Here is a 62,369-nt window from a genome sequence, read left to right on the forward strand (position 1 = left end):
TTGCACCCACTTGTATACAATGAAATGTCCTACTCTCTAGTCGATGTTAGATCTCCAACATATGTTTTTTTTAAGAATAAAGAATAACATGAAATGAAAATAGTTACCGGTGCTGTCTTGATTCTTGCTCCATTTGTAGTGTTGGTGAAGCTGCAATTTCTTACGTAAACCTCTTCCACTGTTTCATAAGATTCGTCTCTACCCAGGCTTCCAATGCTGATAAATTTGTTCATGTTAATGATGAATGAGGTTTGTTGAATTTGAGAGTGACAAAAGATACTGACTGAACATTTACAGTGTGATCCCATGTGCAAGTGTGTGATAATTCCATCAAATATTTACATAAACAAACCTTATTCCATGGCCTGGTCCACAAGCAATTCCAGTAGCATTGATGTGAGAGGAGCCACCACTGATGGCGATACAATCATCACCTTTTCAGAATCACAGTTGAACAAGTTGTGATCATTTTAAAACCATGCAACGTTGAAATTTGATTCATGCACATAAAATGGAAACATGGTTGGTTTACCACAGTGTATGGTGGAATCTTGAATCAAGATATTTTTGGAAGTGAAAATGTCAATTCCATCAGTGTTGAAGCTGTCACCAGGAGAATGAATGGTGATATTAGAGAATGTGGCATTCTCACAGTTATTTATCCTTATGTGAGCTTTTGGGCTGTTAGTGATGTTCAGATTACTAACAGTAAGATCATTACAAAATTTGAATCTAAGAATCTGCATCAACCACATGCAAAATTTAGTCTTTAACATATGTACAGAATATAACTTCAAAATATAACATGTTACGTTCCAACTTGCAATTTATCACTTCATATAGATATTTTTGAACTAAAGTACGTAAATGGGATAATTTTTTAAATTTTTATTATTTGGAAAAAAAAATTACGAAATTAGATTAAGTTGTAGGAGATCAAAATAATTTTAAACTAAAATTCGTGTTATCTACACAATTTTATTTAATTGGGTTACTTAACTAAAATTGTGTTATCTATGTAGAAATTTGCTTAATTAATGTAATTAAATAAAGTTATTCAAAAAACCACATAAATTTTAACTTAAAATCGTTTTGATTTTCCACAATTTAACCTAATTTCGTAAAAAAAATATCAAATCAGTAATAAAAGTTTTAAATTGTCATATTTACTTACTTTAACCTAGGATCAAATGTATTGTGTTTCATTGTAAAAACAAAGGTTATGATAGAACAGTCAAACCGTTGGTCGTCCACAACTTATGCATTCCCACCAAGAAGAACCATTGCCCTCGATTGATCCTCCACTTCCATCAATTGAGAGACCATTTAGGTTTGAGAATAGAATCAAATTACTTGTCATAACTTTTTCCCATTCATCCTTGCTAGGTGCAACTATTTTCCCTTCAAGCTGCAAGATATTTTGTAGCCACATAATTTTAGATATAGGTTTCATAGCCATAAATACATTTCTTTGAACATAAATGTTGTTTGAAAATTTTGTTTAATGATTATGAAATAGAGAATTTTTTTTAAGCAACTATTTGAAATGTCTCCTTAGCATTACTAATTAATTTCTGCTGAAAAAAGAAGCAATTCTTCAACAAGTCAACAAGTGATACAACTTATAGATTCCTCCAAAATTAAACAAACTAAATGAACAAATAAACTAAACTCAGCTAAATAGAGATTAAGAAGAATCAATATTTTGTAATTGTAATTTTACTTCAAAGGAAATCAATATATAACCTAAATTGTATCTTTTAACTAAGAATCTCTCATGTTATACAATTTAGCCTATGTAATTTTGTTTCATTCAAGTAATTACAGTTCTTTCTTGAGATGCAAGTGTTACAAAACCTTCTTTATTGTTAATTTCGTCCATTAACTCATTGTTAAAGAATATTATTCAGAAGATTTTAACAATAATGGGTCATCTGATTGTCTTTATACGATGATATCAAAGTTGCTTGCAAATAGGCTGATATTTGTTTTAACAAATGTAATTGATGTCAAAAATATACTTTTCTCAGAGCATAGGATTTTATTATATAGTGTTGTCGTGACTAATGAGACGATTGAGGATGGAAAATGGAGTCAAAACCAAGGTGTTATTATTAAAGTAGACTTTGAGAAAGTATACAATAAATGTGACTCCTTAAACTACATGATGTTAAGTTTAAGATTTTCTAATACCAGGATCTCTTAAATTAATAGTTGTTTAAGCTCAACTTCTCTCTCAATATTAGTAAATGACAACCCTATTAATGAGTTTAGACCCTCTAGAGGGCTTAGAGAAGGTGACCCTCTATCGACTTTTTTGTTTCTTATAGTGGCAGAGGTACTGGTAGGGGTTGTGAGACAGATCAAAGCTAAGAGTGTTCTTAATGGTATTAGTGTAGGGGCAAAGAAGGATTCTTGTTGCATTCTTACAATTCGCGGAGGATACCTTTTTTTTTTCCAGTGAGGCTAATGCAAGTAGTATTTTGGCAGTTAAGAGCATGCTTACGTGAAAGTTGGTAGGCTTGTTGAGTTGCGTATTTTGCAATTTGCAGACGACACACTTCTTATGTGTGAAGATAACTTTCAAAATGTGCTTACAATCAAAGCTATTCTTAGCTGTTATGAGCTTGCATTTGGTTTAAAAATCAATTTTCACAAATCTAAAATAGCAACTCTAAACATTGAAAGAACTTCTTTTGATTGCTATGCAAGGTTATTGAGCTGGGTATGGTTGTTGGTGGTAACCCTAGGAAAGGCCAATTCTGGGAACATATAATGAACAAGATTAGGATTAAACTAATTTCTTAGAGGGGGAATTTTTATCTTTTGCAGGAAGAGTATGCCTAATTAAATCGGTGTAATCATCTATCCCTCTATTTTATTTTTCTGTCTTCAAATCCCCTAATTCGATATATAAAAATTTGATTAGTATTCAAAGAAGATTTTTCTGGGGCTGGGGGAAGGACAGGAGAATAATCTCATGGGTTAGTTGGAAAACCTGTGCAGAGTAAGGGAGGGGGGAGGACTAGGGATCAAGGATATTCGTTGTTTTAACTACGCGATGTTGGCCAAGTGGAAATGGAGGCTCCAAGGAGAAGAGAGAGGGATTAGAGATTATACAGCCTAAGTATGGAAGTGGGATAGGACAGTCTCCTATTCCTATAAAATATCAATCATGGTGGTCGAGAGACCTTACCAAGGTGTGTGGTGAGGAAAGTTCGTCGGGGTGGTTCCGTAAAGAAATTGTTTGGAAGATTGGTGTTGGGGACAAGGTGAGATTTTGGGAGGACTCTTGGTTTAATAATAACAGCCTAAAGTCAGTCTACCTTATGCTTTATTCTTTGTCAGTAGATCAAGGGCTAAAGGTGGAAGAGGTTGGTAATTGGGCTGACTCGATGTGGGTTTGGAACTTAAGATGGAGACGTACTGGATTCAAATGGGAAATGGCTTTACAGGATGAATTGTTAAGATCTTTGGCCAGTGTTAAACTAGATAGGGAGGTAAAGGATTGAATGACTTGGAAAGGCGGGGAATTCTCAGTTAAAAATGCATATGACTGTGTTGCTAAGAGTGACCTTTGTAATAAGAGTGAATTTTTTGAACTCCTCTGGATGTCTAGAGCGTTTCCAAATGTCCAAATTACAGCGTGGAGGTCTTATTGGATGGATTACCGACAAGGCTAAACCTATCAAGAAGAGGTGTAGGGATCATCACATCTGTCTGTGCTCTTTGTCAAAAGTGGCCAGAATCCTCTCAACACTTGTTCTTGGATTGTGAGTACGCACTACAAGTATGAAACTGGTGCTATTGATGGATTGGAATTATGTTTGTACAACATAAGAGTACTATTGACCACTTCGAGAGTTTTTTCTTGGTTCAGTTAAAATTTAAACAAAATATTATGTGGAAAGGTGTTTGGACAATTATAGTTTGGAGTATCTGGGATCAGAGGAATAAAATTGTCTTTAAGCAATGTAGAGTTGATACGGAGGAAGTATTTCATATGGCTCAACTTAAAACATGGTTATGGCTGAGGTATAGGTTGAAGTCATTTAGCTATTCTTTTTCTGATTGGCTTTTGCATCCTATCTTGTGTATCAAAAGTTGATAGTAGATGGTAAGCGTTGAAAGGAAGTGGTAGAATTAGAGGTAAAGGTAAGTAGGTAAGTTTTGGCAGGGTTGTAAGGTTTTGTTGGTGGGATGGGAGTAGTGTGATTTAGAATCAGGGATAAGTTCTTAGCTCTGCAATCTTATTTTAATCCCATAGAGATACTAATATCTTAGCTACTTCCTAGGAAAGGTTTGTTTTTGTGGAACAGGGTATCTGGTTCGACTTGCGAGAGCGGTGCAGAATGGGGGTTCAGGTTGAATACCTGTGCTGGAAGGAGTGGGATACAATTAAGGAACAGTCCACAAAAAGAGTGTGATGGACTAGACAGGTGTGCAGGAGGTGACTGTGCAGGAAGGAGTTGAGCTGAATTGAGGTCGAAGGTTACGCGAAGGTGTTGGCAGAGTCGGAGGTGTTTAGGCAAGCTTTAACGATAATTGTAGGCATTAGATAACAAGAGATTCATGAAGGAAATCTAATGAGCATGTTGCAAGTCTCTTTGAGATTCATGAAAGTTATCTATAGTTGGGCTTATCTATGCTCTTTTTTTATTGTAAAAGATGTAAACTTGTTTGTTCTGGTTTTGAGGTTTTGTTTGTTGCATGGTTGGTGGTGCTGGTTTTTAATTGTAAAACAACAATTGTTAGTCTAGCTAGAAGGTATCTTGCTAGTGGTTTTATTGGATTTATGCATTGTATAAAAGTTGGAACACCCCTTAAGTGTCTCCTTTAAATTAATTTATTTTTCACTGATAAAAAAAAAAGAAGATACTTGGATGCTTTTGAGATGACGTCCGATTTGAGGGTTAACTTTAGTAAGACAAAAATTGAAGGTTTAGGAGTTAACCAACTACAAAACTACAACTAGACTTGTTCTCTAACCTTTTGAATGGCAAGATTATGATCATTCCCTTTAAATATTTTGGTTTGTTGGTTGGAGGAAATCACAAAAAATCTGGTTTTTGGGAAACGTGTTAGAAAAGTTTAGGAAAAAACTAATTTCTTAAAAAGAGAAACATTTATCATTTGCAAGAAGGATTTGCTTGGTTAAGAGAGTTCTCCTTTTCTTATATTATACGTCTTTCTCTAAATGAAATTTCTTTAATGATGAAGTTTGAAGGAGTGAATAAAGGAACCAAAAAATGAAGGCAATGAAGGAAATAAGAGGTTACAATTCCGTGGGGAACATATCATCAATGCTGCTAAGAACATCAAAAATTTTCAATGCATAGTATTTCACACCTACTTATGCTTTGCATATATATTTTTCTTCCATTTAAAATTTAATATTTTTTGTCGATTTTTTTTAAAATTTTTTAATGTTAATTGAAACTAAATTAAATATATTTGTGATTTAGTATTCTTCATTGGCTTGATGTGCTAACTCTGTTTTATATTCTCCATATCCTTCTTAAGAATTGCGAGAAAAGTTAAAACATTTTTTGAGAGAGAAAAAAATTCAAAATTAAAAAAAAATATATACACACTACAAGAAAAATATCACATATTTATAACAATAAAATTAAAATTCATTGCAATCAAAGAAAATTATTTTATACCACTATTTTTTTAAAGTAAATCAATCCAAAATTAAAGATGTTGTACCTTAATATTAACATTTGTGGCATTGCAAGGACCATTGAGGGCTATGCCTTTCAGCAAGAATACTCCATTTTGTGGTATAAGAAGAGTTGGTGTCCCTTGTGTTCCACATGTGTCTTTCCATGCACTCACAAAAGCCTACATCAATCCAAAACACATAGATTTATACAAAAAATTATCAAATAAAAGTGGCATTTCTCATATAAATAAGACGAAATTAAGACAAAGAAAAAGAAAAAGAAAAAAAAAAGTTCATGGAAAACAAGTACCCCAGAATCATTTAATTTGCCATCACCATGAGCACCATAATCTATCACATTATAAGTTTTGTTTTGGGTTCTAACACTCCACCTCACACAAACATGGTGGAACAAAACCAAGAATAAAAAGACAAGTGATTAATCTTTGCATGTTTGATAAGAGTGAGATTGGCATAAGTTGAAGAGTGGGCTTGGAATTGAATTAGGTATTGTAATTTAATTAAATAGAACTTTGCATAAAAAATAAGAACATACATTAAATATGTTTTTAATGAGAGGGAAATCAATTAATAATAGTTATTGATTATATTTTTAAATATGTAATTTATTACTTTTTTTTATCAGCATGTAATTTATTACTTATGTTTACTAAAATGTGATATAATGTTTGTACATTATAATTATTAACTTTCATATTTATTGATATGTAGCTTTATTCATACAATTTATTAATATATTCATCGTGAAAATTAAATATTATTTATCATATTTATTATATATGATATAAATTGTCCTTTTATACTTTTATTGAAATCCTTTAAATTAATAGGTAGCCACAAAGATAAATCTGAAGAGACGAGAGATTCAAATTGAGAATAATATTTGCAGCTTATGCAGGCGATCAGAGGAGTCAACAAATCATATTTTCTTCAGTTGCATGGTTGTTTGGAGAATTTGGAACCTATGTTATGACTGATTAGGATTGAATTCAGTAGATCTTATTGTTCCCGAGTTACATTTTGAACATTTCAAAATTTTGGATGCACCTAATTCAGTTAATCTTATTATGGGTAATATTTGGATAGATTTGGTCACCGAGATTTGGAGACACAAGAATAATTGTTTGTTTAAAGGAGGAGTGGTCGATCATACCGAAGTATTTTCTTTGGCACAGGTCAAGGTTTGGTCCTGGATCAATTTAAAGATACCATCAATGAGTTTCTTCTGAATGGTGTCTAGAACCCCTGATATGTATGTACTCGATTTAATAATGGTGTAGTATGTTGTCTTTTGATAAGTTTTAGTGTTGGGAAAGGAAGTAGAAGATTAATCTGTGGGTTTTAGATAAGAAGAGGGAAAAGAATTTTATATTTTATTCTCTGTATAAGGGTTGAATCACCCCTTAATTGAGCCGATTTATCTTAATTGTTTATTGCCAATAAAAAAATAAAAATAAAATAGTAGAATATTTTATTTTTTATTCTTAGGAGTAAATATATTCCTATTTATCTCAAATACTTTATCTGTATAACAAAATAATTGTAATTTGAGCTTCTAAGAAACTTTAAAGTTCACAATTCTAATAAAATATTAATATTTATTTCTAATTTGAACCTAATTAAAGTGATATTAATGTGTTTATAATATATAAAGTAATATATTTATTAAAAAAATAATATTCGTTTACTAAAATTATTATTATTCTCTCACTTTTTCCAACACTTCAAATCAACTTAATGTGATGCTTAAACAATGCACAAACTTGCATGATTTATGGGTCATTTTGATGTTATTTCAAACATTAAGTACTTAGTTACATAACTTCATTCTCTTCTTTGAATTTTTTTTATTAGTAAAGGATAAAATTAATAAATTGAAACACTTCACTAAAAAAAATAACAATTTAGTTATCACATTTAGTGATCGAAATACATTCGTCACAAATTGTGATTGAAATAGTCATCAACTGTTCTGAATATCAAATCTGCAATCAAAATAGGGTATGAATAAAGTGTTAAATATTTTAGTTAGTTTTGTGACCGAAAATGAAAGTAGCAAAAAATGTGGTCTCTAAATCAGTGACTGTATTGAATAAATTAAAAATAGTTAAATTCGCAATCGAAGTAGCGAATGAGTCCTGTATTTATCAGTGACCGAAATAAATTCGATGACTAAATGGAAGTGTTAATTTCTGTCACCAACTTAGCGACCAAAATGTGTTTATTTTTTAGTGACCGAATTAATTTCGATGGCTAAATGGAAGTGTTAATTACTTTCACCGAATTAACTACCAAATTTATTTATTTTTCAGCATCTAAATTCATTTTGGTGACTAAATGAAAATGTTAATTTCTATCACCAAATTAACAACAAAATTTATTTATTTTTCAACAATCGAATTTATTCCCGTAACTAAGTGGTATGTTAATTTTTGTCCCCGAATTAACCGAAAGTTGTTTATATATATATATATAAATTTTATAAATATTTAAGATTGCAGATAGATTAAGATAATTCAAATATCTTTTTTAATATGTTTTTATTTTTTTACTAAAAAATCAATAATTCTAAAAAACTATATATATTAAACACGACAAATTTATATATAAAATAAAAATATAATTATTTAATTTTTTCGAAAAAAAAAACTCAAAGATATTATATTAAACATTTTAAAATCGTAATATTGACTTTTTGGTTTTTTATTCTTAAACTTTGCATTATATATGATTTGAAAACTTGAATTCCCTCGGTTGATAAAAAAACATAACACTATAAAACTATGTAAAATGTAAAAAAAAAAAAAAAACTAGCAATTTAACATTGTGGTGTAAAGCATCATCTTTACGCGTATCACATAGTAGTGGTGTGTTTTGTGCAGGTTTCATCGGGTCCTCCCACCTGGCATGGTTGGATTGAGGTGTGTACCTTTGGGTTGCGCTTGGAAGGTGTTTGTGTTGTGTGCAGGTCTATGTGGCTTATGATTTCTTCTTGCAGGTTTGGTTGTTTTTTTGTGTTTTTGGTAATTAGGTTTTGACATTTGTTCGACTGTTGGCAAAAACATGGTTTAAGTGTTTGGTTCTCTGTTTATGATGAGGGTGTGTTTCACGGGTGAGTTTATGTTATTAGGGACTATGTTTCTTGTTTTGGATTGTAATTTTGGGTAATGTGGTGTAGCTTCTGTTGGATTCTTAGCTAGTTGGGTGTAAGGAAACTGGTTTTGTTTTGTGTATAAGGGTTGGGGCACCCCTGAAGTGCTTCATTTTATTTTATTTATTCTTTGATGATAAAAAAAATTGTGAAATATATATATATATATATATCATCACCTCTATATAGATAGTAACACCTCCTTCCCAAGATCAGTTACAAAGTGACCCAATAAAGATATGTTTCTCTTCCTATCAACCATGTGAAGGACATGAAAATTATAGGAAATGGTCATCACAACACCAATGCTTTCATCTTTGCATTTTCTACTTTCTCTATTCAATGCCCTATTTTATCTCTCTCAAACCAAGTGTATACATTTTTCTTTAACTTACTTTATTTACACTTACATTAAATAGTTATTTACACTTACACTTCCATTTTTCTTTATGAATCTTTCTCAATAATTCACAAAATTGTTCAATCTTAAAAGATAAAGATATTTTATTTAACTTATTCAAGGTAGAGTCTAACTCAAAAATATAGTCTATGTCTATTAAAAGAGAACGCAACTTAAAACACCATATTAAGTTTCTTATTCTGCAAAATGGAGACCCGTAACATCGTACTTTAGGATTGTTTGACAAGATTTTTACTTTTTTTTATCGGAGAAAACCTTACAAATTATTTTACAAAAATATGCAACCTTAAAAATTGTATATGGAATTTGTTGTAGTCAGATTACATTAATGGAAATCCCCGAAGGTAGTCAGATTGCCTGTTTTATGTGGCCAAAAATGTAATCTCATCAAAATATTATGAGGTGTATTATGTTATATGGGAAACATATTCTTGAGTTGCTTGAGGGTCTGGAAGGGTATGTCTTTGCAGGGTTCTTATCTAAAGTTATGTGTATGCAAGATCATAGAAGAGGATTACCTTGGGGTCTATAGATGCATTATGGCCTCTCAGTAGCTTGCTAACAGAAACTTGGAATGCACAACCAAAACCAAAGGTGGAAAGAGGAAAATCCAAAGAGTATGTAGTAGATGATGCATGTGAAAGTTTCTTTGTGTTGTTCATACCATAACACAGGTTCAAAAGAGCAGCAAGGTGTTGTGCACAAACATGTTGAAGCACCATATATGTTGGAGCAGGTGTGTTGTGATATGCACCCTACTATTGCAATGGTTTGGTGTGTAGTTGGTACATATGCAATAAAACATATGTGCTAACAAGATCTAACAAAATGTGTGGATCAGTTTGGTTTTGTACAAGCTAAACTATAGGGTTTTTTTTTATCAACAATATACAAAATATATACCAATGAACCACTTCAAGGGAGATCCAAAACTATATGTAGGATGCATAACTTTTCCATAGTTTTCTATTCAGTTGTTATACTAAAGTCTTATTTTGGGTGTGGTTTGGAGGTTTATGGTCTCCTTTTGTACAAGGGTTGGAGTATCCTTCAAATGCACCTTTTAATTTAATTTATTCTTTGTTGAAAAAAGGAAAGTCATTTCACTCATTTTTATTGCATCTTTCTATTTCCACAAATATTTCAAATCACAATTAGTAAGTAATGAGAATTGTTTAGTGGTTTGGAAGGAAGAAGCATGCACAAAACTCATGAGAATTAGTCTCTATATATGCATGAGATTTTGTCTTTCTTGTCAAGAACAGTTCTTGTTATTGTGGATAACAAAGTGGACCACGTTCATGCTATTTAAAGTGATCATGATGAAGCAACCTAATTGGTCTATTACTTTTTTTCCCATAATTTTATTATCTTTATAGTGTATTTATTTATTTGGTGAAATGAATTAATGACATATTTTATTTATTAAATCTCTTTCATTTACACTCATCACCTTTATTCAATTCATCCACCATGAAGGAATTATGACCTCAGTCTCTTTTCTCCATAAAACTCTTTTATTTCAAAGTTATTTTTTTTGTTGAAGATGGGCATTGTACATTAAATATATTTTTTTAATTATTGTCATTAGTGTCAGTCACAACTACACAAATTGAACTAATATTAAAAATAAATTTCATTTAGTATTCAACGCTAAATTACATAAATTTTAAAATAAAAAACACATACTGACACTAAACTTCTTTAATTAAAAATCAATTCAACAATTCATGATGAATTAGCATTGACTTAATCGATATTACATCGAGTCAACCTTCAAAGTCGACGCTAATGAATTAATGCCCTTGATTTTAGAGTCTGATGCATGAGCAATGCAAATTTGATACTAGTGACTAAATTACCTGAGGCTTTTACTTGCTAGAGTCAGATTTTGACAAACACTAAATATGTATTTTCTTGTAGTAAAAATACTAAAAATATTAATACACAAAATACTCACTACAAGAAAATCATTAAATAAAAACTAATTTTAGAGATCAAAATAATTAGTTACTATTTAACTAAAATAAAGATAATTTTATAAACTAAAAATATATTGGTATCTAAAGTAGTTTCTATATTAATAAAAATTTATAAAATAGTTTTTAAATTAGTATTTAACCATTAGCTACCAATGTTTTAGCTACTTACTACTTTTTATTCTAAATTAGTCTCTATTAATATTTTAGAGACTAATTTAGATACTAAAATATTAGTATTTAAAACCTTGGTAGCTAATTTAGATACCAATTTAGAAACCATTTTATAATTTTTTTTTATTAATAATAGAAACCACTTTAGATACAATAATTTATCTACTTTAGTCAATATAGTGACTAAGTATTTTTTGTCTCAAAATTTAGTTATTATTTAATGATTTTCTTATAACAATCCCAACTTTTACTAAAATGAAATACATAAAAATAAGGTCAATCATCAACGAGTTCAAATAAATATTTTTGTATTTTTTTCAAAATTTAAATGATTAATAAATATTTTAATTTTGATAATTTAAAAAGTAAAGCAAATATTTTAAAGTTTCATTATTTTTTTATATTTAATTAAAGATAAATGTCCGAGGATGCTATGTAGCACAAACACTGACACTGACACGAACACTTATACGACACGGATACGGACACGAAGATATGTATAATCTCTAAAGTATAGGACACGGGGACACAAATCTATATATTATATAATTATGAATTATATAAATTGACAATAATTATTTATGTGCACAAGTATGTTTCAGATTGATTTTTTGATTAAAGAGATGATTTTTATGACTGGTTCAAAAGGAATTGTTTCTTATTTTTATAATCAGAATAAAAATTTATACAATAAGTTTGAGTTTTTAGAAAATTAATGTATTTTTCATTTTTAAAATTATGTTAGAACTGTATTAGAATTTTCAGAAATCCAACAAATACTTTTTGAATTGGATACTTCATGGATACGTGTCCTACAAGTGTCATGCGAGTATCGGTGTCCGATACGAGTATCCAACACCGACACGCCTTTTGAGAGAAGTGTCCGAGCTTCATAATACCTTTTCCTCTCTAAACTTGAATTTGGTTTCAAATGTTTTTTTTTAAATATAAGTTTTTTATAATAAACTTAGGAGTGACAAAGTGGATATTGACCCATAGATTGCTAACAATGTATATCCACAAAAAAAGATATAAAATAAAATGAAACACTTCAAGAGTGTCTCAACTCTTATGCGAAAAATTATCAAGGACAATCTGTGCTGATAAAAAAAAATAAAATCAAGGACAATCTGTTCAACACCCGACCTACATAAACTTAACACTCTTTAAACCACCAAACAAATCCTCAAGATTGAAAAAGAAAGATAGACCACATTAAAAGAAATCATCATCTATTTTAACAATGTCCTTATAATCAATCTTTAATCAAAAGAGAGCAAAACATAATACAAACAAAACCACTCCTCATACAACCAAAGGCCCACAAACATATTTACAATCAAATTTCCTCACCCAAACAACAATCAAGCTAAGCTAAGAAAATATATCCACTAAATATGTTCTATCATCATTAAAATGCATCAGCTTGCGGGTTTTTTTCTATTGTTTATCAACATCCATGTAATATTGAGAGTTTTGAATTTAAGAGTATAATAGGAACTATTTTAGATCGTAGCTCATGCATTGGCCAAAAGCATGTTGAGGCTATACTATAAGAAAAAAAATTAATTAAATAAATTTAAAGACGAAAAATTAGTTAATCATTATATTAATTAAATTAAATATTATTTTAGAGACTAATAAATTATTAATATTTAAAGTTATTTTTATTATTAATAAATATTTATAAAATGGTTTTTATATTGATATTTAATTTAGATATCAAGTATTAACTACTAATATTTTATATTATAAATTAGTTTTTAAAAGATTAATTTAGAATATAAAGTAGTTAAATCATTGAGGTTTGTTCGTACGGATGAGTCTGGGCCAGCGTGAACGACGACATTTTGGAGAACGGCGACAACGCCAAGGTGGATGGGGGGAGGAGTAGAGGGGGAAACGTGTCTCACGCATTTATTAGTCGCCTTCAAACTTATGTTCTACTTTCTTTTTTTCAAACTTTCCAAGTACCCATGGTGAATATGATATGCTGAAGATTTTTCAAAGATGGGCTAGAGTGAAGGAGGTGTTCATCTCTAAACGTCGAAATAGGTGGGGAAGAAGGTTTGGGTTCGTGATATTCTTTACGGTGCCAAATGAGTTCAAAATGGAGAAGGAGTTAGATGAGATTTTCATTGGCAATATGAAACTCTATGTTAATTTGCCAAAATATAGGAGAACAAGGTATACTCAACAAGGTGAGGCGCTTCTTGAGAGAGGTAAGGGTGAGTATCAGCACACTCGTGTATAGGTGAAACCGAAGGGTAAGGAGGAATGGAGAGTAATAAAAGGAAAGGAAGCTCGTAGGGACCATATAATGAAGGACACATATGCTGAAGCTGTTAGGAAACCTCCACAGGACTAGTGGAAAGGACCAAGTATCGAAACTACCTTAAAGGTTCTTCCTTGGATGTCAAATAGTACAGTAGGGCGGATGGTACCAGATTTGAACTTTACGTCATTATGTGAAGAGTTTATCCAAGGAGGCATGTCCATGATAAAGGTGAGATACATGGGAGATAATCTTGTTCTCTTGTCCCCTAAGGAAGGAGAACGAATGGAAGACATTATCAAGTTGAATAACAAATGGTTTACGAGTATGTTCGAGGATTTAGAACTTTGGTATGTATCATGTGTAGCGGATCTCAGGTTAGCATGGGCAAGGTGCTACGGTATTCCTATTCCTTTGTGGAATAAGGATTTCCTATCTAAGGTTGTTGGGGAAGTGGCAAAGCTGGTATCCTTTGACGAGGCTACTAAGTAGTGGGAGAACATTGAGTACGCGCGTATCCAAATTTGGGTGTCAAAATCGTGTAGAGTGGAAGTCTCAAAAGGGTATCGGAACAATGGCCAAATATACAACATATGTATTATTGAGGAGGAACCTAGCCAAGGAGGAGGGGCATGTAACTGCCCTGAACATAATTACGCTTCATCAGATAACATATCTTCAAAGGATATCTTCATTGAGGAAACTATCTTCTCGGATAAAGCTTCTGAAGATGGGGATGTCAACGTCGGTGGTACCTCTCGGCGGGGAGTGGAGGCTAAGGAAGATAGTGAAACTTCACTAGAGATAAAGGAGAGACAAATGAAGTATCCTTCCCTGTCCGAAAGGGGGTGGCAAAATAAAGATTTTTTACCTTATACAAATGAGGTAATACATGAGCAGGGGGTTTCTACTGCTGGAGCAGCTTTATCTGTGCAAGAGAAAGTCAATACAATCTGCTCCCTTATACACAATTCCTTGTCTGACCTAGTCCACTGTGTTTAGCGTGTTAATCCCTCTACATTTAAACCCGAATTAAGTGTGGGCCAGATTTCTAAAGCCCAAGTTAACAATAGCGGTTATTGGGCTTATCGAAACAGGGAGCTAGGGTTGGTACGAAAGAGGTTCGTGTAAAGTCTGGGCAAAGGAAGTCGATAGCGTCGTCGTCGTTGGGTGGTGGATGCTCGGAATCGACAACGGAGGCTTCCGTCAACTACTTTGGAGGGACGTATGTGGAGCCTACAAGTGGGTTCTCTTATCCATGTGGCTTTATTCAAAATGGCGAGGCTACAGAAGGACATTTGCTTCAATCTCCGCCCCAACCATACCCAGACTCATGGTGAACCAAGCAGTGTGGGTAGCTCCACGTCGGAGAGGAGAGGTTCGATTAAAGATAAAGCTACACCAATTTCAGGAGAGGAATCCAAAACTCCAGAGAACATGCGCAGGTTGTGAGATATCTGGGAGCAAGGCACAAAACAGTCATGCCTGCGGTGGAGGTCCAAGGGAGGCTTAGGGCCCCTTCATTATGAGATTAATTCATCATCCAGGTTAAGTCATTGCTCCTTTGTTGAGTCTGATAGTGATATTGAACATTGCAATAATAGATTAAGGGTCGAGGATAATGTTGCGGAATCTGCTCGTATTTGGGAAGCGGGAAAGCATCTAGGTTTGAGGTGTTAGGGGGAGGAGGTGGATGTGGTGGTAGAACTGAAGTGCATGGAGGTAAGGGATAAGGAAGTCAAAAAATGTGCTGAGGAGGGTACAAGTCATGTTGAATTATGATCATTGTCAATCTCAACATTAGGGGTCTGGGAGGGGGAACCAAAGCAAATTATTTGAAACATTGTATAGCCAAGGAGGGGGCAGAATTTGTGTGTTTGTAGGAGACAAAAACAACGTCTATTTCTGATAATAGATGTTTCTCACTATGGGGGAACAATAATATTGGTTGGGTGCATAATGAAGGTGACAATGGCGCAGGAAGCATTTGATCAATGTGGCATAAAGATAAATTCTGCTATGATTCCCATGTTGTAGGGATTGGTTTCATTGCGGTAGTAGGTCAGCACATTAAATCTAGTCGTATGTGTTTCGTGGCTAATGTTTATGCAACTTGTAACTACAGAGTAAAAGTCACTCTATGGGAAGCTTTAACAGCCTTCAAGAGGACTCATCAGAAGACGGTTGGGCGCTTCTGCTAAGACTTTAACGTCGTAAGAAGGGAAGATGAGAGGAAAGGAATCAGAGGGGGTCCTAGTCAGAGAAAGGAAATGAGTGACTTTAATAGTTTTATTGATACAAACTGTTTGGTGGACATTCCAAGAGTGGGCAAAAAATATACATGGTTCAAGCCAAATGGTACTTCTAAAAGTAGGTTGGACAGATTTCTTGTTTCTGATGAGTGGATTCAAAGCTGGCCTTTCTACAAGCAATATGTGCAACAAAGAATTGTGTCCGACCATTGTGCTATTGTGGCGAAGTCGTGGACTAAAGATTGGGGTCCTAAACCATTTCGTTCCATAGATGCGTGGTTCATGGAACCAGGGTTCAAGGAGTATGTGAAAGAGAAATGGGGTTCCTATAATGGCCAGGAAAACAACTGTACCGCCCTGGTGGTCGGGTGCGATGACGTGGCATCCTGCTACAGTATAGGCGTGTTGACAAGGCGCCAGGTTAACAGTTGGGAAGGAAGTCGGGAGGCACGTGTAGTCGCCGATAGTTAAGTTGGCGTGTTCCGATCTCCAGCTTACCAGAATAGACGATCGCCAGGTTGGGGACGAAGTCGCCAGATGCAGACTCAGGCGACCAGGCAGTCGGAGATCGCCAGAACAAGCACATCGCCGAAGTTAAAGGAGAAGCAGATTATGAAGGCGGCCGGCGAGACCACAGGGAAGGTGTATGAAGGCCCTACCTCGCCAGTTTCAGTAGAGATCGCACTCCTGAGTTAGCTACGCACTGGGCAGTACCATGCATAGGTAACTTAGCCAAAATGAGAGTAGAAGCAGCGCCAAGTCAGGGAGCCCCAGATGATGGCACGTGTACAGTTGGATACGAGCCACGTGTCCAAGTCTGTAACTGCCAGGAGAGAGAAAACCACCAGGTATATAAGAGTTCCTAACAGATTTTCTAAGGTACGCACGTTCAGTTCATACACTTTACGCTTGCGAGTGACAGAGCTGTTGGTGAGAGAGATTTGCACGGTTCCAGTTCTTAGTATTTGGTGATACCGTCACTGACTTGAGCGTCGGAGTGCGATCGGCCGCAGCGGCGCCGTATCGTTTCTTTGCAGGTTCTTGAGATAGATCCAGAGGAGGAACGGAGGTGAGAAGCGGCGCGCACGTCGATCCTTTGACGAGGCATTCTCCAGCGCTCTTATATCCTCAACAACATATCTAGTTTCAAAGAAAAACTGAAATCTTTGAAGGCAGGCCTTAAAGTGTGGAATAAGAATGTGTTTGGGTGTTTGCAGACAAATCAAAAGCAAATCTTGAAGGAAATTGAGGTCTTAATGTTAAGGACGATAATGAATCTCGAGGAGAATGGTCGGCTAAGAAGAATGGAATTACGTAGTCAATTGCTGTTGGTTGATAATAAGTTGGATTCCCTTTCAAGGTAGAAAGCAAGAGCAAACTGGTGCAAGTTTGGGGACATGAACTCCAAATTTTATCATGCGGCTATTAGATGGAGAAGACTCAAAAACGAAGTCAAAGGAGTGGAGGTTGGGAGGCAATGGTGTGAGGAACCGGAAGTAGTTCGCAGGGAAGCTAAGTCTTTGTTCGAAAAAAGGTTCACGGCTACACAAGATCTTGGAGTAAATTTGGGCTCTGTGGAGTTTAAATCTCTCCCTCTAGAAATCAGTATAAGTATGGTTACAAGTTTTACAGAGGAAGAAGTGAAATAAGCTGTGTGGCAGTGCGAAGGATCAAAGAGTCCAGGCCCGGATGGTTTCAATTTTACTTTTATCAGGAATTGTTGGGATTTTCTTAAATATGATATTATGGAAGCTTTACATCTGTTCCAAGAAACTGGGGTTATACCAACGGGGTGTAATGCCTCATTTATTGTTTTGGTACCTAAAGTGAGTGACCCCCTTTCTCTTGATCAATTCAGGCCTATCTCCCTTGTAGGAATCTTCTATAAGATTGTCACTAAGGTCTTAGCGGGTCGTATGAAGGAAGTCCTTTCTTTGGTTATTGACGAAAACCAATATGCTTTTCTGAAGAACAAAGGTATGTTAGATAGTGTGCTCATGGCAAACGAGGTTGTGGAGGAGGTTAGGAGGAATCATAGGAGTACACTTTGCTTCAAGGTGGACTATGAGAAGGCATATGATTTAGTAAGGTGGGACTTCTTACTTGACATGTTACAAAGGTTAGGCTTTCATAGCAAATGGGTGAGGTGGGTTAGAGGATGTTTGGAATTGTCCTCCATCTCAGTTCTTATTAATGGAAGCCCGACAGAGGAATTCAAACCGTCAAGAGGGTTAAGGCAGGGCGATCCAATGGCTTTCCCAATGCCTTTCATTCAGGCGATTACCGACACGCCAATTCCCACGAGCGTGGTCCCGGTTAAAGCTGTTTTTACTGGCGTGGAGGATCCAGAGGCTCATCTGACCACGTTCCACACACAGATGATGCTGTCAGGAGGGTCGGATGCCGTCTATTGTAAGATGTTCGTGAGCACGCTCCAGGGAACGGCGATGGAGTGGTTTGTGAGCTTGCGTAATGGCCACAGAACTAATTTTCAACAATTCTCGAAGATCTTTGTCGAGCAGTATATTGTGAACAAGGCACCGCCCAGAGTGTCCTATGATCTGTTTGATATAAGGCAGTACCATGGGGAGTCCCTCAGAGACTACCTCAATCGCTTCGGAGCACAGATGGTCAGATCGCCGGCCAAGGATGAAGAAATGCTGGTTTATGCCTTCAAGAAGGGCGTGCAGCCAGGGCCATTCTGCGAAGCCTTGATCAGGGCTCATCCAGCGACGTTTGCTGAAGTCAGGCGACTTGCGGTGGCCCACATCGTCGACGAGAGTGAGGTCGCCGAGAAGAGAGGCAGCGTGGCTCCCGCCAGGCCACGCGCCCAGACCAGGATCCAGCCACAGAGGGTGCTGGAAACGGCAGCGGCGGCCAGAAAGGACCAAAGGACTCGCTATCCTTACAATAGGAGAAATAAGGGAAGAAGCCAAGCGCGCCAACCGCCGGCACGCCAACAACCAGCACGCCGGGAATACAATCGCCCGCCTAAGCACAAATTCGTCATGGGACTAGCGGACCTGATTGCTATCCCTAACATATCTGCTAGGTTGAAGGCGCCCGAGAAGGTGGGCGACAAGGTGCTAGGGTCGAAGCCGGACGTCTGGTGCGAGTTTCACCAGTGCTTTGGCCACAACCTGGACTCGTGTTTGTCTTTAGGATACCAGCTCGACGATCTGGTTAAGAGCGGGTTCCTAAACGACTATCTGCTGGACAGAAGAACCGGAGGAGCGTCGAGTTCCCAGCCGGCAGGGGGAGTAGCCCAGCAACACGAGATGCCTATCCATGGGGAGATCCACACCATTGCAGGGGGTTTCTCAGGTGGTGGATGCACCGCATCGCAGAGGAAAAAGTACGCGCGATCGGTGATGTCAGTGGACATGTTTGAAGATCACTCGCCCGAAGTGGACATTACGTTCACCAAGCAGGATCTTCGGGACGTTGTGCCTCATGACAACGATCCCATTGTTATTTCGTTGATCACGGCGGGGAGGAAGGTTCACCGAGTTCTGGTGGACCAAGGAAGTTCGGCAGACGTGATGTTCTGGCCGACTTTCACGCAGCTAGAATTGCCCCTTGACCAGCTAAGGCCCTATGGAGGGTGCTTGTATGGGTTCGCTGGCGACCAGGTGGAGGTCAGGGGGTACATTGAGCTGAGAACCACGTTTACCGATGAGGCTGGGTCGAGGACGGAGAAAATCAAGTACCTCATCGTAAACGCCCCTTCAGCATATAACATCCTGCTGGGAAGGCCCACTCTTAACAGGATAGGCGCAATTCCATCGACTCGGCACATGAAGGTGAAGCTGCCGTCCATGGAAGGGGTGGTAATCACGATAAAGTCTGATCAGAAGGAAGCGAAAAAGTGCTATGAAAGTAGCCTGAAAAATAAAAGATCAGTGAGCTATGTCACAACCACCCCACCTCCCGGTGTGAAGCCCAGACCGCCGATAATGGAGGAGGCCGCCGGAAGGGACGTAGAGATGGTAGATGCTGAGCTGGGGGAGAGGAATGCTGCCCTGGAGGAAGAAGAGGCGCGGAATCGCCCGGAGGAAGCAAGGGAACTCGGAATCGCCAAGGCGGTGATCGCCAGAGAATCAAGGCCCAAGCCCGTCGAGCAGTGGCTCGAGAAGGAGATCGGGGGGAAAGTTTTCAAGCTCGGAAGATCTCTGGAGGTCGATCTCCAGGACCAGATCGCCAAGGTGATTGAACGGCATCTGGACGCGTTTGCCTGGTCCGCTTCGGACATGCCCGGGATCGATCCCGACTTCTTGTGCCATCATCTGGCGATGGACAACATGGTGAGACCGGTGCGGCAAAGAAGGAGGAAATTTAATGAAGAGAGGAGGCAGGCGATCAAGGATGAGACCCAGAAACTCCTCGCTGCAGGCCACATCAGGGAAGTCCAGTACCCTGAGTGGTTGGCAAATGTCGTGCTGGTGAAGAAGAGCAACGGGAAATGGCGCATGTGCGTCGATTTCACCGATCTGAATAAGGCTTGCCCAAAGGATTCGTATCCTTTACCAAGTATTGATGCCCTGGTTGATAGTGCTGCAGGGTGCAAGCTGCTGAGTTTCCTGGATGCCTTCTCGGGCTATAATCAGATCAAGATGCATCCCATGGATGAAGAAAAAACAGCCTTCATGACGGAGAGGTCGTGCTACTGCTATAAGGTGATGCCGTTTGGGCTGAAGAATGCGGGGGCCACGTACCAGAGGCTGATGGACCGAGTACTTGCACCAATGCTGGGAAGGAACGTGCAAGCTTACGTCGATGACCTGGTCGTGACCTCGCAGGAGAAAAGCAAGCACGTTGCAGACTTGGAAGAATTGTTCACGACGATCGCCAAGTTCAAGTTGAAGCTCAACCCGGAGAAATGCATTTTCGGCGTGGAGGCTGGAAAATTTTTGGGTTTTCTCTTGACTGAAAGAGGAATAGAAGCCAATCCGGACAAGTGTGCCGCCATCTTGGCGATGAGAAGCCCGGCTACAGTGAAAGAGGTCTAGCAGCTGACAGGTCGGATGGCAGCCCTATCCCGCTTCGTGTCAGCAAGCGGAGAAAAGGGACATCCCTATTTCCAGTGTCTGCGGCGCAATAACAAGTTCGCTTGGACGAAAGAGTGCGAGGAAGCTTTCGTCAAGCTGAAGGAATATTTGGCGAGCCCGCCGGTTCTGTGCAAACCACTGGCGGGAATCCCTCTCAGATTGTATTTTGCTGTGACTGAGAGGGCGGTGAGTGCGGTGCTCGCCCAGGACCAAGATCAGGCTCAGAAGCCTATCTATTTTGTGAGCAAGGTGTTGCAGGGCCCAGAAATGAGATATCAGGCCCTGGAGAAGGCTGCGCTGGCTGTGGTGTTTTCGGCGAGGAGGTTGCGCCACTACTTCCACAGCTTCACAATACTGGTGATGACTGACCTACCCATCCAGAAGGTCTTGAAGAAGCCTGACGTTGCAGGAAGAATGGTGAAGTGGGCAGTGGAGTTGTCAGAGTTTGACATTAAATATGAGCCTCGAGGCCCGATCAAAGGGCAAATCTTTGCAGATTTTGTAGTCGAGCTCTCTTCAGAGGCGACGCGGGTTGAAGGAGACGATTTCCGTTGGGTACTCTCGGTGGATGGATCGTCAAACCAGCAGGGTAGCGGTGCTGGAGTCATATTGGAAGGACCCAACGGCGTGCTGATCGAACAATCGTTGAAATTCGCCTTCAAAGCCAGCAACAATCAAGCAGAGTATGAGGCGCTGATCGCCGGGATTCTGCTGGCTAAGGAAATGGGAGCCAGAGTGCTGATGGCTAAGAGTGACTCGCTGCTAGTCACAGGGCAAGTAACAGGCGAGTTCCAGGCTAAAGATCCACAAATGGCGGCTTACTTGGCGTATGTGCAGGAATTGAAGAGTTCCTTTGCCTCTTTTGAAGTGGTGCATGTGCCCCGAGAACAGAATGCCCGAGCTGACTTGCTTGCTAAGCTCGCCAGCTCAGGCAAGGGGGGTAGGCAAAGGACAGTGATTCAAGAAACTTTGAAGACGCCGAGGGCATTTGTAGCAGATCACCTGGTCCTTCAGATAAGCAGGTCGACGGAGAGAGCAGCGAGAAGCCATAAGTCTTTGACGCAAGAAACTCTGAGATCGCCGAGAATTAGAGCATGTCGAGGAGAGAAAGTGGACGTGATGCAGGTCTGTGCCACCCATGAGCCAGACACTTGGATAACACAGTACAAGCGGTGCCTGGCGGATGGCCTCCTCCCGCTAGATCCAACAGAAGCTAGGAAGGTAAAGAAAAATTCCAGCAAGTATACATTGATTGATGGCGATCTGTACAGGTTTGGATTCACTCACCCACTCCTGGAATGTATACACAGCGAGAAGTGCACGAGAATTATGGCAGAGCTCCACGAAGGAATATGTGGAAGTCACGTCGGGGGTCGAGCTCTGGCCGCGAGGACTCTCCGTGCAGGCTACTATTGGCCATCCATGAGAGAAGATTGCAAGAAGTATGCCCAGTGCTGCAAACAATGCCAGTAGCACGCCGATTGGCACAAGGCACCTCCCGAGGAGTTGAAGTCGATCTATAGCCCTTGGCCGTTTCATACTTGGGGAATCGACATCCTGGGACCTTTTCCACTGGCGATCAGGCAGATGAAGTACTTGGTGGTGGCGATTGAGTATTTCACCAAGTGGATTGAAGCGGAACCAGTGGCCCAGATCACCGCACACAAGATCGAAGGCTTTGTATGGAAGAACATTGTGTGCCGGTTTGGAGTGCCTAAGCGCCTGGTATCGGATAATGGGACTCAGTTTGCAAGCCACCTGTTGAAGAAGCTTTGTGAAGGGGTTGGAATTCAGCAAGTGTTTGCATCCGTCGAGCACCCTCAAACTAATGGTCAGGTGGAATCAGCTAATCGGGTGTTGCTGAGAGGTTTGAAGAGAAGGCTCGAGAAAGCCAAGGGAAGTTGGGCTGAGGAGGTGCCCCGTATAGTCTGGGCGTACCACACCACCGAACAGTCCGGAACCCATGAGACCCCGTTTAGCTTGGTCTATGGGTGTGACGCCATGATTCCAGTGGAGATCCAGGAAAGCTCGCCGAGATTCCAGAACTTCGTAGAGGAAGACTCGAATGAAGAGAGAAGGCTGAACCTGGACCTGCTGGATGAGGTCAGGGAGGAAGCAAGGCTGAAGGCTGAGGCGGTGAAGAGAAGGGTCGAGCGAAGGTACAACTCAAAGGTGATGCCAAGGCAGTTTAGAGAAGGCAATCTGGTGATGAGGAAGGCCCACCAGTACGAGATGGAGAATAAGCTATCACCCAAGTGGACTGGACCGTTCAGAATAACCGAGGCACTCGGGAACGGAGCCTATCGCTTGGAGACGCTGGAAGGGGGGGCGATCCCTCGTACCTGGAACGCCACACACCTGAAGTTGTACTATAGCTAAGAGCTTTGTAAGTAAAGACAAACACAAATATTACATTACAATGTCTCTGTTAAAACAGTTTCAAGGGGGCACTCTTTTTTCCCTAAGGAGGGTTTTTAATGAGGCCACCCAATAAAAGAAGAGTTTTCGAAGTATAAGGTGTTTTCAGATTGCATATGTGTTATTTCCAAAAGTTTCGAAGAAAGACCTTGTCATTCGTACATGATTTAAGGCACGAAAGGATATGTCGCGTGTTTTCTAAAGTTTTAAAGTCCTCATCGTTTTTCGGCGATTAGAGGCACCAGTTAAGTTTTTAAAGTCCTCATCGTTTTTCGGCGATTAGAGGCACCAGTTAAGTTTTTAAGTCCTCATCGTTTATCGGCGATCGGAGGCACCAGATGAAAGACCTCCTCGCCGTCGAGCGGGTGCAGGCGAGAAAGGTCCTCAGTGCATCCAGGGGGGAGGAGATGTACGCCCTGGGCAAGTTGAGGCACCGGATAAAGTCCTTATCGCCGTTGTGCGAACTAAGGCCCATCAAAGACCTCCTCGCCGTCGAGCGAGTGCAGGCGTGAGAAAGAAAAGGTCCTCAGTGCATCCAGGGGGGAGGAGATGTACGCCCTGGGCAAGTTGAGGCACCGGATAAAGTCCTTATCGCCGTTGTGCGAACTAAGGCCCGTCAAAGACCTCCTCGCCGTCGAGCGAGTGCAGGCGTGAGAAAGAAAAGGTCCTCAGTGCATCCAGGGGGGAGGAGATGTACACCCTGGGCAAGTTGAGGCACCAGACAAAGTCCTTCTCGCTGTCGAGCGAGTTAAGGCCGTTTAAAGTCCTTCTCGCCGATGAGCGAGTTCAGGCGAGTAAAAGTCCTTCTCGCCGATGAGCGAGTTCAGGCGAGTTAAAAGACCTTCTCGCTTGTGTGCGAGTATAGGCAAGATAAAATCCTTCTCGTCTTGAACGAGTTCAGGTATGGCGAAGAGGGTGGAAGAAGCTTGAAAGGTGGCTAAGGTAGGTTCGAAGAGAACGCCTAGCCAGCCAGTCTCTAGCTCTGAAGTTCAGGGAGGTAAAGGAAGATCCCAAAGGGCATTTCTGCCTCAGATAAAGAAATGACTGCCAAAGCCTGAGGCTAAGAAAAGCTGGTATTACCAAGAGGTTTAGGTGATCGCGAAAAGTTCAAACACGGCGAGAAGGTTGAAAGACTTGTTTGATAAAGCGGGTCAAGTGGGACGTTGTTTGAACCGATGATTGAATCACAGTTCGTTGCTTGGACACTTTTCTTATGATCAGGTTAGTGCCTCAAGGGTACAAGTTGCTTAAAGCGATCATTGCTTAAGTTTGAATCGGCTCGAAGCAGTTACGCCAAAGGTCATGTTTGCAAAATCGCTAAGTTAAACACAACAGAGTTAAACATACAAAGAAGGTAAAAGCGCTCGAAAGAAGTCGGAGGAATATTCAAGTTTCGTTATTGAAATGAGTAACTGTTCAAAACACATGTGCAAGAGTTTTTACAAGGTAAATACAGGTGAATTTATAAAGAAGCAGATGGGGTGGAATTGGTTGAGCCTTCGGCGGGAACGACCTTTCCATCTACTACTTCATTGTTTAATGACACCATGCTGAGGTCGAGATCAGGGAATAGGCATGCGAATTGCTCCCGAGCGGCTTCGAATCCAGCAGTCAGAATCTGAGCAGAATTTAGCTTAAGTTCTTCAAATTGTCCTTGAAGCTCTTCAATTTGTTTCTTGAGCTCCTCGTTCCGCTGTCCTAGCTCTTCAGCTTGTTTCTTGAGCTCCTTGTTCTGCTGCCCCTGCTCTTCAATCTGTTTTTGGAGTTGTTTGTTAGTCTCTTGAGCATGGAGAAGGTCGTCAGTAACCTTCTTGGATTCTGTTCGAGCTTGGGTCAACTCGGCAGCCATCTTCTCTTTTTCCTTGCTCGCCTCGGTGAGATCAGCCATGGCGTCATCCCTTGCTTTTTCTACTTGCCCAAGCAGCTTCTCGCGGTCGATTGACCTTTGCTCCAGTTTTTGTACCTTATCGGCATTAGCTTGAATGTGAGCCTCCAGGTCGCTCGCCTTGGTGCGCAGAGGCACGATTCTGCTTTCAAGTTCAACTTTTTCTTGGGCAAGTTCATGGACTTTGCGGCGAAGGTCAGCAGCTTCCTTGCGCGCAAGCCTAAGCTCGGTGCTGAGGGCATCCTCTACTCGGGAATGTTCCATTTCCGCGAGCGTCAGGCTGAATGCCACCTTCTCTACCTCAACCTTCATTGTGCTGTTTTCGGTCTTGAGGTGGTAGATATCGTCTTGAAGCCGCGTGGTGGAGCTCTCCACAGCCCTCGTTATGATCGATGGGATATCCTCTGCTATGGTTTTGAGTTTGGCGGGTAGAGGTTCCCACATCCTTGTAACCTCGAGGGAAAGGTTCACGGCTTGGAGAGGCGCCAGGGGGGCTTGTTGAGGGTTCTCGTCGCCACCTTCCTTAGCAACATTTTCAGTGGTTGTTTCCTGGCGTGGCGACGCAATCGGGGACTCGGTGATTAGGATTGGAGAGGTGTGAGCGACCTCATCCCCGATTGGAACGATTCCTGCAGCTGAAGTGTTGGAAGGAGGGCTCCCTCCTGCTGATATATGTGGTGTGGAGGCGCTCGGGGGGTCCTCCAAGAATTTGGCTCTGGGGCCTCAGTTGCAGGTGGCGCAGTGGCCAATGGAACTGCTTGGACTGGTGGTGAAGGGGCTTGTGGTGCTGGTGATGAGGGAGGAGGAGCGGGTGTTGATGGTGGTGTTGAAGTTGGAAGAGGGGGCGGGGCAGGTGGAGAAGATGGTGCCACCCTCTTCCTTTTCGTGACAAGGCCATCCTCTGTGACCTCGTCGTCCTCTTCCTCATCCTCTTGGACAACTTGGGGGGCTTTCCGCTTTGGCCTCTTAAGGACCAGTTTCTTTCGTTGGGTGGGCGCCTTAGGCGGTGATCACCCCTGGATGATGGCCTTCTCGACCGCCGAGTTGGGAACCGTCTGGGAGCCGGTCGCCAACCCGTGGTTGCGGGCGAGCGCCTTTAAATCGGCGAGCATGTTCTTACCCAACATGGTGTCTGCATGAAATGAAAGTGCATAAGTTAGCTCAAAGGAGAAAGGGGTAAGTGTACAAGACAATGAGACAGCAAAAGCAGGCATATGCAGAAAAGATAAAACCAAAGTCTTGTGTGTGTCGCACAAGACGCCCAGAAACAATATCAGAAGCAATGTCAAGACAAAGATGTAGCGTCCTAACCTATTTGGAATTCCAACTGGTCCTCAAAGAACTCGAAGGAAATCAGGGTGGGGGTCAAGAATGTTATGTGGGCATCTGCCACCCTCTTCCAGAAGAGACAAAGGTCTCTGTCCAAAGCTCCCATGCTATCAGGACTTCTGGGCCTCCTGAAGCAGCTCTTGGACTCCTTTTTCCCCTTGTCCACCCAGTACAAGGGGAAACCGTCGAGAAGGGAAGTGTCTTTGTCATTTGCGCGAACCTGAATGAACTTCCCCTTCCAATCCTTGTACGACTGCTGGAAGATGGTGAAAATGGACCTCCCAACAATGGCGTTCAGGCTGACCCACAGGCGATCTCCTGGGTGCTTGGCCTCGAACAAGAATAAAAACACGTCCACTGACGCGGGCAACCCCAGGTGGGCGCACGTTATCTCGAAAGCTCGGACAAACGCCCAGCTGTTGGGGTGAAGCTGGGCGGCAGCGATATTGAGCTCGGTTAAGAGTTCCCTCTCAAATCGAGTGAGAGGGAACCTGAGTTTGACCTTCTTGAAGAAAGTGGTGTAGACGAAGCAGAAGGGCCCGTCGGCGCTCACTTTATCATCGGCGCACACTGGCAGAGTGGCGGGGCAAGGCAGCACCATCATTCTCTCATCGTGCTCCTTGTGGAATGATTGGTGGGCCTCGTCCCCATTGGTCAATCGCAGAACCGCTCCCGCGGTGTTCACCGACGACGTTTCCTTTAAGAGGGTTGAGTTAGCCCATGGGTATAACGTCCTGAAGTCTGGCAGTGGGATGGGGGCTCCTCCAGCGTTTGGTGGAGTCGCCTGGGCCAGAGCGGTTTGAGAAGACGCAGGCCTCACAGCCTGCGAAGAGGGAGCACCACGAACTTGCGTAGGGTCGTGTGCTTGTGAAGGAGGGTTTCGCGCTGATGGAGGGGGGTTCGGGGTGATCTTCGTGCGAGTCATGATAGCAACTGCAAACGAAGGAGGAAGAAAAAATAATCAGGAGGGTTACAAAGGCTGACTCGATCATGAAAGGAAGGTGAAAGACGAACGAATGTGAGTTCGTTGCGACGATCGACAAAGCCCTAAGTCACGCAGAAGGAGAAATGGAAAAACAGCCCACAGCGTATGCACCAGACAGTTACAGGATGATGCAAATCGGTGAAAATGCAAGAAAACCCAGCAGATGAAGGAAAGTAGTTACCTTTCGATGATCGGGAGAATGTTGAAGGGAGGTGGTGATCTAGAGCGTCGAGGAACGTCGAGAGCTTTCGCAGAAGGAAATGAGAGCGTATGCAAGTGTGAAGAAAGTGATGGAACAGTAGGAGCGTAAGGGGTTTAAGGGTTTTCGAAACGGTTTTGGGAAGCGCTAACGGCAGATGAAGATAGCCGTTGATGAGAGCCACGTGTCGAACGATGAGCGAAGGGTTTGGTGGAGCGTCAGAGCAGCAGAAAGTACTATCGCTTGGAATTCTGCGCCCATGCCACGTAGACCGGTGTTAACGAAGGCTTTTTCAGTCTTTTCGCTAGACAAGTCTTCGCTTAAGACTGGGGGGCTTGTGTACCGCCCTGGTGGTCGGGTGCGATGACGTGGCATCCTGCTACAGTATAGGCGTGTTGACAAGGCACCAGGTTGACAGTTGGGAAGGAAGTCGGGAGGCACGTGTAGTCGCCGATAGTTAAGTTGGCGTGTTCCGATCTCCAGCTTACCAGAATAGGCGATCGCCAGGTTGGGGACGAAGTCGCCAGATGCAGACTCAGGCGACCAGGCAGTCGGAGATCGCCAGAACAAGCACATCGCCGAAGTTAAAGGAGAAGCAGATTATGAAGGCGGCCGGCGAGACCACAGGGAAGGTGTATGAAGGCCCTACCTCGCCAGTTTCAGTAGAGATCGCACTCCTGAGTTAGCTACGCACTGGGCAGTACCATGCATAGGTAACTTAGCCAAAATGAGAGTAGAAGCAGCGCCAAGTCAGGGAGCCCCAGATGATGGCACGTGTACAGTTGGATAGGAGCCACGTGTCCAAGTCTGTAACTGCCAGGAGAGAGAAAACCACCAGGTATATAAGAGTTCCTAACAGATTTTCTAAGGTACGCACGTTCAGTTCATACACTTTACGCTTGCGAGTGACAAAGCTGTTGGTGAGAGAGATTTGCACGGTTCCAGTTCTTAGTATTTGGTGATACCGTCACTGACTTGAGCGTCGGAGTGCGATCGGCCGCAGCGGCGCCGTATCGTTTCTTTGCAGGTTCTTGAGATAGATCCAGAGGAGGAACGGAGGTGAGAAGCGGCGCGCACGTCGATCCTTTGACGAGGCATTCTCCAGCGCTCTTATATCCTCAACAACATATCTAGTTTCAAAGAAAAACTGAAATCTTTGAAGGCAGGCCTTAAAGTGTGGAATAAGAATGTGTTTGGGTGTTTGCAGACAAATCAAAAGCAAATCTTGAAGGAAATTGAGGTCTTAATGTTAAGGACGATAATGAATCTCGAGGAGAATGGTCGGCTAAGAAGAATGGAATTACGTAGTCAATTGCTGTTGGTTGATAATAAGTTGGATTCCCTTTCAAGGTAGAAAGCAAGAGCAAACTGGTGCAAGTTTGGGGACATGAACTCCAAATTTTATCATGCGGCTATTAGATGGAGAAGACTCAAAAACGAAGTCAAAGGAGTGGAGGTTGGGAGGCAATGGTGTGAGGAACCGGAAGTAGTTCGCAGGGAAGCTAAGTCTTTGTTCGAAAAAAGGTTCACGGCTACACAAGATCTTGGAGTAAATTTGGGCTCTGTGGAGTTTAAATCTCTCCCTCTAGAAATCAGTATAAGTATGGTTACAAGTTTTACAGAGGAAGAAGTGAAATAAGCTGTGTGGCAGTGCGAAGGATCAAAGAGCCCAGGCCCGGATGGTTTCAATTTTACTTTTATCAGGAATTGTTGGGATTTTCTTAAATATGATATTATGGAAGCTTTACATCTGTTCCAAGAAACTGGGGTTATACCAACGGGGTGTAATGCCTCATTTATTGTTTTGGTACCTAAAGTGAGTGACCCCCTTTCTCTTGATCAATTCAGGCCTATCTCCCTTGTAGGAATCTTCTATAAGATTGTCACTAAGGTCTTAGCGGGTCGTATGAAGGAAGTCCTTTCTTTGGTTATTGACGAAAACCAATATGCTTTTCTGAAGAACAAAGGTATGTTAGATAGTGTGCTCATGGCAAACGAGGTTGTGGAGGAGGTTAGGAGGAATCATAGGAGTACACTTTGCTTCAAGGTGGACTATGAGAAGGCATATGATTTAGTAAGGTGGGACTTCTTACTTGACATGTTACAAAGGTTAGGCTTTCATAGCAAATGGGTGAGGTGGGTTAGAGGATGTTTGGAATTGTCCTCCATCTCAGTTCTTATTAATGGAAGCCCGACAGAGGAATTCAAACCGTCAAGAGGGTTAAGGCAGGGCGATCCAATGGCCCCATTCTTGTTCCTTGTGGTTGCTGAAGGTTTGGCCGGGCTAGTGAGACAAGCGTCCAAGCAAAATATGCTCACAGGTGTGAAAGTGGGATGGAAGGAAATAGAATGTAGCATGCTTCAATTTGCAGACGACACTCTCTTTATGTGTGAAGATTCTTTCTCTAATGTCTTCACTATAAAGACGATCCTAAGATGCTTTGAACTAGTTTCCGGTATGAAAATTAATTTTCATAAATCGAAACTGGCAGGGTTAAATGTTGACAAGTTTACCTTAGAAACCTATGCCAAGACTTTAAATTGTAACACAATGTGGACGCCTTTCAAGTACTTGGGGTTAGAAGTAGGAGGTAATCCAAGGAAGGTACAGTTTTGGGAGCCTGTTGTCAATAAAGTCAGAGCTAGACTTAGTACATGGAAAGGGAGATGTCTATCTATGGCGGGTAGAATCTGCTTAATTAAATCAGTATTCACATCCATCCCCCTTTTCTATTTATCTTTCTCTAAAGCCTCAGTCTCGGTTTGTAATAGAATCATGGTATTCAAAGGAGTTTCTTGTGGGCTTAGGGAAGAGATAATAGATCTATACCTTGGGTAAGCTGGGGGAATATTTGTAGACCTCCTGAAGAAGGTGGATTGGGTATCAAGGATATTAGGAAGTTCAATTACGCTTTAATGGCAAAATGGAAATGGAGGCTGATGAGCGACGAGAAAGGGAAGTGGAAAGATATTATGGAATCGAAATATATGATAAAATCTGGCATTAGCAGTGTTCGGCCATGTTATCACTCCTGGTGGTGGAGAGACTTAGAAGAAATATGTAGGGAGGGTAACGATGTAGGCTGGTTCCAACAAGCTGTCACATGGAATGTCAGATCTGGGGACTTAGTGCGTTTCTGGGAGGACCCGTGGGTTAACAACAATAATCTCAAGGAGTTATACCCGAGATTATTTTCTCTCTCTCTAAATCAAGAGATGACGGTGGGCGAGACTGGTTTCTGGGATAATCATGGGTGGCATTGGCACCTAAAATGGAGGAGGGAGAGATTTCACTGGGAATCGATCTTGGAGGAAGAATTATTAGCTATTTTGTCCAGGGGAGTTTTGTACAAGGATTCCAAGGATTTCATTACTTGAAGTGGGAACCCCAAGGGGATCTTTTTGGTGAAATCAACATATGGTCTTTTAGCTAGCCAAGGAACCGGTCCAAGTAACGCTGTTTTTGGTTTGTTATGGAAGACCAAAGCGGCACCAAAAGTTCTAATCACAACTTGGAGAATCCTGTTGGACAGAATCCCAACTAGCCAGAATCTTGTGGCACAAGGAGTCGTGGTGAACTCCCCTTTTAGTGTGTTTTGTAACCAGTCAGTAGAATCCACCCAGCATCTGTTCTTGGATTGTGTTTTTGCTTACCGTGTTTGGATGTTATGCTATAGAAGGATATGTGTTTTGGGAGCACAGAACAAGGACATATGTAATCATTTTCTGAATTTTCATTTAGCTAATATGTCCGTGAAACAGAATCAGGTTTGGAAGGGAGTGTGGGCGGCGATTGCACGTTCCATCTAGGAGCACAAGAATAACATCATTTTTAGACAACGGGTCCCTGACTTTGAGGAAACCTTCCAAGCAGCTCAACTCATATCTTGGATTTGGTTGAAACATAGGGAAGGCTCTTTCTCATACTCCTTCTCTAATTGGTTGCTAAATCCAATCCAGTGCCTTTCATGTGTGAGCTAAGTAACCCCTGTGAAATGTACAGGTTTGTGGCTGGTGTACTGCAGGTGTTTTGTTGTTGGGACATACTAGAACTGGTTGTTTGGTCTGTTTGTGGTACTGGTGGGCTTGGTGGGATGCTGGCATCCTTTGTATGACGTTGTTATGGCGGGTTGTATATGCAGTCCACTACCTTTCAGTAATGGACTAGAGATAGCCAGGGATCTTGTCTGTTATAGTGGTTTAGTGGCCTACGCACGGAGCTATGGAGGGTGTTTGTGCTACGATGCCAATTCTGGGATGAACAAGGGAAGCTAGATGGGGTATTAATGTTATCAGCTCTGGATGTGCTATAGGTAAAGGTTGTGTTTTGGTTGTGATGTTAAGATGGAGTGAGAAAGGCTTGTCGGATGATGATCCCAATGTGAGTTTTTTGTAGGTACAACACTTTTCTAATACAGGGATGTAGGGGGCCTTATGATGAACCATTGGGGTTTCCAGTGACCTCAGTGGTTGGTGCTAGCACAAATGTTATGTTGGTATTATAAAGCCAAATCAGAGCCTGATTTTCGTTGCTAGGCTCCTCCATGGTCCATGGTCTTTAGCTTGAAGCTGCTTTACGGGCTGCGATGCATCAGTGTTTTTGAACAACAATGCTTTTATAGAAAGCGAGTATGGTGTAAGGGGTACATATGAGGGAGTGATTTTGTTCCACTAAAAGGATTTGGTGTGCTGGGGGGACAGTAATTAAAACCCAAAGTGACCAAAGAGTTAGATGACGGTGGTTCGGTGCTTATGGGAAGTTGGTATGTTTAAAGTGGGGTTTCTGGATGTTGGAAAAGTGGCTATTTGGTTTGTTCGAGACAGCACATGTTGCTGGTTTCTTTTAGCATGTAGGAGGTTAGTTCAATCTAAGATACAAACGGTGCAACAAAGTTTGAACAATTTTGGTTGGCCTTGTTATCTTTTTCTCTAGTTTTTCTTTGTATCGTGTATCTTAGTTGTTTATCTGTATATAAGGGTTGAGACACCCCTGAAGTGTTCTTTTTAATTCATTAATTTGTTGCCGATAAAAAAAGAGAATATAAAGTAGTTAGAAACTAACATTTTGATAGCTAATGGATAGATACCAATCTAAAAACTACTTCATGAATTTTTATGAATGATAGAAACTATTTCAGATATCAATCATTATTTTAGTTGATAAAATAATCTCTAATTAGTCTATAGTAACTAATTATTTTGATATTTAAATTTAGTTTCTATTCAATAATTTTCTTGGATTAATTTTTTTTTTATGTAAAACTTATATGATTATGATCATTTAGAGATTTTGTAAGTAAGGAACAGTAGGAAGAAAATAAATAAATAAAAAACACACTAAATTCACAATATCTTTGTATATTTCTTATGATAAAATGCCATAAATACAGGGAGTATCTAACAAAAGCTAAATTTCCCTTCCATTATATTATATCCACCACTTTCAAGAAAATCATGAAATAAGACTCAATTTTAGAGACAAAAAGTAATTAGTTGTTATAATGACTAAATTAGAGACCATTTTAGAAACTAAAAAAAAATTGTTTCTAATTTAGTTTCTATTATTGTTAAATGATTTCTAAATTGGTATCTAATTAGCTACCAAGATTTTTGTTACCAAATTTAGAACGTAAATAATTGGTAGTTAAAACCTTGGTAACTAATTAGATACCAATTTAGAAATTATTTAACAATAATAGAAACTAATTTAGAAACTATTTTTTTTAGTTTTTAAAATGGTCTCTAATTTAGTCACTATAACAGCTAATTATTTTTAGTGTCTAAAATTGATTTCTATTTCATCTTGTAGTGTTTATGCACAAGATACTTTTGGAACAGTGTATCCAATCCTCCCATTAACAATATTCTTGCAAAATGCATAGGCTTTTTTGATTGATTTTGAATGGACAGTGTAAATTTGATCCAATGTAATGTTGAAACACCCAGATGGGCTACAGTTCAAGTTAATTGCCTTGGCACTAGCAGAAGTGCCCTTGAACCCTCTGTATATCACTTCACTCACCTTCACTGCATCTTCCTGTTTTCAAACATATTTCAAATCACGATTAGAAAGTCATGATGAAAAATTGTTGAAATCACGTTTGAAATAGTAATGTGAATGCAAATTCAAAAGTATACCACTTTATTTGGCACTTCATTTGGAGTTTTAATGCCATAGTATTGGTCTATAATAATTGAATTTTTAACATCTTTTAGTATGATTCCCTCATATGTGATTTTTCTTGCATAGCCTGATCCACCCTGCATCAAATCAGAGAATATAAAGATATCTAATAATTAAATTGGTATCATGAGACACTGAAAGATGAATTAAATATATCCTAATGAAAGTTAACAATAGACTGGTTCATAAGTTTAAGTTTTCCTAATTAGTTCAAGTTTTCCTATACTATTTATATGTGTTAAACTGTTTCTAGTGGTTCAAAACTGTCTGATGGGTATCATCGTCTGTTGGGTATCAATGTATGTTGAATAATTGTTGTTTTGGATCGTCTAATCCTTATATTCAATTTTTTTTATAATTCTTAGTGTTTCATGTTATTTTGAAATTGAACCACTATACACGTGTTTTGTTTGTATGAGAAACATCTTTAGTAAGAAATTGTAAGACAATTATTTTGTGTCTTCTACTTTAGAACTTGAATTAGAGAGTTACTCTTTAATATAAAAGTTGAGACCTGAGGATTTAGAGAAAAACTTTGAGTTTTAAATCTCATAAATTATCATAATGAAGACGTAGACGGATTATAGTCAATTTTATGTGTGATTTTTTTGTACTTTGTTCTACCCTATTTTGTGTTCTCATTTTCATTTTCAAATTGTGTATTTTCGTATTATGTAAACTGATTAGTGAATTGTATTTGTTCTTAAGGATCATACAGAAGCATTATATATGAGTTACTCACCGGCCATGTCTTGATTCTTGCACCATTTGTGGTGCCAATGAAGGTGCAATTCCTTACATGTACCTCTTCAACTGTCTCATGAGATTTATTTCTACCAAGGCTTCCAATGCTGAGTTATTCAGACATGTTTCATTAGATATCATGCTCAGTTCCATCAGATATTTAACTTCATTCATACATGAATTTTTAAGTTTAAGATATGACTTCCATATGTTTAAACTTGCAATAATTAGGTCTAATTCACATGAGACAACTAGAATCAAGTGCAATTTAACATTGCAGAAACTATATGATAATTTTTTATACAAACCTTATCCCATGGCCTCCTTGGCAAACAAGTCTAGTGGCTTTGATATTAGAACAACCACCATTGATGGCAATACAATCATCACCTGCTTAGAAAGACAAGGTCAAAGATAATGTTTCACACACTAAATAGTTTAAATTCACACTTTAATTTTATTATGCCCTGAAAAAAGGTTTCTTTTTTCACGAAAATAGTGTAATTTTTTTTACAAATTACAATTTTGGATGAACTTTTTTTTATATAAAAATGATAAGTTGTATACTATTTAGATAATTGGAGTCATTGTTTTGGGTGGCTTGGTGTGTAGCTTGTGTTTCACAATGATCTTGTGCCAAATTTTGTATAGTTTAGGATGTGCAATGCTTTAGGTCCGGTTAATGATATTTGGGGTGGAGTAGTGAGTGAAATCTTGAAGCACAGGAACAATGTCATCGGTAAAAGGGGCGTTGCTGGCGCGTCTAAAGTGTTCGCAATGGTTCAAGTAAATGTTTGGTCTTGAATTTCTTCAAAATCTCGTTTTGGTTTGTTCTCTTATTTTAGTTGGTGTTTGGACCCTTTGGCTTGCATGAGGCTAGTTTCTAGATGCCTTGTTTGAGAATTTTTATTTTGTTTGGCTCTGTGGCTTTGTCAATATGGTAGGCTTTTCTTGTAGGAGAAGGATAAAGTGCAATTTTGTATAAGAGTTGGACCACTCCTGAATTGGTTCACCACTCTAAAATCATTTTGATGATCGATGATGTACAACTTATCTATTTTTATAAAAGAAATTATTCAAAAATCGTATTTTGTGAGAAAAAATTGCAAAAACCCTAAATAAGATATTTGTTTACCATCTATATTGTAAGCATTTTCTCCATGTTATCATCTTAAAACTGCAAGTAAAGTGTTTAGAAGCATGTTCTTCTTCTTCTTCTTCTTAGTTTACCTGTTGCAAGAGTGGAATCTTGAATTGCTACATTTTTTGAAGCAGCAATGTCAAAGCCATCAGTGTTAGGGCTATCTGGAGGAGAATTGATATTGATTTGAGAGAAGAGTGCACCATCCATGCCATTTACAGATATGTGAGCTCCAGGGCTGTTCCTCATACTCAGAGATTTCACAGTAAGACCATTGCAAGCATGGAAACGCAAGGACTGCATCACATTCACATCAAAATTTTCACTAACAAGGCATTGAGATTAACAAGACAAACTATAACCTTGTTCATAAGAACCCAAGTGAAAACTTTACATACTTTTGGTCTTCTGCATTTTCTGCATTTCTCCCACCAAGTAGAACCATGGCCATCAATGCTTCCTCCATCACCATCAATTGTTAGACCATTTACATATAATATCTGAATCCAACTAAAAGAATCACCAACCCATTTACTCATAGATGGAGCTACTATTTTCCCTTTCAACTGCAACAAATTTGGAGGAAAATAAAACAAAAAGAGAAGAAAACTATCAGACTTTCATCATCATTTTGATAATTTTTTATCGACAAAAAATTAAATAAATAAAAATAAGACATTTCAGAAGTATTCCAACCCGTATACGACGAGAAATCTTTATTTAGATAGTAAATTTGGATAAAAATCTTTATTTGGATAGTAAATTTAGATACATCTTTCTCATGAAAAACTGATTTATTTGAGTTGGTTTAGTTAAAAATAATAAAGCACGAGTTAAAAATAATAAAGAGTTAAAGTACTTTTGAATTTCTTGTTAGAAAGTTAGAGAATAAATTTAAGATTTTTAGATAATTAAAGTTTTGTATTAGAGTTGAAATATTTGAAATACTTTATATTTATTAATTTTTACTATTATAAATAAACTTTTACTCTAGGTGAATAAATGATGTATATACAATTGAAAACAATTTGGATATCTAGTTAAAAAAAAAATTAAATGTGATGAATAATTTATGTGATTCATAAAGCATATGCCAACACTCTTAAAATAATGTATTAACTAAACATATTTTGGTTATATAAGAGAATTGTGATACTAAAAAATCATTATTTTCAAATGAAAAAAAGATTCATTTTTGTATTGAAACACTTTATAATGATGTTATCAAATATTGTTGGTTAGTCATACCTTAATGCCAACATTTGGGGTCTTGCATGGACCACTTAGCTTTAATCTTTTCACCAAAAATATTTTTCTTGAAGGTATAAGTAGACTTGCTGGCCCTTCCTCTCCACACACACCTTGCCATGCTTTTGCAATTGCCTACAATCAATTAGAACACATATGGTTAAGGATCACTCATGGTTAGAAAAAAAAATAAAAATACAATCAACTTCAAATACATTCAAAGATTGTTGAAAAAAAATTCAAATCTTACCTTCATTTTACAAACATAGAAAAATAGTATGTCGAAAAAATATATAGAACTAGTCATTCATCCATCCAACCATAAACTTGTATAATATAAAGCCAATTAGAAGTGCTTTAAGTTTAACTCAACTCCATAAAACCAACTTATAAGGTTGAGGTTTGCACCCACTTATATACTATGAAATACTCTAATCTCTAGTCAATGTGGAATCTCCAATAGAATAAAAAAACAATTAAAATAAATAAACATAAACACATTCTAATTAATATTAAAATGATATTAAAGTTTAAATAAGGTGAGAGATTGATATTTAAAAGTAAACCATATATTTTAAAGATATGGGATTTATTTATTTAAATAATTAAGGTTAAGCAAAACCAAGAATGAAGAAAGCAAAATATATATATATATATATATATATATATATGAAGTGAGATAGTAAGAAAGTAAAGAGGCAAATACATTTGAATCATCACTTGTGCCATCACCATGAGCTCCAAAATCCATCACATTAAAATATTTTACTTGGGTTTCAGCATTGCTGAATGTGGCTGAAATAAAACCTAGAATCAAGATACAAGTGATTAACCTTTGCATTTTTAACAAATTCAGGAATAACACTATTTTGGATTATTTGTGAAAGGATTTATATAGGGTTTAAATAGATTCTTCATCATGTAATTGGAAAAATAAAATTAAATGCTCAAGATCTATATAATCATTAATTTATAAATGCTGTCGTTTAAGGAGTAGCAATATTTTAAAACTTGTATGGTATGAACTTTAAACTTTATCCATAAAACACTAACAAAGCAAAAACAAAAGCTGTGATAATGAGATTACTTTTGTAAAATTATTTCAAAACAAAACAAAAAATATTGCTTTTATTTGTGTGAAAATATCATAGTTAGGTAAGTTTATGAAATGTCCATATCTATAAAAAGAAAAATTGTTAGGATTTAAACATAAAGTTACTTTCAAAATAACACAATTAAATAGTACTAAATATGACTCTAAGTTCTTCGCACAGCTTAATAACAACAACAAAAGTCTTTGGAATAATTTTAATAAAACAATATTATTCTTTTAATAAACATATTGCTTTTATATCTATACTATAAATATTAGTCTAATTTATTTGGATTAAAACTACAGATAAGTATTAAAATTTAATTTAAAATGGACATCATCAGAAAATTTAATATTTTATTAAAAAATCGGAACCTTTTTGACACCTTATAATCGTAAAATAGGAATAAATATTTGTAATCATTTAATAATATATTAAGAAGTCACCTTCCATTTACTATTTTATTTTATAGAAAGAATCTTAATAAAAGTATAAAAGAACATATTAGTTAAGGAAATTTTACTATCTGATTCCTCTAATAAAAATTATTTATTTATTAATTAGTATATATGATAAAAAAAATATTTAATTTTCATAAGAAACATGTTAATAAAATGCCAAAATAAATACTGTATATTAAAAAAATATTTGAGTAACATTTATAAAGAAAAATTATTATATTTAATATTTAAATTTAGCAATATTACCAATAAATTGTATATTTAATAAATATAATTAAAAGACATTATCATTAATTTTTACTATGTATTATATTGAATAATAATAATAATTAGTAACTATTATCATTCTTTTTCACGATGTATTATATTTAACAAATATAATAATAATAATTAATATTATTATGATTTATTATATATTATTTATAATAAATATAATTAAATTTTATTTTTTATTTTTTTTTATCAACAAAGAATGAAATTAAATTTAGAGGGATACAAAGGGGTATCCCAACCCTTTAACACAATCCATACTACATAATTAGAACACTAAAAAATGAGAAAACTCTCAAGAATGAAAAGGATATGAGATATTTGCTGCATATACAAAACCCTACAGCGGCAAACAAGTTGCTATAGGAGATGCAAACTGCAACTTCAATACCACCAAAGCACACCGAGGAGATAAGCAACCTCCATCATCTTGTTTACATTCTCCAGTGTCGTGCAGCAACTCCTAATTGACATTGGCTTCACCCTTGAGTACTAAAACCAGCATGCCATCAGCTTAACTTACCCAAGCATGCCATGGGAATACTTGTAGTCCTGGTTGTGTACACTAACAACTGCATTGCCTACTAGAGCCCAAAATCATAAAAAGTATGATTCGCCCATTCAATATCCACCTCAGAACCAATAACAGCTTCATTGAACCTTTACTTGAGGTGCTTACACACAACTCCGACATATACACACCCGTGACCATTGTAGGAGGACAACAACAAACTGCTTGATTCCATAAACTTCCCCTGACGACGGCTCTTCAAAACAACACCTACAAGGTCCTCATTCAGGAGCCGTACTACAACTCCTCATGTTCAGGTTCATGCAACCCGCCAAACAGATGTTAGAACAACAAAGACGTGGACCGTCACAAGCTTATTATTTAACAGAAAAAGGGAGGCAAAGGAGGTTTGCTATTCAGACCCAACACGTTAATAAACACCTTCCGCTAGACCTCAACTCTTACTGCCAGCAAAAGCATACCAGGGAAGCCACCAGGATCAGCGGGAGCATGCCAATCTGCAGCACATGGAGTTCCAACAGACCCTGCTCCAGTATCAACCATCTGCTATGCCCACTACCACAATTTACACAACGTGTAGGTTCACCAGCAAGCTACGCCCCCCTTCCTTTTCTTTGTTCCACCGCCAACCGAAAGCCTTCAGCCATTCCATAGCATCACAGATTCTACTTGTAGCTACTAATGCATATCATTGGGTTCAACACCCAATCAGAAAAAGAGTAGGTAAACTTATTCCCTTATGCTTTAACCATAACCATGATTTTAGTTGGGCCTTTTGGATCACTTCTTCCTCATCTACAACACCTTGGTTAAACACTACTGAATTCCTATGCTCCCACAAGCACCAGACAATGGTAACCCATACCCCTTTCCAAATCAGATTTTGTTTATTACTATCCTGGGTCAAAATACAGCTTTCAAAGTGGTTCTTAACATCATTATGTTGGACAAAAAGAATTCCAATCCATCTAAGGCATAGGTTCCATACACAGCAAGCAACCTTACACTCGAGGAAGAGATGTTGGTAGGACTCCTCCTTGATCTCACATAGAGCACATACAGTGGTGTCCAGTAAAACCTCTCTCATTCTCAAGCAAAGCCTAGTTGGGATTCTGTTCAGCAGCACCCTCCAGGTTGTGAACATAACATTGGGGAACGTCTTCGCCTTCCAAAGGTATTTGAACACTTCAATTTGAGGGCCCCTAACCGTCTTGACTAGGCACTCATACGCAGAACTCACTGTGAAGCACCCAGTAGCTTCACTTCTCCACGCGAGGGCATCCTTTTCATCCTTCATCACTTTGACCCTGGAGATGAAGACTTCCAGCTCAGCTTCCATTAAGGTTTCCCACTCAAATCTACCTCTCCTCCAACTTAAGGTCCACCTCCACACCGAACCTTCTCATCCTCCTACTTCTTCCACCTTGTGGCCTTGATTTAACGACAGGGAGAACAATCTCAAGAACAAGATTTTTAACTTTGAATTTCCTACCCACACATCCTCCCAAAAACAAATTTTATCTCCACTCCCTATTTTCCAGCCAACTTCATCTTGGAGCTACCCGTCTCCTCCTCCCTCCCTACAGATACTCGTCAAATCCCTCCACCACCAAGACTGATATTTGACAGGCAAAGAACCATTGTTAATATCCAGACCATACTTCGATTCCAGCACTTCCTTCCACCTTCCTTTCTCATTAGAGCTATAACGCCATTTCCACTTAGCCATGAGTGCATAATTAAACTTCCGGATTTCCTCTGGTTCCCAACCCACCTTCCTCTTTTGTTTTGCACAAGTCTTTCCAGCTAATCCATGATATTAACATCTTCTCTTTTCCCCACCCCCATAGGAACCTCCTTTGGATACTAATAATGCTTTTACAGACCACATCCGGGGATTTGAAGAGGGACAAGTAGTAGAGCGGCATAGCGGATAAAACAGATTTGATTAAACACAATCTTCCTGCCATTGAAAGAAATCTCCCTTTCCACACACTAAGCTTTGACTTTAGTTTATTCAGGATTGGTTCCCTGAACTTTTTCTTCCTCGGATTACCCCCCACTTCTAAGCCTAGATAGTTGAAAGGTACACCCATCTGGCCACAGTTCAGAGTCTTTTTGCATAACAATCCAAATTACTTTTCAACACGTTTATACCTGCTAACTTTGACTTGTGGAAGTTAATCTTCAACCTTGAGGCTATCTCAAACCCCTTGAGTATAGACTTCAAGGTGATTATGTTGTTGAAGGAGTCCTGACATAAAAACAGGGTGTCATCAGCAAATTGAAGGATGCTAAGTTCTACCTCTTTTCTTCCTATTTTTAGCCCAGATAGGAGATTTGCCTTCACCGCTTGCCTTACTAGCCCAACGAGCCCTTCCGCAACCACAATAAACAAAAAATGAGTTAGAGGATCGCCCTGCCTTAACCCTCTCAACGGCTTGAATTCCTCTGTAGGGCTACCATTGACAAGCACAGACACCGTTGCACTCTCTAGGCATCATTTGATCCACATAACCCATCTGTTATCGAACCCATCCTATTTAACATTTCATATAGGAACTCCCATCTGACTGAGTCGTAAGCTTTTTCAAAATCCACCTTAAAGCACAAACCACTCTTCCCACCCCTCCTTAGATCCTCTTCCACCTCGTTAGCCATGAGCAAACTGTCAAGACTCCCTCTATTCTTGAGAAAAGTCGATTGGCAGTCGTCAATCACAGAATTGAGAACTTTCTTCATCCTACCCGCCAACACTTTCGAAAGTATCTTGTACATAGCACCTACTAGGGAGATAGGTCTATATTGCTCAAGCAAAACAGGATCCTTTACCTTGGGTATAAGTGCTACAAAAGAGGCCTTACAACCCTTTGGAATAAACCCATTTTCATGAAAGATGGTCGCCGCTGCTACTATGTCGTCTTTTAGAAAGTCCCAGCTTTTCTTGATAAAGTTCATGTTGAAACCATTTGTTCCTGGACTCTTTGAACCATCACAGAACCACACCACATCTCTTATTTCTTCCTCAGAGAAGGCAGCTGTTAAGGACATATTATCCTCACTGGATAGGGACTTAAAATCTACCTTGTCAAGTCTAACACCAAAGTCCTTCGTAGTTGTAAATCTGTTTTCAAAGAGTTTCTTGGCTTCTTAACGCATTGTACAAGGTTCCTCACACCAGATGCCACCAACCTCAACTCCCTTAACCTCATTTCTAAGTCTTCTCCACCTCAACGATGAGTGAAAAAATTTAGTACACGAGTCTCAATACTTGAACCATTTTGCTCTAGCTTTTTGACAAATGAGGGAGTCTAGCTTCTTTTCAGTTTCCTTCAAATGACTTACCAACTCAAACCTCTTCAGTCTATCATTTTCCCCAAGGTCAGTAATGCAATCTTAGCAGTATAAGTCCTCCAATTCCTGCAAAATCCTCTTCTTACTTGTTTGGATGTTGCCGAACTCATCCTTATTCCAGACTTTCAGATCACCCTTCAAAAAGTTCAATTTCTCCTTGATCTTTGTAATAGCATTCCCCTGCACAGAGTATGATAACCATTTATTCTTCACCATCTCATGAACCCCTTCTCCATGAACCACGCATCAATAGATCGGAAGGGTTTGGGCCCCCAATCCTTATCCACAGACTTTACCACTATTGCATAGTGGTCCGAGACTTCCCTTCGTTGCACATACTGTTTACACATAGGCCAAATCTCCATCCACTCTTCCGAGACAAGAACTCTGTCTAATCTGCTCCTTACCGATCCATTAGACTTAAACCAGGAGAAAATCTTTCCTACTAAAGGCAGTTCAAAGAGAGAGTTGGTATCGATGAAGCTGTTGAACCCATTGATCTCACCTGATTGACTGACCCTCTCCCTTACACCTTTCCTTTCGTTCCGGTTTCTAATGGCATTAAAATCACCACACAAGCACCAGACCAAGACTTGAGATGCCGATTTAAATTTAGACAACTCCTCCCAAAGGATCTTCTTCTCACTCAAAGTGCAGGTTGCGTAAACATTAACAACTACACATCTGGTATTGGATTTAACATGGTTACCGAAGACTGCAATGAAGCCCTTTCCCATGACATGGCTCACATAGCTAAAAGCTTCTTCATACCACATAGACAACAAACTACCATTACCATTGTCGCCTTCATGATGAAGCCAACCCACTTTGTTATCCCCCCACAAGGAATAGCATTTTGCTGTCGTGAACACCTTGGCTTTTGTTTCTTACAGACAAACAAATTTCGCCCCTCACAAGCTATTACATGTCTCAAATACCTAGCTTTAGTACTTCCCCCCACACCTCTAATATTTAACTTCACTACTATCATTAAGACAAGTTCTTAATACCCACCTTAGAGCACGATGCAAACTCTGAATCACGGTCTTCCATACTCCCATATTCTTTTACAACCTCCTCTTCACCCCCTCGACACATGATCCCAACTTGCTTTCCCACTTTCCATAACATGGATTGTCCCGCAAGATTTACAAGTTCAACTAGACGGGAATTACAGATATTGATGTTTCTATATGAAATTGAAGATGATGACAAATCGTCTCTATTGTGAACCATTACCCCTGCTTGAGGGATTCTTGCTTTGAGCCTTCCAGACCACCTCGGAAAAGAGCATAAGTCTCCCAATTCCGATAGACCTTTCTTCTTGCAACGACGCAGTGGAGAGCTGGATTTGCTTCTCTCGGTAACTCCGTCGTCGCGCCTACCAGGATAGGAATCCACGTCGTCGGTTCCATTACTCCTGTAGCTTCTTCATCCTCGCTACCTCCTTGCAACATATTAAAGGAAAAGAAAGAATAGGGTAAATCCCTTGTGTATATTGAACACATAGGGTTATGTTTATATAGGAAAAAGAAACATATGGGCTAAGCCCATTACATAAATATGAGATATCTAACAATATCTATAATATCTCATAATATCAAATAATATCTAATTATATCTAATTATATCTAACACTCCCCCTCAAGCTGGTGCATATAGATCATATGTACCCAGCTTGTTACAAGTGTAATCAATCCTAGGTCCTCGTAAGGGTTTAGTAAAAATGTCTGCTAATTGATTATTTGAATTAACAAACTCAGTCTTGATATCTCCTGATATAATCTTTTCTCGAATGAAATGACAATCAATCTCAATATGTTTTGTCCTTTCATGAAAAACTGGATTTGAGCTAATATGAAGAGCAGCCTAATTATCACATATCAGTGTCATTTGAGTAACCTCTCCAAATTGCAATTCTTTAAGTAACTGTTTAAGCCAAATAAGCTCACAAGTAGCCGAGGCCATAGCTCTATATTCTGCTTCTGCACTAGATCTCGCCACAACACTTTGTTTCTTGCTCTTCCAAGAGATCAAGTTATCACCAATGGAGACACCATAACCAGAAGTTGACCTTCTATTAGATGGAGATCCTGCCCAATCAGCATCTGAATAACAAACGACTTTAGTATGGTTATTATGACCATATAACAAACCTTTTCCAGGAGAGCCTTTAATGTACTTCACTATACGAATGACTGCATTCCAATGATCTTCACATGGAGAATTAAGAAATTGACTCACCACACTAACTGCAAAGGAAATATCAGGACGAGTAACAGTGAGATAGTTCAATCTTCCAACTAATCTCCTGTACTTCTCAGGATCTGAAAGAGGCTCCCCCTGATTGGGTAGAAGCTTGACGTTGGGATCCATGGGAGTATCAACAGATTTCGAATTCATCAACCCAATTTCCTCCAAAATATCTAATGCGTATTTTCTTTGAGAGATAACAATACCAGTATTAGATTGTGCTACCTCAATCCACAAGAAATATCTGAGTTTGCCAAGATCTTTGGTCTGAAAGTGTTGACAAAGGTGTTGTTTTACTTGTGAGATGCCATGGTGATCACTGCCTGTAAGAACAATGTCATCAACATATACTACAAGATAGATACACCCAGCACTCGAGTGACGATAAAAAACTGAATGATCTCCTGCACTGCAAGTCATACCAAATTGTTGAACAACATTGCTAAATTTTCCAAACCAAGCCCTAGGAGACTACTTGAGGCCATATAAGGATTTGCGAAGACGACATACCAATCCAGAAGACTCCCCCTGAGCAACAAAACCGGGAGGTTGCTCCATATAAATTTCTTCCTGCAAATCCCCATTAAGAAAAGCATTTTTAACATCCAGTTGATAAAGAGGCCATTGTTGAAGAGCAGCCATAGCTATGAATAAGCAAACAGAGGCCATCTTTGCTACTGGAGAAAAAGTATCACCATAGTCTAAACCAAAAATTTTGGTATAACCCTTAGCCACAAGACGAGCTTTGAGACGATCAATAGTACCATCAGGACCAACTTTGATAGCAAAAATCCACCTGCAACCAACAACAGATTTCCTAGATGGTAAAGGAACAAGTTCCCAAGTTCCATTATTCTGAAGCGCATTCATTTCATCAAGCATGGCCTGACGCCAACCAGGATGAGCTAAAGCATCACCTACAGATTTTGGAATGGATACAGAAGAAATAGACGAAAGGCAGGTATAAAAGGGTTGAGATAGTCTATGGTAACTCAAAGCAGTATAATGTGGAGAGGGATTACGAGTAGAACGTATACCTTTACGGATAGCAATAGGAAGATCAGGTTCAACAGTCAGAGGTTCAACTATAGGAGCCGGAGGGAGATGAGGTGTTGGCACCAGAATAGAGTCTGCTGATGGACGATGAGACGGTTGACGACGACTATACACCTGAAGAGTTGGCGGTGGTTGTGAATTGTTAGGTGCACTAGGCACAACAAGAGGAATATTAACTTGATTAGATGAAGAAATTGAAGGAGAAAGACAAGACTTAAAGTAAAGGGAAGATTCACTGAAGGTGACATCTGCTGAAATAAAATAATGGTTTAAAGACGGTGAGAAACATTTATATCCTTTTTGTGATGTAGTGAACCCTAAAAAGACACATTTGTGTGACTTAGGAGATAATTTATCAAGACCAGGACTAAAATTATGAACAAAACATGTGGACCCAAAAACTTTGGGAGGTAAAGAGTGGAGAGGGTCATGTGGAAATAAAATAGAATGAGGAATTTTGTTATCTAAAACTGAAGATAGCATGCGATTAATGAGATAACATGCACTGAGAACAACATCACCCCAAAAACGCTGAGGAACATCACCATGGATTAAAATAGTACGAGTTGTTTCAACAAGATGTCTATTCTTGCGCTCAGCTACCCCATTTTGTTGAGGTGTATAAGCACATGAAGTTTGATGAAGAATACCATGAGAAGCCATAAAATTTTTAAAAGAATGAGAAAGATACTCACGTCCATTATCATTGCGCAAAATTCGGATGGAAATTCCAAATTGATTTTTAATTTCATTGTAAAATATTTGAAATATAGAAAACAACTCAGAATGGTTTTTCATTAAAAATGCCCAAGTACATCTTGAATAATCATCAATAAAAGTAACAAAATACTGAAATCCTAAATTAGACTTAATACGACTTGGTCCCCAAATGTCAGAGTGAACTAAGGCAAAAGGAGATGAAGCACGTTGTGAGACATTACGAGGAAAAGAACTACGAATGTGTTTCCCTAACTGACACGACTCACACGATAAAATAGACACATTAGACAAATTTAGAACAAGCTGTTGCTTCTTGGCAAGACTAGGATGACCCAACCGAGCATGAATGAGAGATGGAGAATCCATAATTGCGCCAACATGTGCAGAGATCTGTAGTTGATAAAGTCCATGAGACTCACATCCGGTGCCAATCATCCGTTCCGAATTCCGGTCCTGTAAAGTAACAAAATCTTTGGTAAAAGAAATAACACAGTCAAAGGAACGAGTGAGACGACTAATGGATAATAAGTTAAATGGAGACCTAGGGACATAAAGAACATTATCAATAGATAAAGATGAAAAAAGATTAATAGTACCAACACCATGTGATGGTACCCTATATCCATTGGTCATGGTAACTGAAGGTAAATAACCCGTAGTAGATAGGGAAGAGAAAAAGATTTATTACCAGTAATGTGATCAGTGGCACCTGAATCTAGAACCTAAGGGCCATGGGAAGTGGAGTGAGTGAGGCCAACAAAAGATGTACCTGAATGTGAAACAGAAGCCGTGGAACTAGGGTTCTGACGATCCTCATACCATTTAAGAAATTCATTGAAAATAGCAGGCTGGCCTGGGGTATCAATTGAAGTATGGTCCATGGTAGAAGGTTGCACAGGGGCAATTTGAGCAACCGCAACAGATCTAAGAGGATGACCATGTAAGGCATAACATCTGTCAATTTTGTGGCCAAGTTTGCCACAATGGTCACACTTGTGACGCCCTTTGCCCGGCTTGTGGGGGCGAGTACGATCATTATGCTGAGACACTAAAGCAGAAGAGTCATCAACATGAGACGTTATATTAGCGGTGTGTTGACCTGGCACGCGCAAAAGGGTAGAACAAGTGGAAGTAAAATTGGGCACAATAGGAGATCCCAAAATTTGATCACGAACGTGAGAATAATCATCAGGAAGACCATGTAAACCCAATAACATGAAGAACTTGGATCTTTGTTCTAGTTCTTGAGAAGGAGTAGAGGCAGGAGGTAATAACTCATTAAAATCATGTAGAAGAGCATGAAGTTTACCTAGATATTCTGCCATTGTACCATCAAGACGTTTGGGAGCAACAATTGTGAGAAGATTTTGACACACACCATAAAGACGTTGAGTATCATTGGTGTATAATAATTTTGCTTGTTCCCAAACTTCTGAACATGTCTCACAGGTACGAAAAATTTGTTTTAAAGATGAGTGAATGGTCGATTTGATAACAATGCATAATTGAGTATCAATTTTCGACCAACGGACAACCTCATTTTCAGCAAGAGTAGGATGAGTAAGATGATCAACATAACCTTGACTCTTAAGCCATAATTTAATATTTGATGCCCAAGTGTCATAATTGGTTCCATCCAATTTGTCAATGGAAAGATGAACATTGACGTAATTAGTATAAATAGATGAATCTGGCATAATGACTGCAGAAGAAGCCACAGTGGTAGCGGCAGCGGAAGAAGCCATAGTGGCAGCGGAAGCGGAAGAAGCCACAGAAGATAAGGACAAATCCAGTCACTGGTTAATTGGCGGGAGCAACAAAGATGAAGGCTCCGACAGCGATTCCGGCAACGTCTCCAGCGGAGGCTCCGACGACGGCTCCGGCGAGATTCCGGCGAGGGTCCGGCGGCGGATCCGGCGAAGGTCCGGTGAGACAGTGGGGTGGTGGCTGGAATATTCCAGTGAATAGTGGGTTCACCTATAAAAATTGAACCCTAAACCCTAAACCCTAACCTTATGCTCTGATACCATATTAAAGGAAAAGAAAGAATAGGGTAAATCCATTGTGTATATTGAACACATAGGGTTATGTTTATATAGGAAAAAGAAACATATGGGCTAAGCCCATTACACAAATATGAGATATCTAACAATATCTATAATATCTCATAATATCAAATAATATCTAATTATATCTAATAATATCTAACACAACACAATGTATTTTTGTTGCCCACCTTCCTCCCTACTCACACCGTATTGTGTTTCATTTGCCATTTTAGATCCTAAGCTTTCGCTATGTGCCTGCCATGCTTCTATACTATCACTAACTTTCGATCCCTCTAACTGCCTTCGTATCGTTTTACCACCGTCACTATGTGATTCCCCTGTCTCAAGACCCTCTATTGTTGACTGGATCACTAACCCCTCATATCCTTCGTTCTTTTGGGTTGAGCCATGGGGCCCACCGCCTTGCAACTGGGCCTCGCTCTTACAGACACGACCCAAAGCCTCATAAATGACCTTTTGGTTACTTAAACACTCTATGTCAACCACCACTTTAGCCAAGTCAGCTAGATTAGGATTGCTATAGCGAGCCCTATCACAGTCTGGGGCAGGTAGACTGACACAGACATTTGCCTTCTGACCCAATCTTTCTTCATTCGTGAAAGAAGAATCACCTTTGGCCTGACAGCCTTTGCTTTTTGAGGTAGAGCCCTCGAAGCGGATATTTGACTTTGGCATGTACTGTTCACCGTCACCCCTGTCCTTTCTCCCGCCTTCCCCCCCGTCTGGCCAGCATTCATCCCCGACCCTACACCTGCCCTTCTCCTCACCATTCTTCTCAGAGAAATCTGTATCTTCTACGTAGGTTTCCGAGAAGGACACACTATCAGTGGAATCGTCAACATAAAGATTGTCATTGCACCCTCGTCCTTCGCAGCCAATGGCCTCCTCTTCAATGAAAATACTGCACACATGTTTATTAATCCGCACTATTCTCGCCATCATGACACTACAAAAATTTTGAACGCGGACTTTCAACCTTGCGTATTCCAGGACCTCCCAGGTTAACGTATAGTTGTCGATGGAAACCAACTTGGTCGCCGTGGAAATCTCTCCAACCACTTTGGAGAAACAATCCCTATTCCAAAATGGTAATGGCAACCCATAACATTTCACCCAGACAGATTTGTGGCTTGCACCACTGTTTACCGACCAAGGTTTAACACCAGTAAACACAGAGTCAAACCACTCTTTATTATTCTTCATAATAACCTCCATAACCTCCCCCTCTCTTGGGGTGATCAGAACAAGGTTGTCACCCAAGAATCTCGCCCTTACCATTGTCATCCCTCCCTTCACAAGCTCCTCTCTCAACTTGCCAAAGTCCATTCCATCACCGAGGGTCCCTACAACGCTTCTTTCCATCCAAGGTAGAGAAAGTTGTTGTGTTTTAAAAGCCAAGCCCTTCCACAAATCTTGGGATTCACCTGTAACAGCTTCGGTGTAGGATCTATTCCTACTCTTCTCCACCCAAATCTCCTTATCTCCATATTTCCTAACAATCTCATCTTCCTTCGTATAGCGCTTCCATTCTATCTTCTGACTTTCTCTTAACAGCTCCCTCAACGCCCTCCGCTCCTCCTTTTTTGGACCATACTGGTATCTCCTATATTTCGGAATGTTCACGTACAGCTTCATACTTCCAATATAAATCGGGTCTAGCTCTCTCTCCAGGCGCCCTTCATCTCTTACACCAAAGAAACTCACAAAACAGAATCTCCTCCTCCATTTGTTGAGTCTTCTTGAGATAAAAACGTCCTTCACCCTTGCCCATTTTTGAAAAACCTTAACCATGTCCTTTTCACCAACCTCATGAGGAAAGTTGGAGAAGAATAATTATGTTTATATAAAATTTTGTTAACAACATTAAAAAATATTTAAATATTTCGTCATTAATATTAAAAAAAATTATTAACATTAATAAAGAAAAATTATTATATTTAAATTTACCTAAATATTACCAATAAATTATATATTTAATAAATATAAATTACAAAAAAATCATAAAATAGAAACCAATTTTAGAGACAAAAAAAATTAGTTGTTATAGTGACTAAATTAGAAATTATTTTATAGACTATAAAATTTTTTTGATTACTAAATTAGTTTTTATTATTGTTAAATAATTTCTAAATTAGTATTTAATTAGCTACGAAAGTTTTAACTACCAATTATTTAGATTCTAATGAGGAGTTAATACCTCAACTACCTAGCATTAAAGAAAAACATTTAATGGTAGATATGTGTGTGCCAAACACATGGCAAGAGGTGAAAGAAGATTTTTCGTGTTCTGGAATTCTTTTGGGCCACGTGGGCTGGTCGAGGTGGGGGAGAAATTCATATGGGTCTACTTTTGTTTTGAGTGAGAGAGAACATTCTGGTGTGAAGAAAGATGATAAGGGTGTTAAAACTGGACCTTATCGAACCTATGGAAGAGTGTTCACTGGTCCATCGGCGGTTGATGTCACTCTGGGTGACGAAGTGTGCGCGAACCTTGAGAAGTAAGACGGTGCTGCAGGGGTTTTGAGGGGGGAAGCTAAGGAACAAGTAAATGTGGAGGATTGGGAGGTGTCCTCCGTTGTAGGGGTGACTTCGGGGTTCCTTGAGGGAGCTAGAAGCGGTCAATAGAGTGTGGAGGTAGGGATGTTAGAGCAAGAATGATGAGAATCAAATAAAAGAGGCTTTTATTAATGGAGGAAGAGGACATCCACCCTCACATTTGAAGTTCTTCCTTCTAGTCTTCTCAAAATTAAAAGAAGACATAAAATAAAGATGAGGCCCAAGCCCAAACCCAAGAAGGCCAAAGCCCAAAGAGCCCAAGTCCATCCCATGAGGGGCAAGGCCAAGCTTGGAAATACTCTTGTATAGTTTTAGGAGGTGTGGTTATTAAATAAAGGAGTGTGAAAATGTAAAATAAAGTCACATTGTCCATGTGACTTAGGATAGTGGTGTAGGTGTAGTTTTTAGGAGGTGTCATAGTAGAAAAAGGCCACACCTCCCATGTGACTTGTTTTTGGTGGGAATTTCAAATGAGTTTATTCGAAATTTCCCACCTATTTTTCAGCACCTCTAGGCTATAAATAAAGGTGCTTAGCTTGTACAATTCAGATTTTTATTTTAATTAGAGAAACTATACTCAATTTTTGAGAGAGCATTGGAGAGCTTTGTGCCTTCTTCACTAGTCTTATCTTGATGGTTCCATGGTTACCTCAAGTGGCGGCTTGCACACTTATCTTGGAGTCTCCATCCTCCTAGTGGCGTGATCATCCAACCATACATCCATCTTCATGAGCTTTCTCTTCTCCTTCCTTCCTTCTCTTTTGATATTCATGTCTTAAGCTTGTGTTCTTGTGTTTTGGTTCGGCACTTTCTTTTTCCAGCAGCTGTTCTTCTTCTATTTTGAATTTTGGTTCGGTGCTTTTACATTTCCAGCACTTCTTTTCAGTATTCTTGCCTTTTAGTTCATTTTAATTGGTTCATTTCAGTTCTATGTCAATTCTATTCGGTGCAATTGCTTTTCCTTTCATTTTAATCGGTTCAATTTGACAATAATTGGAACTTCCATATGAGTTTGTGTTTTGGCACTAGTTTTGGTGAGTTCTTGTTCATAGAACCTTGATCCAATTCTATGATAAAGTGTCTATCTCATAACCAACTCAAGATGATTCCTAAGAATGTCAAGAATCATTCTAATTGTGCTAGTGGAATCACATCATGTGGTATCAAGAGTTTAGGTGTGTTCTTGTTTAATTTTTGAGTTGTGTAGCACTTTAATTTCAAGAGCTCTTTAATTTCTTGCAATTTACTTTTCTGTTTTTAGGCTTATTTGAGTTTTGCTTGCTGTTTTCTTTATTTTACCTATCATATGTTTGAGTATTTTCCTTTTTGAATCCTTACAAGTTTTTTCTTAGTCTTGTTTTTCCATATTTGTCATCACTTCTTGTAGTACTTTTATTGAATTTTTTAGTTTCTTGCTTTGGTGTCATATAATTTTCTGAAGTTTGATATTGATCCTTTGTGCATTTTCTGTTTTAGAATTGAGTTCATACTTGTATTCTAGACCTATACAAGTTCATATACATCATTTTCCATTATGTCTTTGCTAGTTCATAATTCTGTTTTTCATTCCTATTAGGATTCCTCTGTTTTTCTGAAAAGTGCTTACTGTTTTTCCTTATTGAAATTGATTTACTCACTGGAAAATTCTGAAATTCTGGATTTGTGTTATTCAAAGTGTTATAAAAGCATAGAAAAAAGAAGTACTAAAAAATTCAAAGTACACAAAAAATGATAAATAAAATACAAAAAGTGTACAATTCTGCCGAAAAAAATACGGTAATCTGGCAGCGATTTTGAAAAATTTATCTCAATTAATTGGCTTGCTTTTTTTGCGTAATTCCAGTGCCATTCTTGAGTTAACATCTTGAAGTTTCTGTGGTTTAAATTTCATAATCCAGTTCGCTCTATATCATTCCAGTTAAATCAGTGAACATCAAGCACAGTTTGCATAATTTTTTTTCCAGTAGCTTATTTTTTGTTTTCTTCATCTAATCTAGTGCTTTTCTTTAGGTATTCTTTTGTGTGCCTACTTTTTCATTGAGTTCCTTATTTTCTTGATTGTCTTTTATTCATTAATCTTTGAGTTTGTCATACATCTAGTATTCCTTTTGTTATAGCCTTTCATTGCTTATACCTTTTCTTGATTGTCTTTATTGCTTCATTGGTTTTGTTGTGGTTGGATTTGAGATTGGTGTGCCTTGCTTTGAGGATTCCAAGACCTCAAGATCAGATTGGTGCAGGGACATTATTTCTTTGAGAGTGACCTCTTTTTCTGCCCAAATTCACTTCGGCAGTTTGGTTACCACATCATTTTTGCTAACTTTGTTTCTTGACTTCTTTGCTGTTTTTGTGTGTTTGCTGTTTTCATCTTACAAGCAACATTCTCCTTCCAAAGCTTCGGTCCTTGGTGAATTGCATGAAGCTCAACGCACCATTAGGCGTTTGGAAGAGAAATTGCAAAAGATGGAGGTGCAACAAGCTAGGCCATCTCACTTTATCCATGATGGACATCATTCACATAGACCTTCATCAAGAGGTTCTTCAAATGCCTTAGGCCGTGAAGAGGACCATAGGAGAAGAAGGACTCCACCCCAATTCCTTGGACATAGACATCACAACCAAGGGGAGAGACCTCACTATGGAAATGGCTACTACCAAGATGCAAAGGCTAGGCTACCTTTGGTCAAGCTTCCTTGTTTCAATGGCTCTAGTGATCTTAATGTGTATTTAGATTGGGAGGCTAAGTGTGAACAAATTTTTGACCTCCATGAGATCCTAGATGAGCACAAATATAAGTTAGCCACTTTAGAATTTGTAGATTTTGCCAAAGAATGGTGGCATAAACTTGTAATGGACATTATGTATTGCAAGAGACCTCCCGTGGTTTCTTGGAATGATTTGAAAGAGTGTATGCGCGCGAGGTTTGTTCCTCCTTCTAGGAAGGAACACTTGTTGAAGTTCCAAAGGCTTCCTCAAGGACATAGGATGGTAGATGAATACTTTAAAGATTTTGACACAACTTTGACTAAAATGAATATGCATGCTAATGAAGAGTCAAAGATTAAATAGTTTGTACGTGGTTTGAAAAGATATATTAGAGACTTTGTAGAATTAAAAGAATATTCTTCTTTAAAGAGCGTGTTTCGCAAAGCCATCAAGGTGGAATCATATCTTTTGAACAAAACTTTCAAAAATACTCATGATGAGGATTTCTAAAACTCTTCTAGGAAGGATGTCAACAAAATTTCTACTCAAAATTCTCCTTCCAATTTTTCCAAACAAACCATGTTTCCAAAAAAAGTTTCTACTACAAATCCTTCTACTCCTAAGTCACCTACCAAAACTTCAAATATCAAATGTTTTAAATGTTTAGGTTTTGGGCACATAGCTCTTCATTGTCCACAAAAGCAAATCTTAAAGATCAACAAGGTAAAACAAGACCTAACTCACCCACCTACCACAAGTAAAAAAGAAAAAGACAAAGAAGGCCAAGTTGACATGGGTCTTATCCTTTCACCTCCAAGGTGTTTTCCTTCCTTATCTTTTTCATTACCCAAGGTTCCTATTTCACCACCATCTTGGTTAAAATATGTTAGGGATGATTTGTTCATACCTTCTAATGGTTGTCACCATTTAAGAGGTCTTTTTCCAAAACATCACATCATTCCCAAACTAATTTTTCCAACTTGGTCGATTTATAGTACCTCCTTTTCTGAAATCCCATTATTTACAAATGCTAAGTCATGTTTACATTTTTCTTCCACTTTTAATTGTAAAACTAAACTGAATTTGCTATATGCAGGGATTCAGAATTCATGGACGAATTCTCTCCAACTCGAGGAGTATGATGAGAATCAAATAAATGAGGCTTTTATTAATGGAGGAAGAGGACATCCACCCTCACATTTGAAGTTCTTCCTTCTAGTCTTCTCAAAATTAAAAGAAGACATAAAATAAAGATGAGGCCCAAGCCCAAAGCCCAAGCCCAAACCCAAGAAGGCCAAAGCCCAAAGAGCCCAAGTCCATCCCATAAGGGGCAAGACCAAGCTTGGAAATACTCTTGTATAGTTTTAGGAGGTGTGGTTATTAAATAAAGGAGTGTGAAAATGTAAAATAAAGTCACATTGTCCATGTGACTTAGGATAGTGGTGTAGGTGTAGTTTTTAGGAGGTGTCATAGTAAAAAAAGGTCACACCTCCCATGTGACTTGTTTTTGGTGGGAATTTCAAATGAGTTTATTTGAAATTTCCCACCTATTTTTCAGCACCTCTAGGCTATAAATAAAGGTGCTTAGCTTGTACAATTCAAAATTGAAATTTGATTAGAGAAACTATACTCAATTTTTGAGAGAGCATTGGAGAGCTTTGTGCCTTCCCCACTAGTCTTATCTTGAGAGTTCAATGGTTACCTCAAGTGGCGGCTTGCACACTCATCTTGGAGTCACCATCCTCTAAGTGGCGTGATCATCCAACCATTCCTCCATCTTCATGAGCTTTCTCTTCTCCTTCCTTCCTTCTCTTTGATTTGTTCATGTCTTAGCTTGCTTCTCTTGAATTTCTGTTTGGCATTTTCATTTCTTATGAGTTTTGCTTCGGTTCATTTGTTTCTTTGTTGTTCTTCATCATTTCTTCTTCATTTCTAGTCTTTTGTTCGGTGCATTTCTGTTTTTGTGCTGTTTAATCGGTGCCTTTGCCTTTTCTTCCAATTCAATCGGTTCAATTTGACAATACACTAGTACAAAATATGAAAACAACGACCCTTTATTTAGTGCGGCTTTGCGTTTAAACGCATTTGTAAAAAGCGCGGTGGCATTTTTTAAATTAAATTGTTTTACAAATGCGGTTCTAGGGTAAGACCGCATTTGTATATCAATTCAAATGATTTACAAATGCGGTCTTTACAATGCCCGCATTTGTAAATCAATTCAGAATGATTTACAAATGCGGTCTTTACTATGACCGCATTTGTAATTAATTTCACATTGATTTACAAATGTGGTCATTGTAAAGACCGCATTTGTAAATCATTTGAATTGATTTACAAATGCGGTCTTACCCTAGAACCGCATTTGTAAAACAATTTTACCCTAAAAATTGAAGCGCGCCACTAGTTTCACTTGCACTTTCCTCTTCTCCGCTCTTCGTTTCAACGTTCTCAGTTTCAGTTCTCTCTGCATTGTAAGTTTCAGTTCTCTCCGCTCTTCGTTTCACTCATTTGTTTTCGTTTTCGTTTTCGCATCATTCATTATTCACTTCCTTGGCATTGTCATTTTCGTTTCCTAACTTCGTTTGTGGCATATAGGTTACTGTTCTATTGGTGTTCGCTGGTTTTTTCTGCTCCGCCACCGCCACAGCTTCCGCCACCGCCTTCGCCTTCGTCTTGTGCCTCTGCCACTCCGATCACCATCAACCTAAAGGTTGGTGTTGTATTTAATATTTATTTAATATTTTGAATTTATATTTAATATTTTGAATTTTTATTTAATATTTTGAATTTTTATTTTTCTGTATTATAATATATATTTAATTAATAACTAATACAACTTGGAATTTATAACTAATAACTAATAATTTATATATTTGTGTGTATTTTGAATTTTTGTATTATATAATTTCTATTTTCTTAAATTTATATTATATATTTAGTTAGTTGTTAATTATATTTTAATAAAAGTTTTATGTTATGTTAGTTATTGTTACTTTTAGAATAGAAATATCGTGTTTGGATTGAGTCTGGGGGTGTTCGACCCTCGGCAAATGTGTGAGATTGAATAGAATACTAATTATTAGAAAATCCTAACTATATTCCAGAATATATAATGGATTGAAGTTGGATTAATGCTGTTCATATAAGTGATGAGTACGAAAGGGGAGTAGAGGAATTTATACAATTTGCGCAGTGTAACGCAATTATTAGTGGTCATGATGGAGCAAAGATCAGGGGTTCGTGCGTTAACTGTTTGAATGGAAGGATACTGGATGTGAATATTATGAGGGAACACCTGCTATGTGATGGGTTTCTTCGATCTTATACAACTTGGACATGGCATGGTGAATTATTAAATTTACCACGTGTTTCCGTAACTGAAGAATATGTGGGTTCTACCATGGATGAAGCAGTACACGATGATGGAGATGATGATCGATTGGAGGACATGATTCGTGATGTGGGAGCTGAGTGTTTTGCAAAAGCGCATGGATATGAAAGTATGTCAAAAGATGTAGAGACTCCTTTGTATCCTGGATCAACTAACTTCACACGGTTGTCGGCGGTGTTAAGATTGATGAATTTGAAGGCAATAAACGGATGGACTGATAAAAGCTTCACGGAATTGCTCCAGCTGTTGAAGGATATGCTTCGAGAGGGAAATAGTCTACCTAATCGTAATTACGAGGCCAAAAAGATTCTTTGTCCAATGGGTATGGAGTATAAAAAGATACATGCATGTCCTAATGATTGTATATTATACCGCAAAGATTTTGAATTGTTGAAAAGTTGTCCGAGGTGTGGGTTATCACGTTATAAGTTGAAACAAAAAGATGATGATTCTATTGATGACATGGAAAAGCATGGACCCCCAATGAAGGTTATGTGGTATCTTCCCATCATTCCAAGGATGAAGCGTTTGTTTGCAAACCCAGACGATGCTAAGAATCTTAGATGGCATGCAGATGAGAGGAAATGCGATGGCATGTACCGACATCCAGCTGATTCTATTCAATGGAAGAAATTTGATGATGACTTTCCAGAATTTGGTAAAGAATCAAGAAATATCCGACTTGGTTTAGCTACAGACGGAATGAATCCGTTTGGTAATATGAGTACAAATCACAGTTCATGGCCTGTATTACTAGTTATTTACAACTTACCTCCTGGATTGTGCATGAAGCGAAAATACATGATGTTGTCTATGATGATATCCGATCCGAAACAACCAGGGAATGATATTGATGTTTATCTAAGTCCCCTAATTGAAGATTTGAAGTTAATGTGGGACCAGGGTGTCGAAGTATTTGACGGATTTGCTAATGAAACTTTCAAGCTTCATGCCATGTTATTTTGCACCATCAATGACTTTCCGGCATATGGTAACTTATCAGGTTATAGTGTTAAGGGTCACAAAGCGTGTCCAATATGCGAAGAAGACACTGCTTCTCAACAATTGAAACATGGAAGGAAAATAGTATATCTTCGGCATCGGAGGTTTCTTAGAAGTCATCATCCTTACCGGAGGTTGAAAAAAGCCTTTAATGGACACCAAGAGGGTAGTGGTCCACCAACTCCATTAACCGGTGTTGAGGTTTACGAAAAGGTAAATAACATAGACCACACCTTCGGTAAGTAAAAAAACAAGTCATCTGTGACAAATATTTGGAAGAAGAAATCAATCTTCTTTGATCTTCCGTACTGGTCGAGGTTAGAAGTCAGGCATTGTATAGATGTAATGCATGTTGAGAAAAATGTGTGTGATAGCTTAATTGGTACACTTCTTAACATTAACGGGAAGACGAAGGATGGTCTAAATGCTCGTTTAGATTTGATTGAGATGAACATACGTGACGAGTTGGCACCCATAGAAATGGGTAAGCGTACATATTTGCCCCCAGCCTGTTACACAATGTCAAAAGATGAAAAAATTAGTTTTTGTCAATGTCTAAAAGGTGTGAAAGTTCCACAAGGACATTCCTCAAATGTGAAGAGCCTAGTGTTAATGCAAGATTTGAAGTTAATTGGGTTAAAGTCTCATGATTGTCACATCTTGATGCAACAGTTGTTGCCGGTAGCTATCCGTGGGATCTTACCAAAAAATGTTAGACATACCATAACCCGTTTGTGCTCATTTTTCTCTTCCATCTGTTGTAAAGTCATTGATCCCTCAAAACTAGATGAACTTCAAAATGAAATTGTTGTTATCTTGTGTGAATTGGAGATGTTTTTTCCTCCGTCTTTTTTTGACATCATGGTTCATCTAGTTGTGCATCTGGTAAGAGAGGTTAGATTGTGTGGACCAGTGTACTTAAGATGGATGTATCCTGTTGAGCGGTATATGAAAATTTTGAAAGGTTATGTGAAAAATCATTATCGTCTAGAGGCTTCAATGATTGAAAGGTACATAGCTGAAGAAAGTATTGAATTTTGTTCAGAGTACATGACAAAAGCAAATCCAATAGGTGTTCCAGCTAATTCATGGCACCACAGGCGTTCTACAAGTAAATGTTTACGTGGTGTGAATATTGTAAGCAAATCTCGATCAAAAGTCTTGCAAGCACATTTGTACATATTGAATAACACAGATGAAGTTGTACCATACATAAAAGCTCATAAAGCCATTGTGAAGGCAAATAACCCAAGACAAGCAGAGAAATGGGTCTTGATGGAACATAATAGAACTTTCATGCCTTGGTTTAAAGACGAGGTGTTCAAGGATTCAACGGCATCAGAGACCTTGACCTGGTTGGCTGCTGGATTGAAGTTTGATGTCATCTCATGTACAGCGTATGAAGTGAATAATTGTATATTTTACACGAAGTCCATGGATGAAAAGAGTACAGTTCAAAATTCTGGTGTTACTCTTGAAGCCGAGTCAATGCAGTTTTCGACTTCGAAAGATACAAATCCAGTACTTGGATCAATGGCATACTATGGGTTTATAGAAGAGATATGGGAGATTGACTACACTAAGTTTTCCGTTCCAGTTTTCAAGTGTAAATGGGTTGACAATAAAAGTGGGGTTAAAATTGATGATTCAGGATTCACACCAGTGGACTTTCGAAAGATATGGTATCGAGATGAGCCATTTATAATGGTTCAACAAGCATCTCAAGTTTTCTACGTGAAAGATCCTACGTCAGAACATTGGTATGTCGTTTTACACGGCAAAAAACAAGGGGAGACCATAGATGATATTGAAAATGGTGACCCCTGTTCATTCACACCAAAGATAATTAATAAAGATGACGATGTAGTTGATGATGTACATGCAACCCGTAAAGACCACAGTGAAGGAATTTACATATGAACTTTCAACCTCCATGCAACCTGTAAATAAGCATTTTTTATTTACATTTTTATGTATTAATTTTATAAGATTTTAATTCGATGCAGATTAACTAATGTTTGTTACCTAATTTTTTTAACAGAGACATGGATGACGATCAGACCCCAAACAAACCTCGATCCGGACGAGGCAGGAGATGACCTACTAGATTGAAGCGTCTCGCATTGAGACGAGCTGCTGGTGAGAAGACACGTGTTGACATTGACGTCAACACTGGAGTGGCTTTTGGTCCTAAGGCAGATGAGTTTATGAGCTATCTTGGAGTTGTTTCTCGTGAGAGGCTCTCCATTCTGATTAATTCATGGGATGAGGTGTCAGAGGCCGACCGGAACATGATCTGGGAGGATGTTCTGGTAAGCTTTACATTTTGATATAATGCTTTTTAATATTCATTGATTAATTTTAATTTGCTGATGTTATTTTGCAGGCAAACTTTGAAATTCCTGATGTGGAACCGCTTCGATCAAAGATTATATCCAATATCGGACTCAAATTTCGTACCTTTAAGTCAAGACTGACTTCGAGATACATTTTTGGCGACCTTAAAGACGAAAATCCATGTTTAAAGTACCAACATATTGATGAAGAGACATGGCGTCTTTTTAGAGAAAGCCGTGAAAATGAGGTTTGGATGGTAAGTGAAGTAACTTTTTTGTTTATATAACATTAATAAGTTTATCTTATTTACTTCAGTTTGTTTATTTCAATTATGACAGGATCGTCGGAAGAAAGCTCAAGAGATAGCTTTGAAGAATCTTACCCCGCACGTTATGTCTCGTTCGGGGTATCGAAAACTTGAGCAAACACTGATGGTGGAAAAGGAGAAATCTCAACAGGGGACGTTGTCTGAGAATGTGGAAACAGGGGTCACTACTCCTCCATCACCACCTTTTCGCCATGTAAAATGGAAGAGGGCCCGAATTAAAAAGTCGGGTGCACCAAGTTCTGAGCAATCCGGGGTTATAATCGAAAAAATTGTAAGTTATTTTTTTTATTTTCATTTTTTTTAAAGCATTAATTATATTAATGATTGAAAATATGATTTTTGTGTACTCTTCCAGAATTCCTTGGAATCCGACGATAAATTTGTTACTGAAGGTCGTCACGATATCCTGGTTGAAGCAATTGGACGACCTGAACACTCTGGTCGTGTTCGTGCAGTTGGACAAGGGGCCGGAATTAAACTTTATTTTGGAGTTTCAGAACGACAGCCATCCTCCTCCTCCAAGAAGGAAACTCAAATGAAGACTAAGTTACGTGAAGAAATAATGGAGGAGATGAGAAAGGAGACTGATTTGATGTGGCTGGAGATGAAAAAGGAGAATGATCGAATGCGACAAGAGTTTCTATCGCAACAAGTTTGTGCTGAGCCGATTGAACCCCTTGTTAGTCCCACTCCCAAGAGCACAAAGGGGAGTTGTGCGGCTCCTCCAACATCAGGGGATGATATCAATGGGCAGACAGAGGATTGTGAGCTACTGGTAGTGGGCGGCAAACTTCCTCGGGTGGTGGCACTTGGAAAAGTCTATAAAAACGCCACCACCTTACATAACGTTCCTCTCTCCCCTGATGTGGCGAAGGTAACAGTTGAAAAAGTACGATTTCCTGATGCTCGTGTTCCACTACCTTCAGATGAGGTAACCACTGTGGCCGATGCATTTCAGACATTCATTGCCTAGCCCAGAGAGCTCATTCGATCTATGCCCGAACCTCATGTAATAATTTCGTTTCATTATATTATTTTTTATTTATATTTATATATTACATATAATTTAATACAAATGTTGTTTATCTTGTAGAAACCTTTTCAGCCACCAAGTTCGG

The 62,369-nt window shown here is 38.8% G+C and overlaps 4 protein-coding genes and 1 pseudogene across 4 annotated transcripts; 2 read left to right on the forward strand and 3 right to left on the reverse strand.

The window, feature by feature from the left end:
* The window catches only part of LOC137813056 (probable polygalacturonase At3g15720), a 6,984-nt pseudogene extending 820 nt beyond the window's left edge, over window positions 1-6,164 (reverse strand).
* Window positions 6,165-15,959: 9,795 nt separating this feature from the next.
* LOC137813066 (uncharacterized) lies at window positions 15,960-17,590 on the forward strand. The gene is made up of 3 exons (XM_068615364.1): window positions 15,960-16,301; window positions 17,159-17,301; window positions 17,371-17,590. The coding sequence occupies exons 1-3, from the start codon at window positions 15,960-15,962 to the stop codon at window positions 17,588-17,590; spliced, it is 705 nt and encodes a 234-aa protein (XP_068471465.1).
* Window positions 17,591-29,540: 11,950 nt separating this feature from the next.
* On the forward strand, window positions 29,541-31,183 carry LOC137813075 (uncharacterized). The gene is made up of 3 exons (XM_068615375.1): window positions 29,541-30,126; window positions 30,298-30,410; window positions 30,614-31,183. The coding sequence occupies exons 1-3, from the start codon at window positions 29,541-29,543 to the stop codon at window positions 31,181-31,183; spliced, it is 1,269 nt and encodes a 422-aa protein (XP_068471476.1).
* A 2,434-nt stretch (window positions 31,184-33,617) lies between these two features.
* On the reverse strand, window positions 33,618-40,022 carry LOC137813082 (probable polygalacturonase At3g15720). Its single transcript, XM_068615385.1, has 9 exons — window positions 39,941-40,022; window positions 37,829-37,929; window positions 37,123-37,257; window positions 36,273-36,440; window positions 35,964-36,171; window positions 35,042-35,123; window positions 34,732-34,840; window positions 33,944-34,066; window positions 33,618-33,842 (listed from the first exon to the last, which is right to left on the reverse strand). The coding sequence occupies exons 1-9, from the start codon at window positions 40,020-40,022 to the stop codon at window positions 33,618-33,620; spliced, it is 1,233 nt and encodes a 410-aa protein (XP_068471486.1).
* Window positions 40,023-42,875: 2,853 nt separating this feature from the next.
* LOC137813128 (uncharacterized) lies at window positions 42,876-44,069 on the reverse strand. The gene is made up of 3 exons (XM_068615387.1): window positions 43,844-44,069; window positions 43,130-43,719; window positions 42,876-43,013 (listed from the first exon to the last, which is right to left on the reverse strand). The coding sequence occupies exons 1-3, from the start codon at window positions 44,067-44,069 to the stop codon at window positions 42,876-42,878; spliced, it is 954 nt and encodes a 317-aa protein (XP_068471488.1).
* Between the last annotated feature and the right edge of the window lie 18,300 nt (window positions 44,070-62,369).

Source organism: Phaseolus vulgaris, chromosome 10 (genome assembly GCF_000499845.2).
Source record: "Phaseolus vulgaris cultivar G19833 chromosome 10, P. vulgaris v2.0, whole genome shotgun sequence".
Lineage (NCBI taxonomy): Eukaryota > Viridiplantae > Streptophyta > Magnoliopsida > Fabales > Fabaceae > Phaseolus > Phaseolus vulgaris.

Excerpts from the sequence above, each read along its gene's own strand:
- LOC137813066 (XM_068615364.1), top strand. The coding sequence starts at position 15,960 with ATGAGTGACTTTAATAGTTTTATTGATACAAACTGTTTGGTGGACATT. Across the intron at positions 16,302-17,158 it reads AAAACAACTGTACCGCCCTG|ACAAATCAAAAGCAAATCTT; the intron begins GTGGTCGGGTGC and ends GGGTGTTTGCAG. Across the intron at positions 17,302-17,370 it reads AAGTTGGATTCCCTTTCAAG|ATGGAGAAGACTCAAAAACG; the intron begins GTAGAAAGCAAG and ends TGCGGCTATTAG.
- LOC137813075 (XM_068615375.1), top strand. The coding sequence starts at position 29,541 with ATGGAAGCTTTACATCTGTTCCAAGAAACTGGGGTTATACCAACGGGG. Across the intron at positions 30,127-30,297 it reads CAAGCAAAATATGCTCACAG|GGTTAAATGTTGACAAGTTT; the intron begins GTGTGAAAGTGG and ends CGAAACTGGCAG. Across the intron at positions 30,411-30,613 it reads TAGGAGGTAATCCAAGGAAG|GGAAGAGATAATAGATCTAT; the intron begins GTACAGTTTTGG and ends TTGTGGGCTTAG.
- LOC137813082 (XM_068615385.1), bottom strand. The coding sequence starts at position 40,022 with ATGGTTGATACTGGAGCAGGGTCTGTTGGAACTCCATGTGCTGCAGAT. Across the intron at positions 35,124-35,963 it reads AGATTCCACTCTTGCAACAG|GTGATGATTGTATTGCCATC; the intron begins GTAAACTAAGAA and ends CTTTCTAAGCAG. Across the intron at positions 34,841-35,041 it reads CAAGGAGGCCATGGGATAAG|CATTGGAAGCCTTGGTAGAA; the intron begins GTTTGTATAAAA and ends TGAATAACTCAG.
- LOC137813128 (XM_068615387.1), bottom strand. The coding sequence starts at position 44,069 with ATGGTTCACAATAGAGACGATTTGTCATCATCTTCAATTTCATATAGA. Across the intron at positions 43,720-43,843 it reads TGCATCGTGCTCTAAGGTGG|AAACAAAAGCCAAGGTGTTC; the intron begins GTATTAAGAACT and ends TTTGTCTGTAAG. Across the intron at positions 43,014-43,129 it reads CGGACCACTATGCAATAGTG|GGGAATGCTATTACAAAGAT; the intron begins GTAAAGTCTGTG and ends TACTCTGTGCAG.